The sequence below is a fragment of the Cajanus cajan genome, chromosome 5 (genome assembly GCF_000230855.2).
Source record: "Cajanus cajan strain Asha chromosome 5, NIPB_CcT2T_4, whole genome shotgun sequence".
NCBI lineage: Eukaryota > Viridiplantae > Streptophyta > Magnoliopsida > Fabales > Fabaceae > Cajanus > Cajanus cajan.
The window spans coordinates 44,102,847-44,174,935 of record NC_138521.1 but is presented as its reverse complement, the minus strand read 5'-3'; the positions used below and the strand labels follow the sequence as shown (position 1 = coordinate 44,174,935).

The window sequence follows — 72,089 nt, the reverse complement described above, 5'->3', positions numbered from 1 at the left end:
AAGGAGATATAGGACAGAGAAGCAAAAAAAAAAACGTGTAATACATATCTCAAGAAGAATCAACTTTGTTTGTTTTTTTTTTCCTGAATGTAAAAATTAAGATAACTTATCTTAGTGAGTGTTGCCAATAGTTCATCCTCTTTACGAGAGTAACCAAACACTTAGACACTTATCTCTGAAAAACTAAGGTTACGCACCTTAGTGAGTGTAGAAGTTACCCTATCCTCTCTGTGAGAGTTATACACACACTCAAAACCTACAACTGCTGTAATGCCTGAAGAGGCTGGTAGAAAGAATACTTGTGAACCAGAAGTGGTTAAAAATAGTAGCGTTGGTGAGTGAAGCCAACGGGCTAGGAGTGGTCAAGAGTACTTGGAGAAACAGAAGTGGTTAAGAATACTAGCGTCTAGTTGACGAGCCAGAAGTGGCTGAGAATACTTGTAATCCTTTGTGATTAGTGGAACCCTTCTGTGGAAGGAAATTGGACATAACTCAGATTGAGTGAACCAGTATAACTATTTGTGCATTCCTTTTTAGTATTACTTACATTGCTCTTGTTATATTTCGTTTTTCAACAAAGCTTTGGACGAAAACATACTTGATCTTGTTAAAACTGCTTTACTAGATGATAACGTTTTCTAGACGGAAAACTAGTTTACTTAATCTCTTACGTTGAAAATCAGTTTTGCTGAAAAAAAAATCATTAGATAGAAAAATCTGCTTAAGTTTTCCAACCAAGAGTATTCTTGCAAAATAACTCTAAAATTTTCCTTTGAATCCGAACACACACATTCAACCCCCCCTTCTGTGTGTATTTTCGCTAACCTCAATTGGTATCAAAGCTTTGTTGAGATTGGGGGAGCCTGAGATTGATAAGATCCTCTGAAGATTGTTGAGTTTTGATGATAACAAATGTGTGGAACATGCTGGCCAAGGACATCAACAACTTAGAAGTCAAAAACAAAGTCAAAGAAACTGTTATGTAATAGGAGTAGTTTTAGATTGGTTTTTTGAGCTTATCTATCTTATGTGTATGCTTTGTGCATAAGCTAAATCTATATCTAATTTGATTAGGGAGTGTATAATGATGAGTTTAAAAGGTTAAGAAGTTATTTTGAAACTTAAAACAAAGTTTTGAAAACTAATTCAAAATAATCGATTATCATTAAATATAATCGATTATTCCAGTAACAGGCAAAAAGGGATGCCTTGCTGCAATAATCGATTATTTGTGAAATAATCGATTATCCCAGAAATGACTCTATGGAATAGTCGATTATCCAACAAAATAATCGATTAAATTGTTCTTGGTTGATTTCCAGAAATTATGAAGAACAAAATAATCGATTATTCTTTAAAATAATTGATTATCTGGTTCTGAAACTTTTATAAATAGTTTGAACATTTTGAAACTTCAGAACAGAGTTAGAATTGAGAATCAAAATTAGAAAAACGTGTTTGTGAAGTGTTTTTGACATTCTTGGGAGTTTTATTTGTGAAACCAAGAAGGAAAAACATTTTTGAAAAGCTTTGAGAAAAGATCATCATCATCACATTCTTGAAAGGGAAGAGATTAAGATTTGCTTCTGAATTCCAGGTGAATTTGTTCCTTAATTCTTTGTGAATACTTGTGAATCTTGAGTAGGTTTCTCAAGTGGTAGGGAATTCTTGTAGTGGGTTTCTACAAGGGGTGCTTTCTTGAGGTCAAGAAAGTGGTTATCCTGAATGTAGGAGTATATGCATGTGTGGTGTGCTTGTAAACCTACTTCATTAAGATAGTGAAACAAATCTTGATCATGTTATGATTGAGGACTGGATGTAGGTCACATGTGGAGTGACTGAACCAGGATAAAAGACTTGTGCAATCTTCTCTTACTCTTATCTTTTACTTTGTGTAATATCTTGATTGTACATTAAAGAAGATTGTTCTTGATTAACATGTGTGCATGATTAACATTGGTTTGAACTGAATCAAAGCATTACATATTGGTATTAACTTTGAATCTCATTATTGGTTAATCAAGAAAGCATATAGGATTCATTCTTCGTTAACAAGTCTTTAAGAAACTTCTTTGAAAATTCATTTTTAGAAAAGTTTAATTGAAATAAAGATCCTAAATACTCTAAAAAATTTTAAAGTGTCATAGAATCCAATTCACCCCCTCTTGGATTGAGCCATTCTTTTCTAACAAGCTTGACCCCTTGGGTTGAGCATCTAGCACTGCAAGGAAAACGATCATGGAAAACGAAGGACAAGACGTAAACCGACCACCTCTCTTCAAAGGAGCAAAATATGACTACTGGAAGCAAAGAATGATTGCATTCTTTGATGCATGTCATATAAACATGTGGGAAGTCGTTGAGCAAGGAAACTACATACCCCTAGATCAAGTCGGCTACAAGAAACCCAGAGCATAATGGACTGAAGAAGCAAACATCTATCTCATGACAAATGCAGACTCATCATCAGAATCAGATAATGAGGAAGTAACTGAATCTGACCTAAAAATTCTTGAGCATGCATACAATCATCTTCTATCAAATTTAGCAAAGATTTCTACAGCATATAAAGAACAAAAGAAAAGAATTATGGAATTAATTGAATAAAACCGTCTACTGAAAAATGAAAATACAAAAATTCTTTCAACTTCTGAAGAAGTAATCAAATTAACCAAAGAAAATGATTTATTAAAATCTGATTTGTCAAAATTCACACTGGGAACTAAAAATCTTAAGCATCTTCTAAAGCACTCCAGGAGCGGGAAAGATAGAACAGGATTAGGATTTGTTGAATATGAGTTCGAAATCAAGACAAAAACTTATGCATCTTCCTTGTATGGAAAGAATGGACATTTTACATCCGAATGCAGTCACATGCATAAGAAGAGGGATTCCAAGACCTCTAGTAATAACAATCATGGACCCAAATCCATTTGGGTACCAAAAACTGAAATAGTGCTTGTTGCAGATCTGTTCAACAAAAACAAAAAGTGCCAGTCATGGTACCTAGACAGTGGCTGCTCGTGACACATGACAGGCAGAAGGTCTATGTTCCTAGACCTCAAGTCCAAGAAAGGAGGGCAAGTCACATTTGGAGGAGGATAGAAAGGATATATCATGGGAATAGGTAAAATAGGTATAAACTCCTCTATTTCCATTGATAATGTTTTGTATGTTAAAGGATTAATGCATAATCTACTAAGCATAAGTCAATTGTGCGATAACGGTTATGAAGTATCCTTCAACAAAGATAAATGTACTGTTAGTCAACCTGATTCATCCATATTATTCACGGCTAACAGATGCAACAACTTGTACAAAATAATGCTTAATGAACTAGAAAATCAGAACATTGATTGTTTAGTTTCATATGAAAATCGACATGAATCTAGCACAATAAACTTGGTCATGCAAGTTAGAGATTAATCTCAAAATTGAAAAAGCATAACCTCATAAGAGGACTACCGAATCTTGTACATTAGACGAACGGTATATGTGAAGCATGTCAAAAGGGGAAACAAGTTAAAAGTTCATTTCAAAGCAATAATCATGTTTCAACTTCACAACCTCTTGAACTGCTCTACATAGATTTATTCGGTCCCACTAGAACAATATTTGTGAGTGGTAAAAGATATGGATTGGTCATTGTGGATGACTACACTAGATGGACATGGGTACTATTCATAACTCACAAGGATGAGTCTTTTAGGGTACTCCATGTATTCTATAAAAGAGTTCAAAATGAAAAAGGAATATCAATTGCATCTATCAGAAAAGATCATGGGGGGAATTTGACAATGAACAATTTCAAGAATTCTGTGAAGATAATGGAATAACACATAAATTTTCAACACCTAGAACTCCACAACAAAATGGGGTTGTAGAACGAAAGAATCGTTCTTTACAAGAAATGGCAAGAACCTTACTAAACAATTTCTTCACCCCTAAACATTTCTGGGTAGAAACAGTTAATACTTCCTGTTATATTCAAAATAGAATATATATTAGGCCCTTACTGAAAAAGACTCCTTATGAACTGTGGAAAGGAAGAACACCCAAGATATCATATTTTCATCCGTTTGGATGTAAATGTTTTATCCTAAATACCAAAGATAATTTAGGAAAATTTGACTCAAAAACCAACAAAGGTGTCCTACTTGGATAAGCTAAGAGGTCGAGAGCTTATAGAGTGTTCAACATCAAAACTAAAATTGTTGAGGAAGCTATTCACGTTAAATTTGATGAACACAGGTTTGATAAAGAAATATCATAGCTAGGCAATTTCTTTAAGAATATGCAGGTAAACAATGATCAGTCGAAAGAGCATGAGTTTGAAGAAATAACAACTCAATAAGATGAAAGAGAGGATAGAGAGCCAGTCAACCGCAACTAGCAGATGAAGGCTCATCATCCGCGAGAGCAAATCATTGGAGAGGCAAAGGATGCAGTAAAAACTAGAAGTTCGTTCAGAACGCAAGTATAAATTACTCTGCTATCTCAAATAGAGCTAAGAACCATAGACGAAGCATTATTAGACAAAAGCTGGGTTCAGGCCATGCAAGAGGAATTGATTCAATTCTAGAAGAATGATGTTTGGAAACTTGTTCCAATGCCTAAGGACAGGACAATCATAGGAACAAAATGGATATACAAAAAAAAATTGGACGAATCTGGAAACGTGGTAAGAAACAAAGGAAGGTTAGTCGCAAAAGGGTACTTTCAACAGGAAGGTATAGACTTTACTGAAACTTTTGCACCTGTTGGTCGAATAGAAGCCATTCAAATTTTACTTACTTTTGTTGCATGTACTAGTATGAAATTATATCAGATGGATGTTAAAAGTGCATTTTTAAACGGAACAATTTCAGAAGAAGTTTATGTATGTCAACCTCCTGGTTTTGAAAACGAATTACTATCATCTTATGTTTTCAAACTAAATAAAGCTTTATATGGATTAAAACAGGCACCACGTGCATGGTATGAAAAACTAAGCTCCTTTCTAATATATAATAACTTTATAAGAGGCAAGATTGACAGCACCCTATTTAGAAAAATAACCAAGGATGATTTCATAATAGTCCAAATCTATTTTGATGACATAATTTTTTGTGCCACTAATGAAAATATTTGCCAAGAATTTTCCAAGCTTATGCAGGATGAATTTGAGATGAGCATGATGGGAGAACTGAAGTTCTTCTTAGGACTTCAAATCGTCCAGTCAGACGAAGGTGTTAAAATTCATCAAGCAAAATACACTAAAAAATTGCTACAAAAGTTTAAGATGGACGATGCGAAATCAATGAAGACACCAATGCATCCCTCAAAAACTCTTGGTCTAGATGAAGAATCACCAGATTTGATAGCATAATGTACCGAGGAATGGCTGGTTCTCTCTTGTACCTAACAGTGTCGAGACCCGACATCATGTTCAGCGTCTGCGTTTGTGCTAGGTTCCAAATACGACCTAAGGAGGTACACTTGCAAGCAGTTAAAAGAATTTTAAAATATCTAAAAGGAACACCTAACCTAGGCATCAGCTTCTATAGAAGCCAAAACTTTTCTCTTCTAGGATATTGTGATGCAGATTATGCAAGAGACAAATTGGAGAGAAAGAGCACTAGCGGAGGATGCCATTTTCTTGGTCGCTGCTTAGTTTCATGGACTAGCAAGAGGAAAAGCACGATTGCCCTATCCACTTGTGAAGCTGAGTATGTTGCTGTAGGACAATGTCTCACGCAGCTACTATGGATCAAACATCAACTGGAAGACTACGACATTTACGAAAGTAGTATTCCTATACTCTGCAATAACACTGCTGCTATTAAAATTTCTAAAAATCATGTTTTGCATTCTAGGACTAAGCATATAGAGATTAAACATCACTTCATTAGAGATCAGTGCAAAAAGGAACATTTGAACTGATTTATGTTAAGACTGAAGAACAACTTGCTGATATCTTCACCAAACCCCTTCAAGAAGATAGATATGTTTGGCTGAGAGATAGGCTAGGAATGGAATTGGTAGATGATCACTAGAATGTCTATTTCACCCTCTATCTCTTTTTTCTGATTACAAAGGGGGAGAGAAAGAATACAAAATCTATCAAACTAAACCAATCATCAAGTAAGGGGGAGAGCTTTAACTTAGGGGGAGGAACCTCATGATACCTCATGATATTTTCTTTGTGTCTAATACAAAATTCCTGATGTGTATAAACATGTATGAACTTGATAGATTATATTTGTCATCATCAAAAAGGGGGAGATTGTTAAGTCAGACGAAGCGCATCCGCAATCCCACCAATGTTTTGAATATGACAAATATAATACATATTGTTATTACTAACATGTGCATTAGTGCTTCAGTCAGAGAACGAAAAGTCCAAACAGTGGAATATGTTCAAGCATAATCTAGCTTGACAAAACATTAGACGATAGAAAGGCCAGCATTATGACTAAGGTTGATTCAGGCTAAAATCAAGATACAAAGTCTATCAGCAGAAGCTTGAGGCATCAGATGCAAAATTGGCTAAGACATCGACATAAAGTGACCATAAGAAAGAACTAATATAGACTAGAAGATGAAGTTATCACTTCCATACTCAGACGAAAAGGGTAGTCAAGATCAGTCATAGTATCTTGTAACCAGACGATGTCAAGAATATTAAAACAAGTCTGAAGTCTACTAATCACATTGAAAGAAATTATACAAGAAACACAAGAGGACATCAACGTGAATAAAAAAAGGACAAACATGCATTCACAAGTCAAAGCTGAGTGCGTCAGAGAAAGGACATCTACTTTTCAGAAAAAGACAGCACTGCAATAGCTAAACTGATGAGGAAAGTACAAATATACCTAGATCATGATTGAAGTTAGAAATCAAAGAAATCAACTACACAGAGAGACTCCACAAATACAAGCAAACATTTAATGCAAGATCAAATGAATTAAATGAGAAGATCTGCATGAACATGATTGAAGCCTCCATCTACAACGTCAAAAAGTTATGCGCCAACGGACAAATAAAAATTTAAACAACGGGCAGATTTATCAAAAGTATATAAGTATCAAGGCCAAGAAGAAGGAGATATAGAAGAGAGAAGCAAAAAAAAAGCGTGTAATACATATCTCAAGAAGAATCAACTTTTTTTTTCTTTCTGAATATCTTTGTAAAAACTAAGATAGCTTATCTTAGTGAGTGTTGTCAATAGTTCATCCTCTCTACGAGAGTAACCAAACACTCAGACACTTATCTCTGAAAAACTAAGGTTACGCACCTTAGTGAGTGTAGAAATTACCCTATCCTCACTGTTAGAGTTATACACACACTCAAAACCTACAACTGCTGTAAAGCCTGAAGAGGCTGGTAGAAAGAATACTTGTGAACCAAAAGTGGTTAAGAATACTAACGTTTGTGAGTGAAGCCAATGGGCCAGGAGTGGTCAAGAGTACTTGGAGAACCAGAAGTGGTTAAGAATAATAGCGTCTAGTTGACGAGCCAGAAGTGGCTGAGAATACTTGTAATCTTTTGTGATTAGTGGAACTCTTCTGCAGAAGGCAACTGAACGTAGCTCAGATTGAGTGAACCAGTATAACTGTCTGTGCATTCTCCTCACTTTTCAGTATTACTTACTTTGCTCTTGTTTTATTTCATTTTTCAACAAAGCTTTGGACGAAAACATACTTGACCTTGTTAAAACTACTTTACTAGACAATAACGTTTTCCTGACAAAAAACTAGTTTACTTAATCTCTTACATTGAAAATCAGTTTTGCTGGAAAAAAAATCTTTAGATAGAAAAGTCTGCTTAAGTTTTCCAACCAAGAGTATTTTTGCAAAATAACTCTAAAATTTTCCTTCGAATCCGAACACATACATTCAACCCTCCCTTCTGTGTGTATTTCCACTAACCTCATACTGATAACATGCATTTGCTTTTCGATAGCTTATCTCATCAGAACTCCACAGTTAAGCGTGCTTGACTTTGAGTAATATAGGGATGGGTGACCTTTTGGGAAGTTTCCCAGAAAATGTGCAGTAAGGACAAAACACGTTGAAAAGTGAAGTGTCATGAAATAACATCATTGAGAGACCAAAGATGAGGATTGTTACATTAATAAATTTATTAAAATTAAAAAAAATTCCAAAATTTATCTATGGATAAAATCTGTAAATAACAACTTTCGTGGGTTATCTACGGAAAATTCCATAGATAACGTTCCGTAGATAACGTTATCTATGACCTTATTACCTATGGATTTTTTTCTGTAGAAAATCCGTAGATAATTGACAGTTACCTACAGATTTTCATTATTATCTACGAAAATTTCCGTAGGTAATGCTGATTTTTCTTGTAGTCTGTGATAAGAAATGTTTATGTATAATATGGGAAATTTATATGTGATAGGAGATGATAATATATGATATGAGAGTGACACAAAAATGATATATATGCATGATATTGACGAGATGATGATGTGTACACATGAGATTGATATGAAGATGATGTGTTAAGCAAATAATACGAGTATGAGTTGAATCCATGAGATGAAAGGATGTATAGAGTCTAGTATGAGTGAATACATCATGTGTATATGGTATTATGTTATTTTCTTTCATTATCTTACCCTTATTTTTCTATGTTGTTGGATTATGATGATCATGCTTAGTATGGGAGTAGGGCATGAATAGGTTGGAGGGCACACTTAGTGAATGGTCATGTTGGAGATCAACTTGCTTTGTTGAGTTCTTAGAATAAAGTAGTTGTATATATAAACGCTTGATTGGCACTAGGATTTCGTATATTTTAGTATTCTATACTAGATGTATATCGTGTATATATATATATGTGTGTGTGTGTGTGTGTGTGTGTGTACAATATTTTATTGTAACCCCATAAGGGCTTTATGTTTGCAAGTCTAAATTGGTAGGAATTGTTTTATGATTTATGCACCTTATACATATATCTATTGTATAACACCCTACGTTTTTGCAATTATATTAATAATATTTTTGTTATAAAATTTAAAGAGTTGAGGTTCTAGAGCATTTTAAGATTTAAATTATATTTTATATATTTGTTTTGATAAAGATTATATTTCAATATAATGTATTGTTATTATTATTATTGTTATTATTATTATTATTATAAAGTGATGGGAAGAAAGGTAACCAAAGTTAAGGTTGAGTAACTGTGGATGAGTTAGAGGGATATTAAGTTAGGTTTAATATGAAAAAGAGAGACGCGTTAGTCTCTACTCATGCTCTTATTTTTTATTTTACGCTCTAAAGAACTTGGAGGAAAGGAGATAGGAGGAGATAATTTTAGAGACTCACGTTCTTCGTTGTTTGTTGATAAAGGTAAAGGGGGAGTGAGAATTATCGCTCTAGAGCATGGGATAACTGATGGGTAGTAAGGTTGGCCACTAACCACTATATATTGTATACATTGTATGAAGAGGAAATACCAATTGTTTTCTCTTCTTGTTTGTTGTCCTTCCATGTGATTCTATTGCTCCTGAATTGCTATGATTTGTGATATATAGTTAATTTCATGCATTGTGCTTTTTTTTTGTATGAATTGAGTTGCCTATGGGTTCTTGTGTAAATTCTAAGAGTATGCATTGAAGGGTTATGCTATGAGTGGTTAATAAAATTGTATAATTATATGAAATTTGTGTCTTATGGTTTTGGTTCGCTATTCACAAACCATAATTCTGCAGGTTTGTGTTTCTGATATGGCATCGGGCACCATTTATGTCTCGTCGGGCGTTGTAGTGCCCGAAAGTAGGGTTCACCCCTATTTTGTTTGAGCCGGGTGTGAGGCATGCCCTATTGGGCATTATCAAGATTGTGAGACTTTGTGATACTCATGCTAGGCATAGGGTATGGCTCGTTGGGTGTGGGGACTCTAGGAGAGTCCCTATTGCTATCTCATTGGGTGTAATATGGGTCACGTCTGGAATAAGTCATCCTAAGAGCTATGAGTGCTCTCTAGACGAGTTGCATCCGGCATAGATGGATTTCCGTCGGGTGTTGATTGTATATAAAAGTTGCTTCCTTATGAGAACTAAGAGATGTGAGGAGTAATTTGAATGTTGATGAGTGTGAAATGAACATGTATGCTTGGTAAGCAAGAATTAGCATATGAAGTTCACAAAAATATGACACTAGAACATGTTAGATCTAATAACATGCATAGAATTCATATGATGAACACTTCTAAGTTTTCTATTATGTGCAGCCAACAATGCTTAACACACAAAAATGGAGAATATTGTTTAAAGATTCAAAAGAAAAAAGGCACACGATGGGAGTAATAAAATACAAGGACTAAACAAGACAACTAGACAAAACTACATGGATTACACAATTGAAAAAACCACATAGTCATACATTTTTCTTTTAGAATTCTTCAACCAAATATTTTTTAAGAGTTTTAAACAAGATATAAGCAAGCCTAAAATGTTAGAATGCAAGAACAAGATTAACCTAAAGGCACACAACAAGATTGATGCATGAATCAAAAACTACAAGACAAGGTGAATTGTTCTATAGATTTATATATGTGACACAAGAAAAATTCTAATGACACAAACACAAGACAATCAAGAACAACACACATTGACTGAATTAAAAGACACAAAAAGCTATGAAAAAAGATTACCAAGAAGACCTTGCTCTTGATACCAAATGATGGAAAACAACAAGGAGAGACTAGATTAGTGTAGTTCCTCCTCCAAGTTCCTTGAATAGATATTTTTCTTCTTAGTTTCCTCTTAGCTTCTTCAATGGCTTCCAAAGGTGTTAGAAGCCATCTTCAAACACATATGAAAGGTTAAGAGCCCCCTTGGTGATGCCACACTCATAGAGTGATAAGTCCCTCCAAATCTCACCACACTTAAGAGAGGATAAGAGAAATGGAACAATTTTCAAGGAGAGAAATAAGCTTTGAGAGAGGGAATTAGAGAAAATTCATCCAATTAATTCATGAGTATACTCAAAGTGATTTTTGGCCATTACAAGGACACCTATATATAATAGTTTGGTTGGCTTATGGTGCAAGCTAGACTAACCATGGTCAAGTGTAACCATGGTTAGCTATCTTGTACTTAAGCTAACCAACCCTAGTTAACTTTCTAGAAACTTATGGAGCAAGCTAAGCAAATCCTAGTTTAGAAGTAACCTAGGTTAGTTTAAGTTAACTCCAAGTACCTAGCCTAATCATGACAACTAGCTTACTAATGATTATTTTTACAAGTTTGTTGAGATGTCACTATATCAAAGTCATGTGACTTATTTAACAATTTGGATGGTCACTTTGACTATGTTTGGACGTCCAAACCACTTGCCTAAGCAAGTGGACGTCTAACCCTATGGTCTAGGAAAAAGTTTGGGCCATCTAAGCCCAAATAAGTCTAGGGCTTAAACTAGTTACACCTCTCCTAAACTACTAATTACACCCTTGAAAAATTATACAAGGACAAAAATTCCTATATTGCTTGACCCAAAATACATGGTCGAAAATATCCTATACAATGGGAGACTAAGTAACTAGGAGAACACATACTCTATACTCATGAATTACATTATCTTCTCTGGTAGCTTCCTCTAGCCTCCTTACCATAGACCTTGTCAAAGGTCCTATAGTCTTCATGGATGGTCCTCCATCAGCTAGTTTATTAAAGCAGTAAAAAAATTGATCGTAAGACTTATAGAGATGAACTTGCTATGTGTATTATCAAGCATATTCTTTCATATAATTATGATGAATTTGAAAAGATATAGGTGGTGAATAAAATGTTATAATCCTTATTTTAAACAATTGTAGAAACATTTTAATAGTTGATCACAATAAAGTGTTTTTAACTAAATAGGAAAAAGCTAAAGAATATGTTATCTACTATTCCAGGTATAACATGTGTGACTTTTGATGTATGGTCATTTGTAACTATCCAAGACTATATGATTGTGACTGACCGAGATCTCATATGTAACTAGTATATAATATCAATTAATAATATTATCTTTTTTCTTTAAAAAAATTTCTTTGTAAATAATATATTTATTTTTTAATGTATTTTTTTAATTAGGCCAATTTGGCCCTATAGCCCAACATTAGTCAGGTTGGAGAAATAAATGGCAGACTAAAAAAAATATAAGTTAGGTCAATCTAACCTAAAATAATATTTAGCTCTTATAGGTTAGATTTTGTTAAATCAGTCTATCCCATTTGACACTTCTAATTCTACCATGATACAGTCATTCGATGCTAGTGAATAATAATATGTTGATTTTTATAATTAATAATCGTGATAATCTAGATACAAAATAATTATACTTTTTATGGAATAATGTGATTTTGGGAACCCCATGTATTTCATATTGTATTAACATTGAATTAATTTAATAAAATAATTGTCATGATTGCATTTCTTTCTTTTCTATATTTTCTTCTCTAAAAAATATATACTTATTCCCTGTGTTTTATTTTATTTTTCTTTTATTTGCATAATAAATATGAAAGTAAACTCAAATTTAACACCATATGTTGCCACAATGAGTGAATTCATTTCTACCCATAATCGGGAGATAGGCCACCTTAATTATTCATTACCTTTTTAGGCAATGTATCCTTCACTATCACATCTTTTTTCTTTACAATAATCCCTTAGTGTTACTAACCATGTTTTTTATGATGATCCCAAAATATATTTTCTGTTTTTTTACAACATTTTGAGAGAGCATATATGAAAATAATATGAAATATGTGCATAAGCTCTCCAATATAAGTTTTTAAAAAAACTTTTATAAAAATAATTTATCTTTGTTTCCTCTTTGATTATCAAAAAAAGTTATATATAAGTGATTATAAAATAAGAATTTACTTCGTGATCGCAATGGAAGTTTTCGATAGTAATCTACCATACCAAATAGATATAATATTTTTCTTGATGTATTACATGAAAGGTAGGAAGATAAGTTACCAATTACGCAATAACTTGGATACAGAAAGAAAATAGAAGAAAAATACAAATCTTTTATTTGGAACCACATTGAAAGTAGCAAAATGAAAAAAAAAAATGTAAATATAAGGTTAAATCGTAATCTTGTCGGACAATATTTAAGTTTAGATTATCCTTGATATAATTCAAGTTAAGGCAGTAAACCATATTTAAGGGATAAAACTCCTACATTGCCTTCTTATTCATTTACAAAACTCCAATGCAAAACCTTCAAGAATCTAGGCTTTTGTCACCTTGGTCCAATAGGCTTTGGTCTTGTCAAATAATTTTCAACTCAAGGTTGGTATATCCAGCTTGAGCTTTGTGTCGATTGAAAAGATCTTGAAGTTCATCAACAAATTGGTTGTGTACTTTGGCAACCTGAAATCAAGTATAAAAAATTGAAGATAAAATGTTCAATTACAACTCACATTTGTTGATATCCTATGTTGAATTAATTAGTAAGGTTAGCTTAGAAACTAGGAAGGAAGGCTATACCTAATTTAAAAGCATACTTTCTATATAATATTCTTTGTCTGATATTCTAAATAGTGACAATATTTTGACAAACCTCAAACCAAGTAAACAAAATTGAAGATAAAACCTTTAATCAACCACAACTCACATTAGTTGAAATCCAAAAGTGAATTGGTAATGTTAACTTAGGAATTGGAAACTATAAAGGTTATTATATTGTAATTTTTTTAAGAGTGCTAACAACACATTCTAATTATTTTATCCTAACACAAATAGATAGTGTAATCTATATATTTAATTAATGAGATCCGCATAAATAATGTTACTAATAAGTTATTTTTGGAGAAGGGGTGTTTAAAATAACAATTACCCTAGATCCTATGACATGTTGCTCAGTTTGAATGTTATTTAAGTAAAAATATGAGAAGATATACTTATACTTACCTGGTCCATTGTTGGTTGTGGATTTTTCTCTACCTTTATTGGTCTACCCACAACAACATACAGAGGAATTTTGAATGGTATCGGAGATCTGAAGACAATAGTTGATCAACCTATGTTATTAACAAGTATTATTGACAAAAAATAAAATAAAATAACTAGTACTAACTGGTTTAAGTTTTATACACCACATTAGTAATTAAATATTATATTATAAAATCAATGTGTATTAAATGAGTAAATGAATATCTTCTATATGAAAGAAAAGTAGTTGATTTATTCATTCCTCGACAAAAATTTATTGCTAGTGGATTCTAGAGAGAGTAGGGATAAAAGCCAGTTGACATGAAAAAGAGATAGACACGAACCCATAAATTCCCCAAAAAAATAATGGCGTGATCTTCAAAATCCTCGCAAGATTTTGAATTAATTTCCCTGGAGCTTTCCACCACTTATAAGTGTCTGTCTACAGATATTGCACCAAAAAAAAAAGGAGAAGATGAATTTGTATATATGGGTGGTGAAGAAAATGAAGAACAATAATTAGTAAACTTCTAGTTGAGTTTGTTAGGAGAGAAGGTAATGTAGCTGTCATTCTCTTGCAAGAGTAGCTACTTGTAATACTAGGCCTACCATATTTTATTATATACCATATTTTATTTTACATTTTTAACAGTAATGCAATGAGTTAAACTCCTGAAAAATAATAATAATTAGCAAGATCTAAAAGGTGTGGAAAATATGATACACGTATAGGTTCATTTTAATTTTAATAGTTTAATAAACCTTTTAAATATATATATATATATATATATATATATATATATATATTCGATCTCTTATAAAATTAATAAATTTTGCTTTTAGTCTTTATAAAAATGTTTCTTTGACTTTCATTACTAAAAAGTTTAAAATTAATATTTTTGGTGCTTATTATTATGCAATGTAACACCCTATTTTTTCATTAAAAAAATTATATAGTTGTTTAATATACAATTTATTTTATTTACTTAAATAATTTGATTAATTAGACTTTTAAAATAAATAAAGTTGCTTTTATAATAGTAAATGGGATGCGGTAAGTTGGGTTGTGAGGGTATGTTGATGGTTTAAGTATTGGGTTTGGACTCTAGAAGACCAGTCTAATAGCTTAGCCAATTCAAATTATAAGTTTTAGGGGTTAGAGTAAACACTTCATATTTTCTGTTATCTTTTCTGATGCTTCAAAGAGAGTTGTATAGAGGAGAACCTTGAGGAGTAACATTTAGAGGTGTGAGATCACACATTTCATGTATAAGAATTATGGGTAGTGAGACAACCCCTAAGTTTCTTTAGGTTTCTATTGTATGAATATAGGGGTTGCGAACAACCTAAATTGCATGTTGAAAATATTTAATGCATATTGTTGATTTTTTTTATGGAATTACCGAATGATTTTGATGAATTGGATTTTCGTTGTTGCTTTGTGAGTGTAAGATTCTTGGGTGATGAATTTGGGGGTTTTAATTATGTGATTATTGTATATGCCTAAATTGAATCAATTCTTGTCAACAATAAATTTTATAGAAGTGTTAAAATGTGATTTAATTGTGAATATGTGGAGAAAAAAAATAAAGAGCTTAGAGGTGAAATTGGTGCTTTAGACAAAGTTTCAAACAAATTTGGGACTTTGTTTAGATAGCACAATCATTCTTAGTAAGAAGCATGCCCATGTTAGAATAAGCTTACCTGTGTTGAATTTATGCACGGTTATGCACCTTTTAAAAAATTGAATTAGTTTGTGTAGTCTTCATGAGAGTTCTAGATATAGATGTTAGCTAATTAATGGCTTTGGAATCACTAAAAAAGAATGTCTATAACTTAATATATGATCAAATCAGCAACTAAAGGTCAAGTTGTCAATGTACATTAGTAAAAAAAAACTTTACGATTTTGTAATGTTTAAGTATAGTAAATGGTAAAATCAACACTTGAGGTCAACATAGAGGTTTTAGATAATTATCTTAGATTTCTAATAAAACTAAGATCAACTAGATAACATATAGGTATAACTCTAGATATCATGTTTGTGGTACACAAGATCATAAAAGCTTATGATAGGAAAAAAGCATTTGTGAGTTATGGTGGTGAATGTTAAGAACAAAAAACAAGTTGAGAGAAACTTAGTGTAACACCCTGAATTTTCTTGTTGATTATTATTTATTAATTAAAGGGGTTTTATAGAGGTTTGTATTAATTTAAAATTATTTATGAAAATTTTTATAAATTCTATTTTAGGCTGGAACGGACTGTTCCAAAAGTGGAACGGGTCGTTCCAGACAATGAAAATAAGTTGTTTTTGAGGGACCAGAACGGGCCGTTCCAAAAGTGGAACGGGCCGTTCCAAAGAAGAAAAGGACCCATTTTTGTATTTCCAGAACGGGCCGTTCCCAATGGGAAACGGGCCGTTCCAAGGTTATGAAATTGCCTAAAGACCTTAGTTGGAAACGGGCCATTCCAACTATAGTCAATCAGTGTTAATGTGAACTTCAGAACGGGCCGTTCTGTTTTTTGAAACAGCCGTTCTGCTTTTTGAAATGGGTCATTCCGATTTTGGAACGGGTCGTTCCAGTTGAAAATTTTGCACAGATTCGAAGGATCCGGAACGGGCCGTTCCGAATTCAATACGGGTCGTTCCGGGTGGACCAGGTTGCCTATAAATAGGGGCAAGGGGGGTGAAAATTTTATACTGAGTAAGAAGGTGAAATCTTAGAGAGAGAAAGAGGAGAGAGAGAGAGAGAGAAAGAAAGAAAGAGAGGGAAGGAAAGAGGGAATCCAGAGGAGGAGACCCTGCCCAAGTTCCAGCTCTGCTTATCCAGGTAAGGGGGGAGTGAGAAACCTCGCTCGGGGGTGTGGGGATAATTGTTGGATAGTTTGTTTGTCGGATTGGCCCCCAATCCCTTGTCGTTGTTCTGTCTGATTTTCTATTTGCTCTACTTTATTTCTTGTTGGAAATGATAAATGATTATGTAACCTCAATCCCTTGCCGTTGTTCTGTATGATTTTTTATTTGCTCTACTTTATTCCTTGTTGGAAATAATAAATGATTATGTCATTAACGTTAAAAATGAATAAGTTTTAATATGAATAAGAATGCCCTTTGTGGATTCCTGTGCGGACCTTATGAGGAGTATTTATGACGTGACCATGTGAAATATGGACAAATGACATGAGACCTAAGAATAGACTATTGAGACAAGTTATGATTATGAGAATATGAAGAATAATGACATGATGTACTAAATAAAATTATGTAATAAGTTAAATGTTGAATCAATGAGATTATGAATATATGACATGCATCATATGCATATATTACTCCAGGTGTGCCGCTGAGGCCGCATACCCACTATGTAACATGCTAATAAGGTGTACCTTATGGTCACCCACGATGTAACATGCTAATAAGGTGTACCTTATGGTCACCCACGATGTAACATGCTAACAAGGTGTACCTTAGGGTCACCCACGATGTAACATGCTAACAAGGTGTACCTTAGGGTCACCAGTGATGTAACCAGGTGTACCTTAGGGTCACCAGTGATGATATGTGAATCTTCCTTATGGCACCACATGCATGCATTTATGAGTCGAGTCCATGACATCATAGCATGATAAATGAGTATATATGTGATATTGATTATTTATGTGTATTGTTTACATGTGATTTATATTTGTTGTGTGTGTGTTATCTAACCTTTATTTCTTCACCTAAAACTGAGTGAGATGTTTCTCACTCCCTTGTTGTTCTTGTATATGTTTAAATTATGTTGCAGGCGATCATTATCATGAGGATGTTGGTGATGAGGCTGAAGGGTTTAGTTGGGCATGCTCTGATTGACATCGGGCATAGCTAGACTTATTTTTTTGGGATGTTATTGTTTTAAAAGCTTTAATTTTCTCTTCCTTTGTAATTTTGAACGTTCTTGAGAAAAGACCAAAATGTACATCTTTGTCATACTATTTTATTACATGATTCGAAAGTGATATATTAATTCCTAACTGTTGGATAATCTTAAATTTCTAGAGATATCCGAGATATCCGAGATATTCGAGATATCCAAGATATCCGGGATATCCGATTTAGTTATCTGGAATTATTTGATTTTGAGTTATTTGGTTTCAGATTAGATAAGATAGTTTTTTGGTAAGTTTTGATTTGATAAGATATTTTATTATCTTCTTGTTAATTCAGTACGTTGTACAATGGCTATTTAAAGGTCATCTCTTATTCAATAAAAATCACAGTGAGTTGCTACGATCACCCACAATTTTAGTGTTACTCGTCTCTCTTAGTTTTTCTACAAATTGGTATCAGAGCTATATGCTCTGAGTGCCGAGTGTGAGAGGAAAACAGTGTGCGCCTGTGAAGGGGGAAGAAAGAAGAAAGAGAGAGTAATGGCAAAGGTTGTGAATGGAATGACCGTACCACAACTGTCAAAGAAAACCAATTATGATAATTGGTGTTTACAAATGAAGACCCTGTTGGGTTCCCAAAGTCTATGGGACATAGTGGAGAAGGGGTTCCAAGAACCCGAGGAGGACGAAGACCAATCTGTGGCTCAGATTGCCGCATTGGAAAAGACACGAGTGAAGGACAAATCAGCTTTGTATTTTTTGTACAATGCCGTGGATGAGTCAGGTTTCGAGAAGATTGCAAACGCTGCATCTTCAAAGGAAGCATGGAAGATCTTAGAGGTTGCGCACAGAGGTAACCACCGTGTCAGACAGATTCGACTTCAAACTCTCCGAGGAGAGTTTGAGAGTTTGAAGATGGAGGATAAGGAACAAGTATCCGAGTACATAACTCGGGTGGAGAAGGTGGCTAACCAACTAGGAAGGAATGGGGAGCCAATGCCAGCAAGTAGAATTGTGGAGAAAATCTTGAGATCATTAACAGATGATTTCGAGAGTATTGCATGCGTAATTGAGGAGTCAAAGGACTTGTCAGTTCTCTCAGTGGAAGAGCTCGCTGGGTCACTCGAAGCCCACGAACAAAGGAGGAGGAAGATGAAGAATACTCTTGATCAAGCATTACAGGCGCAACTTGATTTGAATGAAACTCGGAACACTCAGGGCCGAAGATCAGGAGGACAAGGACGAGGTGATCATGGAGGACGAGGCAAAGGACGAGGTGATCATGGAGGTGATCAAGGACGAGGTCGAGGACGAGGTGACCATGGAGGTGGACAAGGACGAGGTGATCGTAGCCAAGGAAGTCAGCCGAGGTCCGAGGTGGAATGTTATAAGTGTGGCAAACTCGGCCACTACGCAAAGGAATGCAGATCGGCAAATTGCTACAACTGTGGCAAATACGGTCACATAGCAAAGTATTGCCGAGCTAAAAGCCGAAGTGAAGAAAAAGGGAAGAATCTTCTCACAGAAGAAGAGGACGAGGAAGCAGGAATTTTGATGATGACGCAGAGCTCGGAGACCAAGCTACGTCCGAGTTCTGCCTCCGAGGTCCAGCTAAACTTGAGTTGCGTCGAGAGATCAACAATTGAGCCTCCAAGCTCATATGAGAAGTCAGAAGCCGAGCTTGATTCGAGTTGCCTAAACAACTCGATCTGGTATTTGGACACTGGAGCGAGCAATCATATGTGTGGAGAAGAAAGTTTCTTCAATGAACTCATCAAGGTAAAGGCTGGATTCGTGTCATTTGGGGATGATTCCAAGGTGGCGGTAAAAGGGCGTGGAACCATCAAGTTTATGCAGAAGGATGGACGAGTTGGAGAAATAAGGAATGTCTACTACGTTCCCGAGCTTAAGAATAACATCTTAAGCATGGGGCAGATGATGGAGAAAGGAAACTCGGTTCTGATGAAGGATCGAGTGCTTTATTTGAAGGACAAGCATGATCGTTTAATAGCCCGAGTGGAGATGAAAAAGAATCGGATGTATAAACTGGAGATGAACATCATTCAAAATAAGTGCTTAAAGCTAGACGTGAAGGATGAAGCAATGATGAGGCATTCTCGTTTTGGGCATTTAAACATTGGAGGTTTGACCGAGCTATCAAAGAAGGAGTTGGTGCATGGACTACGTGGTGTTGAGTTTGACAAGAAGTTTTGTGAAGCGTGTGTACTTGGAAAGCATACAAGGACAAGTTTTCCGAGCTCGTCCGAGCACAAAGCGAAGGAGCAACTTGGGCTGATACACACTGACTTGTGTGGACCAATCTCTCCAGCATCTTTCAGTGGTAAGAAATACTTCATCTCTTTCATAGATGATTTCTCTCGAAAGACCTGGGTATATTTTTTGCAAGAAAAATCAAAGGCATTTGAAGCTTTTAAGAAGTTTAAAGTCATGGTGGAGAAAGAGACTAACAAGCAAATTAAAGCTTTGAGGTCGGACAGAGGTGGAGAATTCACATCGGCAGAGTTTATGGAATACTGTGAAGAGCAAGGTATAAAGCGTCTTCTCACAGCTCCATATTCACCACAACAAAATGGAGTAGCTGAAAGAAAGAATCGTACTATTCTTGAAATGGTCCGAACCATGCTTAAAGGGAAGAATATGCCTGAGAAGTTTTGGGCAGAGGCAGTACAGTGTGCTATATATATACAGAACAGGTGCCCACATTCAAAATTGGATGATGTGACACCTCAAGAAGCATGGAGTGGACAAAAACCGAGTATACGTCACTTCAAGATCTTTGGAAGCCTTGTGTACCTGTCTGGAGGATACACCAAATCTTCTCGTACTCTGAAGGCCGAACGAGTGGTCCAATCCAATGCGAGTGAAGGGTTGGTACCTGCAAAAGGCACTCCAACGCTCAAGTCAGGACAAGCATCAATATCGAGGGTAATTAATGAACAGTGACGTTACCTTTTGACTTGAGCTATTTATATTGACATTTATGGGCTTTGGGCCCCATGGGCCCTGCAACGTATTTACCGTATTAGGTAATACACCTTAATCAACTAATTAACTCCTAATCATGGATTAAGGGCCATGAGAGATGATGGGCCGATCCAGGTGGCCGAACGCCACTCGGTCACTTGGTTTTGCCTTTTGGCAGCCGACCGGGTGGTGGCCGAACGCCCTTACCCGTACACTGCCCCCCAGCCTTGAAGAGAGACGTGACTTTCTTTAAGGGTAAACTGAAGATGGCGGTTAGGGTAAGGTGAAGGGTCATGTATTAAATAACCGTTAGATATGGAAGATCTAACGGTTACAACTTTTCGATACTTTAAATTTTCGCGCCTTTTTTCATTCCTATAAATAGGTTAAACGGTAGGGCCATTCATACACTTTATCATAATCCGTGTTGAGTTATTCCGAGACCTCAGAAGCCGACCCGGTTATCCTTCGTTTAGAAAAATTGGTAAGTTCTTGTAACCATGGTTGATACTTCTTCTAGTTCTTCGGCTAGCAGCTCTCGGTCCTCGTCTTCCGAGGGGTTCTCGTCCAGTATATCAAGTCCTAGGTTATCTCAATCTCCCATGCATGCCGAAAGGTCAGGTGAAAGCAGTGCCGCAACCGACGAAGCTTCTACTAGTGGCGGTGAAGAGGTTCAAGAGAAAAGAACACGAGCGTCTAACCGTCAACGATATGGTCCGTCTGATGTGCCTGGATATGAATGGGTAAACGGGGAAGTGACTTCATATTATTCGCGCTATCAAGACACCAAAATGATCACAAATCTCCTTGATTACACCAACTGTTTAAATTTTGATACTAAAGAGAATCCCTACCCGATTGGGATTCGGTCATGCCGAAACAATGCTTTTGTTAATCCTGATTTAGTTTGTCTTGATCAAAGTGATGGCAAAATGCCATCATTCTATATGTATGATTGTCTCCTCCGAGATCTCAAGGTTACGTTGCCGTTTGACGAGTTCACGATGGGAGTGCTACGAGTGTTGAATGTAGCTCCTACTCAATTGCACCCGAACAGCTGGGCACAACTGCAGGGCTTCAAGCACTTATGTAAATGTCTTCATATTAAGCCTTCCCCTCTTCTCTTTCTGTATTTCTACTCGTCTCGGCCAACGATTTTAGCAAAGTGGCATTCCCTAAGCCGAATAGGGGATCGGCTTTTATTAAATAGTTTCACTTCATCGTATAAGAATTTCAAAACTGGATTTTTCCGAGTGACCATACGGCCGAATGGGCAACGTTTCTTTTTTGATGGTAATGGGCAAAGTTTATTTCCGTTATACTGGACTCGTACCCCTCGGCCCTATGACGTGGTACCGAAGAAGATGCTGACAGCTGAAGAACGAACAGATTTGAAATTGTTAATGCGCCTTCCTCGGCGATTGCCGACTAGGTCATTAATCAATTTAATTGTATCGCCCCGTTGGTGGACCGACCTGATAGGTATGCTATTCGTCCTATTTTTTTCTAACAATTTAAATCCTATTGATGTTTACTTAACTCATCGTGCAGGAATCATGGTCAAAAGTGGTGCTGCTGACTTAGACATTCGTAGCTTGCTTGCCGCAAGGGTGAAGCAAGCTCGGCGATCCGGGGAAATAGGTACTTCAACTGTTGCTTCCTCTCCCCGACCCAATACGGACGACCGGTTGCCTCCTCATCCCGAACGCAAGAAGAAGAAAAAGGAAAAAGAGACCAACCGAGAGCGCGTAAAGAGAAAAGGTTCTGACGATCAACCAGAAGTGTCCAAAAAGGCGAAGTCATTGCCTGAGTCCTCTCCAAACCGAACCGTCATTGTGGTGCCTCCTCCACTGATGTCTCGTGCGTTTCTAAGCGAGGATACTCCCTCCGAGTCAGTGATTCGGTCTGATCTTGTCTCTCCATTCGGGCAAGAATTTTTATCATCCTTGGATGGGAAAACAAAGTGGAGACTTTTTTGCGAGGTTCAAGCACGCTCTTTGGCTCTGGCCCATCACCTTGCTATGGAACCTCTTGGCGAGGTTCAGTCTTTGAAACAAAATTTAGAGGAGGCTGAAAAGACTGCAGCCGATGCAATTTCAGTCAATGAAGAGGTGACTGCCAAGAATAGGGATCTCGCTGCCGAGTTGGATGCTGTTCGGCGTGATAATGATACCCTTCGTCTGGAACTTCAAAAAATAACCAATGAAGGGCGTCGCCGACTGGAGGAGGCTGAGACTGCCTATGACACCCTCAAAAAGCAAGCTCAAGAAAAGATCGTTGCTCAACATGAGGCTGGGTTCAAGCAGGCCATTCGTCAGGCTAAGCATTTCGGTCAATTTGAAGAGGGCTTTGAATTTGATATGACTAAGGATTTCTATCAAGGGTCCTTGATATCTTATGCCGATCTGCCTGAAGGAGCTGAATTGGATGATGATCCTGCCCCCCAAGCTGAAGATGATGTGGAGACCTCCGAGGAAAACACACTGGATGAGGGACACCATGATCCTACCAACGATACTGAGGGAAACCCCGATACCGTTATGGGAGATGAATCCGTCCGGACGCCGGAAGAGTAGTTAATTATACTTGTAATCAAAATGCCCTTTTTGTTGTAGTTTGGAGGCCGATAGAGCTTTCTTATCTGAATGAAATCGTTTTTCTTAAGCAATCTGTTTTGACTTGCTGTCCATTAATGATTAGTTAAATAAAAATCATCATTCTTGAGTCCTGATAAAGAGCCGAATGGATTAACCACTTGTATGTATATATCTAGGACCGAATGGGTAACCATTTGAACGCCTGAATAAAAGCTGAACAAGCCAGTTTCATCTTTCAGTTAAATAAAACCAAAGATAGGAAATAAACCCGAATTGGTAGCTGTCTTTTGGGTAAAACTAAATCAACTTTGACAAATCCGAAAGGACCTGCTTCGGTTGGTAGCTTTCTTTTGGGTAAAACCGAATCAACTTTGACAAATCCGAAAGGACCTGCTTCGGTTGGTAGCTTTCTTTTGGGTAAAACCGAATCAACTTCCTTCGGCTAGTGCTTGCACGTTTTATGTAAGACCGAAAGAACACGTACCGGTTTGTAGATCTTGAATAACACCGAATGGGTTGCCTCGGCTTGTACTTCTGTTTTATGAAAAACCGAACGAACAAGCCTCGGTTTCTAGAACATTTGTGAATAAAACCGAATGAATTGCCTCGGCTTGTACTTCTGTTTTATGTAAAACCGAACGAACAAGCCTCGGTTTCTAGAACATTTGTGAATAAAACCGAACGAATTGCCTCGGCTTGTACTTCTGTTTTATGTAAAACCGAACGAACAAGCCTCGGTTTCTAGAACATTTGTGAATAAAACCGAACGAATTGGCTCGGCTTGTACTTCTGTTTTATGTAAAACCGAACGAACAAGCCTCGGTTTCTAGAACATTTGTGAATAAAACCGAACGAATTGGCTCGGCTTGTACTTCTGTTTTATGTAAAACCGAACGAACAAGCCTCGGTTTCTAGAACATTTGTGAATAAAACCGAACGAATTGCCTCGGCTTGTACTTCTGTTTTATGTAAAACCGAACGAACAAGCCTCGGTTTCTAGAACATTTGTGAATAAAACCGAACGAATTGGCTCGGCTTGTACTTCTGTTTTATGTAAAACCGAACGAACAAGCCTCGGTTTCTAGAACATTTGTGAATAAAACCGAACGAATTGGCTCGGCTTGTACTTCTGTTTTATGTAAAACCGAACGAACAAGCCTCGGTTTCTAGAACATTTATGAATAAAACCGAACGAATTGGCTCGGCTTGTACTTCTGTTTAATGTAAAACCGAACGAACAAGCCTCGGCTTGTAGAACTTTTATTAATAAAACCGAATGAATTGCTTCGGCTTGTATATCTGTGATGGAAGCATATTTGTTAAGGCACATCCTTGGCCGAGTTGAACAACTCGGGAGGGAAGCCTGTTGCGAGACTTTGAGGCACATCCTTGGCCGAGTTGAACAACTCGGGAGGGAAGCCTGTTGCGAGACTTTGAGGCACATCCTTGGCCGAGTTGAACAACTCGGGAGGGAAGCCTGTTGCGAGACTTTGAGGCACATCCTTGGCCGAGTTGAACAACTCGGGAGGGAAGCCTGTTGCGAGACTTTGAGGCACATCCTTGGCCGAGTTGAACAACTCGGGAGGGAAGCCTGTTGCGAGACTTTGAGGCACATCCTTGGCCGAGTTGAACAACTCGGGAGGGAAGCCTGTTGCGAGACTTTGAGGCACATCCTTGGCCGAGTTGAACAACTCGGGAGGGAAGCCTGTTGCGTTGATTAAGTAACAGAATCGAAAATTGAGCTGTAAGAATGGAAGAACTGCATAGATTTTTATTAACAGGTGCCTCGTTAAAAACCTTATCGGCCAAAACCCCTTTTCACTTTTTTACAAGGGGAGAAAAGACCGAATAAGGAAAAGAGTACACCATCTATGTATACAAGGTCTGATTTACAACAAACATTAACTATAATATGTCTTCAGATGGGATGCATTCCAAGTTCGCGAAATGACCTTGCCTGAAAGCTCTTCCAATTTATATGCACCGTTCTCCAAGCTATGCCGAATCCGAAATGGGCCATCCCAATTAGCAGCCAACTTTCCTTCTCTCGGATTACGCCTCGCCGATCCTTGTGCTCTCCATACTAGATCACCTTCTTTAAAACTTCTTCTGATAAGATTGGAATTAAATCTGCGAGTCATCCTTTGCTTGCAAGCCTCAGCCGTGATTTCTGCTTTGAGACGAACCTCGTCCGCCATATCCACTTCAGCTTGGAGAGACATATCATTGGTATTTTCATCAAAATGCATTCTTCGAAAAGAAGGTTCTCCAACCTCCACAGGTATCATAGCTTCGGTGCCATATGTCAGCCGAAATGGTGTTTCTTTAGTCGTGGATTGGGGCGTGCACCGGTAAGCCCATAGAACTTCCAACAATTCCTCCGCCCAAGCTCCTTTAGCGTCTCCCAACCGTCTCTTCAGTTCGCCAAGTATGACTTTGTTTGCTGCTTCGGCTTGCCCATTGGCTTGTGGATGTTCAACAGAGGTAAATCTGTGCTTGATACCGAGATCTTGTATGAACCGATTGAGTTTCTGATCGGTGAACTGCAGCCCATTATCGGTAACAAGTGCATATGGAATGCCGAAGCGAGTAATGATGTTCTTCCATAAAAATTTTTGGACATTGGCAGCTGTGATACTTGCAAGCGGCTCGGCTTCAACCCATTTTGTGAAGTAATCCACAGCTACCAGTAGAAACTTGCACTGTCCTTTGGCTATCGGGAAGGGGCCTAGAATGTCCATACCCCACATCGCAAATGGCCACGGCGAACTTATGCCGTGCAGTTCTTCAGCCGAAGCGTGGATAAGGTTACCATGTCGCTGACATGACACACAATGCTTCACAAAGTTTACACAGTCGTCCTTGAGAGTAGGCCAGTAGTATCCGGCTCGTAGCACTTTTGTTGCTAAAGTCCGTCCCCCCGAATGAAAACCACATATCCCTTCATGCATTTCTCTCAAAATGTAGCTAGCTTGTGCTTCATCAACACATTTCAACAATGGAGTCGAGAATCCTCTCCTATACAAATCTCCTCCAAGAATAACATATCTAGCGGCCTGCGTTCGGAGCTTTTTAGCCGCTGTTGGGTCCGATGGTAGTGTGCCCTGCTCAAGATAATCCATTATCTCGGTGATCCACGTACGAACGGATCGCTCCACTGCCAAACATTCGGCGGCTACCACACTTGGCGATTCGAGGTCCAAGTGAAGTGTGGTTCGTAGTTGTCCAGGCTTTCTGGTGCTGCTTGCCAACCGAGCCAATTGGTCCGCTCTCGTATTGTGTTCCCTTGGTGTGTGTTTTACTTGAACTTCTTCAAACGTATCGCGCATTTTTTGGAATAAATGATAATATTTCAACAAGTTTGCATCTTTTACCTGAAAATTATCATTCACTTGTTCGGCTACGACCTTTGAATCGGTCCAGCACTCCAGCCGGTTTACACCAATTTCTTGCGCGAGTCTTAAGCCAGCCAATAACGCTTCATACTCGGCCTGATTATTTGAAGCTTTGAACGCAAACCGTAAGGATTGTTCTATGATTAATCCTGTTGGTCCCTCCAAAATTATACCTGCCCCACTCCCTTGATTGTTTGAGGAACCATCCACGTGTATCGTCCATACAGTATTAACAAAATATCCTTTCGGTTGCAATTCATCAACGAAATCCACCAAGCATTGGGACCGGATGGGTCCCCTAGGTTGAAAACAAATATCAAACTCCGATAACTCAATTGACCAAGCCATCATCCTTCCTGCTAACTCGGGTTTGCGTAACACTTTGGCTATCGGGCAATCAGTTCGAACAATAATCTGATGACTTTGAAAATATTGCCGAAGGCGCCGAGCAGTGTGAACAAGCCCGAGTGCCACTTTTTCTAAAAGCTGGTACCTTGTTTCGGCTTCCTGTAACATACGACTGATGAAATAAATGGGCTGTTGTCCCTCTTTTTCTTGAATTAAAACCGTACTTATTGTGTCATTCGAAACACACAAGTAGACCAGAATTGGTACTGCCGGATCGGGCTTAGAAAGGATAGGTGGAGAACCAAGACGTTCTTTTAAAGTCTGAAAAGACTTCTCACATTCGGCAGACCATTCAAACTTGTTCGCTTTTCTCAGTAATTTTACCATAGGTTTGGTTATTTCAGCCAAACACGGGAGGAATCTTGACAACGCTGTAAGCCGACCTGCTAACTGCTGAACTTGCTTAAGATTCTTAGGGCTGATCATTTTGACGATTGCCATACACTTATCGGGATTAGCTTCGATCCCCCTAACCGAAAGCATGAAGCCAAGGAATTTTCCTCCTGATACTCCAAACACACACTTCTCCGGATTAAGCCTCATATCATACTTGCGCAACTGTTTGAATATTTCAGAAAGATCCATTGCATGCTGATCAACATTTCTGGATTTTACCACCATATCATCCACATATACCTCCATGTTCTTGCCTATCTGATGTTGAAAAACTTTATTCATTAACCTTTGGTACGTTGCTCCAGCGTTTTTCAACCCAAACGGCATTACCCGATAGCAGTAATTAGCCGAATCGGTAATGAAGGCCGTCTTTTCCTCATCCCGAGCATGCATGGGAATTTGATTGTATCCCGAATAAGCATCCAGGAATGTCAACATTTCGTGTCCCGAGGCTCCATCGACTAATCGATCTATGTTTGGAAGTGGATAGGCATCCTTAGGGCATGCCTTGTTGAGACTTGTATAATCTGTGCACATTCTCCACTTTCCATTTGACTTTTTTACCATGACCACATTCGCCAACCAAGTGGTGTAATGAACCTCTCGAATGAATCCGGCATCAAGCAATTTGGCAACCTCTGTTTCAACTGCCAGCTTTCTTTCGGTCCCCATTTTTCTCTTGCGCTGCGCGATTGGTTTTGCTTCGGCACAGACTGAAAGTTTATGACACATGACTTTTGGATCCACTCCTGGCATATCGGAGGGTGTCCATGCGAAGAGATCTCTGTTCTTCTTTATAACCTGACATAAGGCCGAGTGGTCATCTTCAGAGATTTCGGCACCGATGTACGTGACCTGCTCGGGACGTGAGCCTATCTGGAACGGCACTTTAGACTCAATTGGTTCCACCCTTTCTTCATTATTCATTCTTGGATCAAGATCCAACACAGCCTCTTCTACTAGTGCCGAAACGTTCACAGCATGAATTTTGTTGGATTTGGATTTTCTTTCCTCCCTCGGCTCAACACGCAAACTAGCGTAATAACATTCCCTAGCAGCCTTTTGATCAGCGTGAATTGTAATGATATTTCCTCTGTCTGACGGGAACTTCATTGCCAAATGTGGCGTTGAAACAATAGCTCCTAATGCATTTAGGGATGGTCTACCGAGTAGGATATTATACGAGGTATTAGCTTCAACGACAATGTACTTTACTTGGATCTCTCTGCTCTCCTTTTCGTCGAAACAAAACCTTGTAAAAAGTTTTATGTATCCCTTGGTGCTGACTCTCTCTCCTGCAAAGCCAACCAACGGATCGTCATAAGGAAGCAACTCTTTTTCCGAGATACCCAACTGTTGGAATGTGCTCCAATATAGTATGTCCGCCGAACTGCCCTGATCAACCAGTGTTTTCTTGACAATGCAGTTGTGAATCTCAACACTAATGACCATCGGATCGTCTTGTTCTGGGTCAATACCCTTGAAGTCTGCATCTGTGAAGGTTATCGTTGGTAATCGCCGAGACGACTGTCGGTGAACAGCGTTGACCGACCGGATAGCTCGGAGATGTCTCTTTTGGGCCGAAGAAGTTGTGCCCCCACCTGCAAAGCCACCAGCAATGGTATTGATAATCCTTCGATGCGAGGGTGCCGAATCATCTTTTCTTTCACGTGACCTGCTTCTCTCGCGTCGACCTCTATCAGAGGTTTTATCAGAACGGTCTTGCCTGTGCCGATCCTGATACCTGGGTTGGTATGAACGATTTTGAGACGAACCAGACCGGTCCACAAAATTGTGCAGTTTCCCTTGCTTAATCAGGTCTTCGATCTTGTCTTTGAGGGCCGCGCATTCATCAGTTGAATGTCCCCGATTCCTATGATACCGACAAGATTTGCTAGTATCTGCTCTTGGCGGAGTAGATGCTCTCTTCGGGATCGTTAACACTTCAGATGCCAAAGCCTGTTCGAGGACCGCCGCGCGATTGGCATTAAGGGGAGTATACTGAGTATACTTCGGTCCACGAATAGGCCTCTCCCGAAGGGATATTTCTTTGCCTCGCCCCCTGTATGATGGTTCAACTGGTTTCTCGGATTTAGTGGACTGCTCGGCGCGGGCCTGATTTCTAAATTCTGCCAACTCCTCCATCTGCATGTACTTATCTGCCCTCCTACGTAAATCATTCATGTCCGAAGGAGGCTTTTTACAAATGCTGTTGACGAATGGGCCTGGTTTTAAAGCCGTTGTGAGATGATGCAGCGCCACGGCTGGGTTGAGATCTCTGATCTCCAAAGTAGCCTTGTTAAACCGATCCATAAACGCCCGAAGAGACTCTTTTTTATCCTGCCTAAGACTAACCAAAGATAAAGATGTTAGACTGTGAGGGCGACTTGTCGCAAATTGGATAGTGAACTGGGATGATAATGTATTAAAGGAATCGATTGAGTTAGGTGGGAGACGAGTGAACCAGCTGAGAGCTCTGCCTTTGAGGGACGTAGGAAAAATCCGACACAATGCAGCGTCATCGGTCGTACTCAGAGTTACCTGTGTCAGAAAAACATCTAAATGTTCATCAGGATCAGTGGTACCATCATACTTGTCAATAGGTAAAGCCTTCCAGTTGTCCATCAGGGGGAGTTGCATAATGGAGGGAGTAAACGGATGTCGGTGTGATCCGATAGTGGTTACATCTGCAGGACGAACTACAGTAGGTAAAGCCGAAGGGAATCTCTCAGGGGCTACTGCTGAAGCGTGGGGGACCGATGTATGGACCGCATGAGATTGGTATGACCCCTGAGTTTGTGTGTTGGTGGCATGGGTAGGCTTCCAAGAAGTATCCTGACTTCTCAACGCTTCATTTTCAGCCCTCAAGGCTGAAAGCTCCCTTGCATCTTTTTCTCTTTGTTGTTTCATCAATTCCATTTCTTGCTTGAGTAGTCGTACTGTTTCGGTAAGATCTGTTTCATCCACCATCTCCACATGTTCTTCAGTAGGGCGGTCTTGCGTGTTTGTTCTCCTAGTTATCGGCATCGTTCTTAGCAAACTTTCAACCACTTTCGTTCGGCCCCACGGTGGGCGCCAAAAATGTACCTGTCTGGAGGATACACCAAATCTTCTCGTACTCTGAAGGCCGAACGAGTGGTCCAATCCAATGCGAGTGAAGGGTTGGTACCTGCAAAAGGCACTCCAACGCTCAAGTCAGGACAAGCATCAATATCGAGGGTAATTAATGAACAGTGACGTTACCTTTTGACTTGAGCTATTTATATTGACATTTATGGGCTTTGGGCCCCATGGGCCCTGCAACGTATTTACCGTATTAGGTAATACACCTTAATCAACTAATTAACTCCTAATCATGGATTAAGGGCCATGAGAGATGATGGGCCGATCCAGGTGGCCGAACGCCACTCGGTCACTTGGTTTTGCCTTTTGGCAGCCGACCGGGTGGTGGCCGAACGCCCTTACCCGTACACCTTGCTTACGGTCATGTTCCAGCTCAGCTCAGAACGAAGCTTGATGATAGGAGCAAGAAGTACATTTTGATCGGGTATGATGAAAAGGCAAAAGCCTACAAATTGTATAACCCTGTTACAGGTAAAATTCTAGTAAGCCGAGATGTCCAAGTAGATGAGGAAAGTGAGTGGAGTTGGAGTAACTCGGAAACGACCTCGGGGAGCTCGAACTCTGAAAGGGAGAACTCGGAGATAATAGGGAGAAGCTCGGATAGGACCAATGAGCATTCCGAGGAAGATGATGAACCTGAGCAACTTAGAACTCGGAGCTTGCAAGACATCTACAACTCCACTGACGAGTTACATGTAGTATGTCTATTGACAAGAACAGAAGACATAAAATCTGAAGAGGTGATACTTGATGAAAGATGGAAGAAAGCAACGGATGAGGAGATCGGATCAATTGAGAAGAGTGAGATGGGAAGTAAAGCTGAGCTAGTTGAGGAGTTTAAAGAAGTGAAGAGGGAGTTTGTGATGACCGATTTGGACATCATGAAGTACTTTCTGGGTTTAAAGGTGGACCAAAGAGCAACGGGTATTTTTGTGTCCCAAAAGAGGCATCGGCCACCTCGACGCAGGGGGTGCTGGACGTTGCATGGCTCGCGGGGCCATGGTACACAGAGGAGTATCGCGCTCTGGTGGAAGAAGCATCGAAATGAAAGAAGAAGGAGAAATTTAAGATTATGGGGGAGTTTTGTTGGATAATCTTAAATTTCTAGAGATATCCGAGATATCCGAGATATTCGAGATATCCAAGATATCCGGGATATCCGATTTAGTTATCTGGAATTATTTGATTTTGAGTTATTTGGTTTCAGATTAGATAAGATAGTTTTTTGGTAAGTTTTGATTTGATAAGATATTTTATTATCTTCTTGTTAATTCAGTACGTTGTACAATGGCTATTTAAATGCCATCTCTTATTCAATAAAAATCACAGTGAGTTGCTACGATCACCCACAATTTTAGTGTTACTCGTCTCTCTTAGTTTTTCTACACTAACTAGGAGGCACTGCCACCTTTACTGGAATTAATATATATTTTCCTTTATATGATTTCTTGAGTTTTAATACTTATATTTGACTTTTTATGATTGATGAGTTATGAATGTGAATCTTCTACCTTATGAGATTTGAAACAATTGTTTTATACATGAAAGATGTTATTAAACTATGAAAGATTTTATTTACTCAAAAAGAAAAAGAAATTATTGTTTACATTTATTGTGTATTAACGTTGGGGTAGAGGGTGTCACACTTAGTCTTATGATTTGTTATGTGAGACTTTCCAACTATGTGTTTGAGATATGGTGTGATAAGATTTCTGTGCCTATGATTTATGTGCATGATGCGACTTAAGTAGTGACTATTAGGAGCATGAAAACAAAATTATACTTGGTCATATTAAGAAATTTAGATGGTGGTCTAACCAAGTGAAAGTTTAGGTTTTACCTAACAACATGTTATGCATGTTATCCATCTTGTGTGTTGTGTTGTCGTGATTGAGTCCGTGTATTCATACATAGTTTGTTTTGAGGTAGATATGAGTCTATATGGGAGGGTTTGTAGTCCTTTACCTTGGCCTCAAGGGAGCTATAGTGAGAAACCTCTCATTTATGAGTAGAATGAGGGGCAACCATGTGCAACTCTAGTACTATGACTAACTCCTAATAGATTTTCGTTTTAGTGAGAGTGGACCACGTGTTGATTACCTATTGTGGAAATCATTTTTTTGTCCATGTTCTCCTTGACTATGCCATACGCATGTGTTTTAATGCAACTTGAGATCAGTACCACATGCATATAAAAATAAGAGAATAAGAGTACATGTGTCTTGTGTATTGAGTTATGATAAGTGTAATTGTGCTTGAGATTTAGCGATCGAATTTTGATCAATCTCTATCACAGCAATTGGAAATAAGTCAATTGTTAGGTTAAACATCACTTGGTTGCTAATTAGTCACTAAAGGATAAGTAAATAAAATTTTAAAATAAAATTACATTGCGATGGATATAACATTTAATTTGTTGGCATTAATTAAAAATATTTGAGCAACCAATTTGTTGCCACTAAAAGTATCTGGTTGCTAAATATTAATAGTATCCAAGCCAACGTCAATAGCTAACAGTGACTAAATATTTTTCGTCCCTAAATTTGATGGCTATTTCAACATTTTCTAGTAGCTAGTGCAATGTATTTGGGCTTGAGATGTCATTCATGATGTACACTATGTACTACATGCATGGCTTCTTTATATATGTCCTAACTTGTATAAGACATATTTTCACTCCTTTATTTCTTATTGTTTGTCATTGTATGGGTTGAACATCATTTTCACTCCTTTAGGATTTTATTTTATTGTTAGGTTGCTCTAATATATTGTGACATTGAAGTAGTGATATTGGTTATTAGTGTTTATATTTTATCAACTCATGTTAGTTTTCAAGAATCCTACTACAAAGGTCATTTTAGTGCCTTAAAATATGTTATTTTAGAACTAATATTAATTTGCTCATATTTATTATATGGTCGAGCTTTATTAAGAAAAGATCGAGATGTGAGTCTTTTGTCCATGAGTTTGAATTTATTACTTATAATTGCAATGTTTTATTATTATATTAAAATTAAAGTGATTTGGAGTAAAAAGGTGTCATAGGTAGGGATGGAAATAGGATAGGTTAGGTTAAGCTAGGCTTTGAATATATAGATTAGGTATCTTCTGCAAAATTAAAGCCTAAACCTGACCTATTATATATCATAGGCTTTTTTAATAGGCCTGAGCTAACTACCTAACTTATTAACCTATTTAAAAGTATTTAAATTATTAATGTTAATTAGGCTAATAAGCTTAATTTTTTAAAATAAAAAAATTTATTTTTAAAATATAGTTTATTCAATATTTATTAAAATTTATATTTTAAAAGAAATATAGAAAAGAAAATTGAATCATTTTCTATTGAAGGAACAATTCATGTGTAACCATGTATGTTAATATACACTCGTGAACAGACCATAAGCTTATAAACCTATAATGAAAAAAAAAAAATTGTATAAAAAGGGGCTTATGTCTGCTCAGAAAAAAAATATCTACTTGTACAAAATTCACTTTTGAAAAGTTCTCCAAGATTCACCCAAGATCCTCATCTTCCTCTTAGTGCTTTTCCGGCCACCCATGCTTAGGCATGGTGGACAATTTTTTTCCTTGGCCTTGTGTGGCCAACATTTCCCCATCAATCTCTCTTAAGCCACCATCAAAACTGTCTTTTGGCAAGGTTGTGACCACAAACTTGGCTACTCCATGTATCACCTCCTTCCCTAAGCCATGTTGGAAGGGAGACTCTATTACCATTAAGATTCCGGAAGACGCCTATCAAGAAGGTCTCTCTCGTTGCACCAACCATCTCCATGGTAGAGTCTTCTTGGTCAAGGATCAAAAGCCTTTGAAGTTTCTTGAGTTAAAAGCCAAACTTGCTCGGTTATGGACACATTTTGTTGGCTGGAAAATCATATCTCTTGAACGAGGGTTCTTTGAGTTTGAATTCCAGCACAACAAGGATCTTGGAACAGTTCTTGCAGCTGACCTATGGAATTTGGAACCTGGATTACTTAGACTTTCACTTTGGAAACTGGATTTCAATCCAAGAAACTTCAAGAACTCCCTTGCACAAGTGTGGCTGCGGATATATGAATTACCTCAAGAATATTGGTGTACTAGGATCATTCTTGCCATTACTTCGGGTGTAGGCACTCTTATTGCACTAGATCAAGCAACGGTACAAAGATCCTATGGCCACTTTGCACGTGTATTAGTTGAAGTTAATCTAGCTGACTCAATCTCGAACCACTTGTTGGTTGAGAGGGAAGGCTTTGCGTTTTGTGTAAAATTAGATTTTGATAGGCTTCCTGCCTATTGTTCATTATGTAACTGCATCGGTCATGAAAATTCTTCTTGTAATAACCAAAAATCTACAGATGCAGATGAAGCACTCAGAAAATCAAAACCGATTGGTAGTGGCGCTCCTCAAAGAAATTTAGTAGCTGGTGCAGGATCAATTGATGCTAATCCAGTTGGCAACCAAAATGTGGCTGATGGTTTGATCACCACAAAGGTGACTGAAAACACTAATGTTGGCCAACAAGTAGGTGAACTAGTTGCATCACTGAAAAAGAAGAAGAAGCTGGCTGGAGGAATGGCTGATGCACCTGGTTCAGCAGCTGATTTGGTGCAGCATGTAGCAGCTGGTGCTGGCTCATTTGCTGCTAATCTGTTTGGTGCAATGGATGGAGCTGTTGCATCTACATCGTTTGCAGATATTGGTGCACCGTCTGCAACTCCTGAGATTACAGCACATGATCAAAAACTGATCAAGGTCAAGGAATCACAAGCAGCAGTACCAGCTGCTGAACGAGCTGCTGCCATGACCACAAAATTTGGTGTAGCAGCTACTGCAATTCCGTTGAGTATAGCTACTGATCCGGCTGCAACTATGGTAAGTCATCATGATGACAATTCTCTAGAAGGCATGCCATCTTTGGAAGACATCTCAAATGATCCAAATCAGCTTTGCTCGGATGAGGCTCATAGTTCTAGTGTCGAGGCTGATGCTGCAGCTGGTGCAATTGTGACTGTTGGTGTTGTAGCTGTGATTGGCAATGTGAAGGAAGCAGCTAAGGTACGTCAAGCTGGTGTAGCAGGTCAATTTGTGGACTGCAATGTGGAAGCATCAATCGAGTTAGATGTGGCAAGTAAAGTTGGTTCAGCTAAATTTGGTCACAGACCCAGGAATACCAAATTTGCTGTAAAAACTTTGCATGGTGCAGATGCAGACTTAGAGTTGGATAGTCCACCCTTGGCCAGGGGCAGGCAAACTTACGTTGAATATTAATTAAGATCTAAAGCAAGGGTAGGCAAATTCGCTAAATTCTCTTAATGTATTTGGAGATTTAGGGGGGTAAGTTGATGGTATAGAGTTTGCCTGATATGGTTTCAGAATATGTCTCTTGATTGGCATTTTTTTGTAACTTTGTGTTGGGATTCATCCCAAGTCCCACATCTGTAAAATAAAGGAACATTGGCTAGTTTATAAGGGTGTCCACCATTCCATATAGTTTGAGGCCTTTTGGGAAGGAGCCCAAAAATAAAACCGTGCGGGCCTAGCCCAAAACGGACAATATCATACTATGGTGGACCAACAGGTGGACTATCAGGACCAACAAGTGGTATCAGAGCTTCGTCTGGGTTTGATGCGGGAAGACCCTCAGTGTTGTGCCTCGCGATGGAGATCCGAACTTGGTCTGAGGGGAGGTTTGTTGGGATTCATCCCAAGTTCCATATAGTTTGAGGCCTTTTGGGAAGGAGCCCAAAAACAAAACCGTGCGGGCCTAGCCCAAAACGGACAATATCATATTATGGTGGACTAACAGGTGGACTATCGGGACCAACACTTTGTTTTCTTTTTCTTCCTTAGGTGGGTTTTGGTTTGGTCCCCCACCTTGTACTTTTACTTTTTCTTACTAATTTTAGCACTTCTGATGTGAAGCACATGATTGATGGAGAGCGGAGTGCTAACTTAGTTAGGATCTCTCTCTTCATAGTAATGCTATACCACATCTACCCTCTTTTCAAAAAAAAAAAAATATATATATATATATATATATATTATTATTTTATATAAATAGGTTAATCTATCAAGTTAAACAGATTTTTCTCTAAGTTTAAGTCTAACTTTTTTATATAAATAAACTTTTTTTTAAAAGTTTAAACTTAACATTTTTATTAAAAAGATTAATTCTAACTAAATTTTAAAAAAATAGGTTATAAGTCTCTATTTAAGGTCTCATCTATTCTCATTCATAGTCACAAATAACATTCATTTATTACTCATGTGTTTAATAAAATATTAAGTTACCATTTTATGACATTCACCGGTATTTATCGTACCATGTCATCAACTTGAAATACTACTATATTTTTCTAAATCTCTAAAATAATGTTCTTTAGTTACAAAATAAATTTCAGATACTAAAAATTAGTGATTTCATACTAAAATAATTTTTTTTTTTTTTAGAGAGAGAGGTTTGGACAAGAAATACCTGGCCGAAGCAGAAAACAGGAACAAGGGGAAGGCCCATCTCCAATGCTATGCGGACAAATCCTCTTCTTTCTTTAAGAAAAACATTCTACAAAATGTATACTTATTATTATACTATTAAACCACTACTCAGGTGTTTTCTTTCTTTTTTTTTTTTTTTTGGAAAACCCTATGTTTCCTACCTTTACAAACACTATAAACATTTAATCCCGTCCAAAACAAAAGGTCAAAAAAAATCTCATTTGAAAAAATATCTATCAAGATTAGTCACTAAAATATTAATTAATTGATGAAATTTCATAACATTTATATTTTGTGATTAAACAATATGATAAAATCGTAGTACATGGACAAGAGGGGCAGATATTTTAGGTTGAAAGTTTGGTATTATTTGTTCAACAAATGTGATACAAATTTGCTTTTGTTAATTCATGATTAGCTATATATAATTTACAATGTTATCTACACTCTTTGTATTCTAGGTCTTGGAGAAATTACTAATTTTTGCCAACTAGAAACACAACACAAAAATGTTGTTGGCTTGTCAATTTGAAGGAAATACAATAAGATGGAAGTTTATGTTTTTCATTTCATAATCTAAATAGTTAGCCATGAAATATGGAACTCGAAAGAAAAAAAGAATTAATAACGTGTTTTCGAAATATATACACAACTTCTGAAATCAACCACATGCCACTTGCAGAGGGCAATTGTGCCCAACTGATTACAATTTCAAAGTGACTACCCCAACATAATATGGCTTAAATATTTTTTATCCACGAAATATACACGTTTTTCATTTTTTTCCCTAAATTTTTTTACTTTTTTTATCCTAATAATTTGTGTAGTTCCTACCATCACTTTTTTAATGTTTTAGATGACACATCAATTAACTTAAATTCACTTAAACAATATCTTAATATTTAACACGTCATTCAACACAATGAAAAAAAAGACACAATGAAACTAAAAAATAGATATTGGGATCAAAAGTTGAAGAAAAAAAAATTAGATACCAAAAATATTGAGCAAAAATATACTATATATTTACTAAACTAATATAATATTTATTAACTTGGCCTATTAATTATCCTTGTCTGCTTGGTAATTAGTGAACCTTTTCAGTTATCAATAAAAAAATAAATAATTGGGTAAGTTACTTTTTATTTATTTATTTATTTATACTTGAAAGTATATTAAGCATTGATACATTATTTTTTCTTTAATACAATGGTTGCACCGAAGTTAAAATATATGATTTCATGCATATTATCTAAATACTTCCTCATTGACTTTCATGATTTTCACATTGGTTCCTAAAAGTAAAAGAATTTCAAATAATTTATGAAATTTTCAATTATTTCATTAAAGTTATAGAATTTAATCATTTTCTATCATTTTAATCCTTAATCACATATTAACATTATTATCTAAAAAAAGGGTAATTTTGAATGAACTTTTATGATTAAAAAAAGAAACTTTTAGGCAATTTTATCTTTAATAATAAGGTTTTAGGTTATAGATGGTTGAATAATATATTCCCCTGCAAAATATGAAGGTGGAGTAGGATGGAGAAAATAAATAGATTATACCTCACAACCAGGCTCCATAAAAAGTGTTTCTCGAATTCCACCAGGTACTACAATGCAACTATACCCAGCTGCCAACGATGAAATGAAATTTTTCTTTGACACTGATGTAAATCCCAACCATGTCCATGTGTGTCTCATAAATGGTATGTAGAATATCTATACATATAGTGTGATGAGAGGTAATTACAATTCAATCCTAGTTAGCTGTCATTATATATATATATATATATATATATATATATATATATATATATATATTTATTTATTTTAAGAATAAGTCTCTTTAAATTTATTTTTTTAATAATTCAAATTATATATTAAATTTTAATAATTAAACTGTATATAAAGTTCTTAATATATAGATTAAATCTGTAAATTTTTAAAAAAATTTAAAAATTATTCGATATTTCATTTCGTTAATTTAATTTGAAGGATAATCATAAAATATTTTATATATTTATTTGAATTAATGAAATGAAATATCAAATAGTTTTAATTTTTTTTAAATTTGTATATTTCATATATGTATTAAAAACTTTAAATTCAACGATTGAATAATTGAAATTTGATATAAAATGAAGTATCAAATAGTTTTCAAAATTTTAAAATATTTGTATACTTGATCTATGTATTAAAAATTTTAAATTCAACGATTGGATTATTGAAACTTGATATGAAACACAATAAATTATTTAACAAAATAAGTTTAGATAGACTTATTCCTAAAATAAATAGTTCCCTCTTATATATGTATGTGAAGAGGAATCAAATGATTGAAAGAGTAATTCTTAGTAAAGTTACTCTACTCAATAACTTATATGGTGCACGTTAAATTTCACAATCCAATTGTTAAATTAAAATTTTTAGTGTACAGATCAAATTTACAAAATTTTAAAATTGTATGATACTTCGTTTTATTAATTAAAATTGACGGATAATTATAAAAAATTTATACTTTGATCTGAATCTATGTAACAAAATATCATATAATTTTGAAAATTTTAAATATTGTAAACTTAATATATGCATTAAAAAATTAATTTAATGGCTAAATCGTTAAAATTTAACATATACCATGAGTTAATGAGTACTAATAGACTATTTTTGATCTCTCCTATATTATATATATATATATATATATATATATATATATATATAGGTGATATATCATTTGAGAATATTTCTTATTTAAGAATGAAAATGTTTAATCTCAACCCTTATATTAAATTATAAAACTTAAATTTTTAAAGAGTACAAACAAAACTATCACATACTACTATTATTGTAGTTATATTTATCATTGTTTTCATCATCATCATCATCATTGCAATGACCACCACCATTGTCTCTGTTCTCATCATTACTACAACTATCATTGTTGTCAACTTCATCTTCGTTGTTCCAAAATGACAATAGTTGTAATAGTGACAAGGATAATAGTAATAATAATAATAGTGACAACAATATCAATAGTGATAACATTAACGATAGTGGTGATGATGACAATATAATGGTAGTGGTAATTACATAGTGATAGTTATGTGAAATTGATATAGATAACTGACTATATGTGATGGCTTTGTTTGTATTTTATAAATTTAAATCAATTATTCTAATTTAAAGATTATATTCAACATTCACATTCTCTCTTTAAAAAAAAATAACTCTTATACAATATGCCGCATATATATGTATATATATAAAATGTTTAATTAAAGTTTAAAAAAGCTTTTGAAAGTAGTTTTTATTAAAAAATCAATCAAAATTCTTCTAATATATTATAACAAAGTCATAATCTTAAGTAAAACTCTTACCACTCTGCTAGCAAGAAGTTTTGTTTTTGCAAGGGGCATGAAACCAGCGCTGTGACCGAGTGCAATCATACCGATTGGGTTAACTGAATGCGGTTCATAACCAAAAACTGCACAGAGTGCATGCTCTCGTTACTATAAACGATTTCATAACAAGATGATACAAACAAAAGAGAAATCATCATCACGGGTTAGTCTTATTTTCACATAAACATATATTTGTTAGTAATAAATAATATATTCTTTTATAATTAAATTAAAAAAATTAAAAGATATTTTTTAAGAAAAAATACTATACACTAATAATATAAAATAATTTTGCACTATCATCCAATTATAATTTATTATATATGATAAATTTGTTAATTTGTATTATAAATACTTAATATTCATATCAATAATAATTTTATTAGTCCACAATGTAAAAAATTATAAAAATTATATTACCGTTTATTTATTTATTTATTTATTTTAATGAGAGCAATATAAGTCGTTGGCAAAAAAGATGCAAATAGAAAATTGTTAAGTGTCAATTTTCTGAACCAATGGTCCCCCAACCCTTTGCTAATTTTAGTAAATGCTCAATTAATGACGCACCCTCACCAAAGAGTCATAAAATGAGAAAGGAAAATGATGATCTCAATATTTTTATGGGTCCCTTTCCTAGAGTGCAAATTCAGAAGATAAATCACCCAACAAATGAAAAAGGACTATACGAAATCCCATCACAAGAGGGTAAACAATCTTTTTACTTTATCTTGTGACATGTCAAGAGTGTGCATATATGTGTATTCTTAAGCAAAGCCGGGCTAAAAGGAGTTTAAATTGATATGAAATAAAATATGCGCATGAAAAACAAATTTGAAAAATAAAATACTTTTTTTTTAATATCTTTTGTTTCATTTTAAATATTTAAAAAGAACAATTTTTTAAAATGTTTTAAAATAATATTTTTATCTTTGATGTATATATGTTTTGTTTTTTGGTGTCGTTTGATGTATATATGCTTGAGTAAACATATATACTAATAAAAGAAATTAAATATAACTTTTAAAATAATCATAATAAATATCAACAAGCTTTCATTATAGATATCAACAAACTTATTTTATATGTTGTGGTTCAACCCTTGGATCTAAACTCCAACAAATAGTAGTATTAATTTTTTGTGAAATTAGAGCAATTGGTATTCAAACCAATTTTTAAAACACTCTTCTTAGTACATTTAAATTAAATTCAAACAAAAACACCATTAAATACGTTCAAAGTTTAAGGATTGATACAAACCATATGCTTGATTAGGACGAAAGGCTTCTAAAAATTATAACATCTTTAAGATTTTCTAAATATTTTTTAATTAAAGTTTTCACTGTTTATGTTCTTTCAGTTTTTACCCTCTAAAAATTATAAGAGTTTAACTTAATTTGATGTAAAAATAATCTTTTTTTACTGTCAACAAAAAATAAAAATAAATAAATAAATATATATATATATATATTTTCAAGGTAATTATTACAAGCATGGGCAAACTTATTTTACATGTGATTGAATGAATGAAATTTGCTAACATTCATTTTTGGACCAGTAGTGGTATTGGTTTCTGATCCAATGGGACAGTCTGAATCAGTTTTTAAAATATTAATGTATATTTAAATTAAATTCAAACAAAAACACCATAAAATATGCTCAAAATTTAAAGAGTGATACAAACCATATGCTTGATTAGGACGAAAGGCTTCTACTTCTTCTATGTGAAGAGTTATAGGAAAATAGGAACAAATATGTCTGCATATGTATCTGAAATATAGTCAAAATGAAATAGTCAGATCACTATCGTGGGTTTCACTAAAAATAAGTGAAAGAAAAGAAAAAGGTAAAGATACTTTGACAATTTTCTGCCAAACATGCTGTTCTCGTCCACAGGAATCATCACTAACACCAAGAGCGAACCAAACACCCTATCATGAAAATTTTAAAATCCATTTAACATATGGAACAAAATTAATGTTAGGTGTTGAGATAAGAAGAAAAGGGAAGACCAACAAGAGTGCTTTAGAGAGAGGAAGAAAGAAAGTGGCGAAGAATATCAACGCAAGGTTGAAATGAATTGTTCCAAGATACAACGCCAATGCAAGAACCATCTTCAGCATATTGCATGATTCAGAGAATTCTTCTGCTCCATTCAACACTTTCTCCATGCTTTCTTCTTACTACTAATGTTGTTGTTGGTTGATATGTAATTTCAATTTATGACGCACCTTTTATAGTTAAGGGGATAAAAAGTTATTGAAAAAAATGAGATAAGAAAAATAACATTGTTATGAAAAAACGCGATAAGAAAAATAACATTTATTTAATAAATTATTTTGCTAAATTAATTATTAGGTCGATCGTTTTATTTAATTAATTTATTTTAGAATTTTAAGTTTTAAAAATGATGTCAATGTGATACTTATAATTTTTTTATATGTTTATTTTATTATTTTAGTAATTTTTATTGCAGGTAAATTATATTATTGTAACACTGTCATCTCATAACTTTATTTTTTGACTTGGTAGTTATTGTAAAACTCAAAGAAATTGAGGTGAAAATTGTGTGTTCTACTCTATATAATTCTCTATTAAATAATAAGATTCTAAACTAATTTTTAGCCCTGAAGTTTGTTAAAAAATACTAACCTACAATTGGCTAATTAAGAATATAGTTACATAATTACAACTATATAATCATGTAATATATGTTGTTTTAAAGGGTCAGCAAATCAGTGAAAATAATATCAAATAATTTTTCATCAATTCTATTGACATCCCCTCAAATTGATGGTGGTAAATCTAGAAGCTTCAATTTGCTGATTAAGAAATTATGTCATTGACATGTCAAGCATGTGGTGAGGATGTTAGCTATTTGAACAGATGTTGAGACATGAGGTATAAAGTGATAATTCTTCGGTCATGGGCTTCCCTGACTAAATGACAATCAACCTCTATGTGCTTCGTTTTTTCATGGTATACATGATTTGCTCCAATTTGTATGGCACTGGTATTATCAGCATGTAATGGAGTAAGTTGTGTTTGTGAATAACCAAGTTCAGAAAGAAGGCTCGATTGGAATCCAAAAAAAATTCCAATCTCACCTATAGATGGTTTAGACTTCCATTTTGAAAATTTCATTAATTAAGCAATGTCTGGATACCAAACTAATCCTTAATCAATAATTTTGAAAAATGGTTCGTGGGAGTTGCCACCGATGTTTTACTCAAAATATCGAAAAAAGAAAAGGGTTTTCGAAAAATGCCAACTTGGCCTTTACAATCAAAATTGGGCTCGGGGGTCTGTTACGGGTAAAGAAGGTATTAGGCATCCTACAATGCCCTAAATCGGTACTCTTATGATGAAACTAGCGTGATAGAGAATAATAGTTTAAATATTTAGCTCCCTTTTATTAATGGTTATTTACATGCTTAAATTTAAATTATGCGATTGACCTTAAGACGTCTACATGGTTACTTTTATATATGACGATAATTACGACAAATATGATAGGTGATAGAGAAAGACTTTGATGAAATACCTCTTGAATGCACTTTAGAAAAGGACCTTCAATGTGGTAGACTTGAGGCGCTTTTTAACCGCCTTGCATACTACAATTTACCTTACAAATCTCAAGAAATACAAGGAGAGAGGAGAAATAGAATATCTAGATTGCCTAAGACTCGAATAGACTAATTTCGTTCTGTTTCGACCCCCTTAGCACTATGTACGAGGTGTCTATTTATTGGCACGAAAATCAACTGGAACAATCGTTTTGATTATCAGAATGAGGCGTTTTGGTTGAGTTTATTACAAGTAAAATTTGAATTTGGAACGACCCATTCCGAAATTAGAACGACCCGTTTTGGATTTGAATTTTACTCATAACAAACTGCATCAAAACGGCCCATTCTGGATTAGGAATAACCCGCTTCGACCTAGGGTTTCTAGGCCATTTTAGAAACTTGGAACAACCTATTCTAGATTGGGAACGACCCGTTCCGCGCTCCTAATTCGTCTTCTTTAAGCTTTTAGGCCTTCTGATGTCCTCCTGGTCCATTATGATGTTAATGGGCCATCCCGATGTTGTGTTGGCTCGTTTTGACGCCTTATTTGGGCCTTCAGGAACTCCTTTGTCTCGTACTAAAGGTGCCATATAGACTTCTAATCTTGTGATGCAATGATCAAGAGCGACATGCAAACCTAATATACAGGTTTCATATTCGGCCATGTTATTAGTGCAATCGAAGTATAATCATGTCGTTACCGGGATGTGCTTTCCTTGGGACGACATTAGTATGGCGTCTACCCCATGTCCCATTAGGTTTAAGGCTCTATTGAAGAACATGGCCCAGGATTCTTTGTTAGTTCGCCCTTTCTCCTCATTTCCCAACGCTAAAACTTCTTCATCGGGAAAATCGTCCTTTACCGCATGATGTTCATTAGTTAGTCTATTTGCTAGATAATCAGCCAAAGCGCTGCCCTTGATTGCCTTTTGTGCGACATAGGTGATATCGTATTCGGATAACAATACCTACCATTTGGCAACCCTCCCAATGAGTATAAGTTTCTCGAACATATACTTAATGGGATCCATTCTTGATATCAATTGGGTGGTGTCGCAACCCGAAAATTTCTGATCTTGCGACCTATGGTTTAGACATCCTTTTAAAGATCTCATCAATTAGGGAATGCCCGAACACCAGACTAATCCTTAATTAATGGTTTTGAAAAATGAGTTCATGGATTCGCCACCAATGTTTTACTCAAAACATTGGAAAAATAAAAGGTTTTTAAAGATCCAATAATGGCCTTGTTAACTAGAATCGGGTTCAGGGATCGGTTACGCGTAGGGAAGGTATTAAGCACCCCTACAACGCCCTCAATCGGTACCTTATGATGAAGTTAACGTGATACGAATTAATAAATTAAATATTAGATCTCCTTTATTAATATTTATTTACATGCTATAAATTTAAATTAACACGGTTGATCCTAAAATGTTTACATGATTACTTTTATTATAACAAGATTTATCAAAGATAAGAAATAAAAAAGAAGAGAAGAAGATTGACTGAAACACCTTTTGAACGAGCTCTATTAAATCTTTAAATATGAAGATTTTTAGGTGCTTTGTGGTAACCTTTCACACTACAATATGCGTCACAAAACTCAAGAAATACAATAGGAGAGAGAGAGAGAAATTTCGAGCTTTAAGGAGTCTTGGACGAAATTTTGTGGCCCCTAGAACTGTGCCCGAGCTGTCTATTTATAAACATCAAAAAGTTGCCAGAACGACCCGTTTCAAAATCGTAACGGCCCATTCTGGATATGACCGTTCTGTGTTAATTTTGTAACTGGAACGACCCGTTCTGAAACTAGAACGGCCCGTTCCAGATATGAGATTAACACATAATTGACTAGGCTGGAACGGCCGTTCCAAACAAGGATTTTTAGGCCTTTTTAATAACTTGGAACGGCCCGTTCCATTTTTGGGAAAGACCCGTTCCAGTTAAGGTTTTAGCCCTTTCTTATGAGCTTGGAACGACCTGTCCCAAACTAGGGTTTTAGGCCCTTAATTTTAGGAACTTGGAACTGCCCATTCCGGTTTTGCAACAGCCTGTTCTAGGCTACTAAAACCACCTTGTTTGGGCTTTTAGGCCTTCTGATGTCATGTTCTGTTATTTTCATTCTTGGGAGTTCTATTTCTTTGATGATAGACATCCATTTCATTGCTTTTGTTGGTCCGGACGAAATAGGGTGTCTACAGGTGGTATGCCTTAGCATGTATTGTCTCAATCGTTGAGCGGACCATACCAAAGCACAACAAGTCTTTTCTAACAGTGAATACCGCATGTCGTAGTCTATGAATTTCTTGTTGAGATAATAAATAAATCTTTCTTGATTATCGGATTCACACCAATGACCTAGCACACATCCCATGAAACCTTCCAATATTGTAAGATATAGAATTAAAGGTTTCCCCTCAACCGGAGGCATTAATATTGGCGAGTTTGCCAAACATTGTTTGATCCTCTCGAAGGCGAGCTGGCATTCTTCATTCCATTCTATCGGCTGGTTCTTTTGGAGTAGTTTGAAGATGGGAGTACAAGTATCAATCAATTAAGATATGAAACGAGCTATGTAATTTACTCTCCTAAGGAAACCTATGGCTTCCTTTTTTGTCTTTGGGGGCGAGATCTCTATGATGCTTTGGCTTTATCTAGATTCACCTTTATCTCTTTTTTACTAACGATGAATCCGAGGAGTTTTCTAGATTGGACTCCGAATGCACATTTGGTAGGGTTTAGCTTTAATTGGTACTTTCGAAGTCGATTAAACAGTTTTCTTAGGTGAACGAGATGGTCACATTCTCTTTTTGACTTGGCGATCATGTCATCTATGTAGACCTCAACCTCCTTATAGATCATGTCATGGAACAAGGTCACCATGGCTCTTTGGTAAATTGGTCCAACGTTTTTTAATCCGAATGGCATTACCTTGTAATAGAACGTTCCCCATGGTGTAATGAAATTTTTTTTTGTGATCTCCGACAGCCATTCTGATATGATTGTATCCTGAATACCCATCCATAAATGAGAAGATAGTGTTTGTGGCGATATTATCCATGAGCACATCATTGTGTGGTAACGGGAAGTCGTCCTTAGGGCTAGCTCGATTTAGATCTCGATAATCTATGCAGACCCACACTTTCCCATTTTTCTTCAATACCGACACTATATTCGAAAGCCATTCAGGATAATAGGAGATGACCAGGAATCCTGTGTCTAACTGTTTCTACACTTCCTCTTTTATCTTAAGGGACCATTCAAGTTTGACCTTTCAGAGTTTCTATTTTATAGGACGAACCTCTTGTTTTATAGGCAATTTATATTCAACATTTTTGGGGTCTGATCTCAGCATATCGTGATAAGACCAAGCGAAAACATTGACATATTCCTTAAGGAGTTTTATCAGTTGGCTTTTGGTTTCTTCTTCAATTTTCATGCCAATGAGGACTTCTTTGTTATCCTCTGTTGTCCTAGGTTAACCTTCTCAATTTCCTCTTGATGAGCTTGGATTATTTAGACCTCTTAGAGCCTAGAAGGGACAAGGTAGTGGACAAAATCCCAACCACCTATGCAGAACTACTACGCCAGCTCTTAGAGGCTTCAATGTTGGTTCGACTCCTTCCATCAAAGAAAATGTATGCTCTTTACCCGCCTTGGTATAGGCCCGAAGAAAAATGTGACTATCACTCTAGCTCTCCGAGACACTTGATGGAAAATTGCAAGGCCCTACAATACCATGTGTAGGGACTCATAAAAGTTGGGTGGTTAAAGTTTGACACCAACACACCTTCTTGGGGTCATGACTCATTAGGGTCTTCCGTCTCTTTCCACTCTTTAGGCCTTGTTCAACCCTTTCGCCTATAGTGATTATGTTGGCAAAAAGGGTTGACCTTGTCATAATAGGGTCCACTCAAGGAGTTGATAAACATCGTGACTGTCTCCTTGTTAGACAATGGGGATTCTACTTATGCGGCCAATTCCCTCCACCTGTGTGCGTAAGCTTTGAAAGGTTTGTCACCTTTCTTGCTCAAACTTTAAAAATTCGACCTGTCAGGAATCAGGTCGATATTATATTTATATTGCCAGAGGAAAGCATCGGTGAGCTAATTCCATGTCTGGACTTTCCCTTCATCCAATTGCATGTACCAGTTGAGAACGACATTAGCCAAACTCTCTTGAAAGCAATGTATCAGGAACTTTTCTTTGCCAATATGGGCAACCATTTTTTGACAATACATTGTTAGGTGCCCTTTTGGACAACTAGTACCAGTGTACTTTTGGAAGTCATGGATCTTGATTTTGGCAAGGAACTCGATGTCTTGTACCAAGCACATTTCTACAGCTTCCTGTATGCCAAAGTTGTGGCCCTCCACAACTCTTAGTCTTTCTTCTAAGGCATTCAGATGATCCTTGGAAGCATCCCCGGCATTATTGGCGCTATTGTCGTTGTGCTGCAAGTTGTTCATGGCTTCGAACATCTTAGCCATTTGTTCCTTAAGCTATGCGAGTTTTTCATTAAGCACGCAGTTCCTCTCCTCTAGGGCCTCCATAGCTCTTATCCTTTGAGCCCTTGTAGGTACAAAGTGTTGAAAAGCCACCTTCGAGAGACAACAATAATTTTCTATTGGGAAGGTGAGTCGTCGGTGTTCTTTTTCGTAATATTTTACGATGTGACAAAGGTCACACCGACTTTTCTTTGTTAGAGGTCTCCTTGATGATCCTAAAATATGTACAACATTCATTTCTTATATACTTGTTCTTTTTATTTTTTTATCTTAGCAGAATTATTTAAAAAGATAAAAAAAATAGTTTGAACAAATAATAATGCAATTAACATATGCTCAGACAAAGTACGCCCATGAACAGTCACGTTGAAGTCCATGGTCTATTGTTCCTGTCAAAGAAAGTTCATTGTATAGTGTCGCAACCCAAATTTTTTTTGATCTTGCGACCTATGGTTTAGACATTCGATTGAAAATCTCATCAATTAAGGAATGCCCGAATACCAGACTAATCCCTAATTAATGGTTTTGAAAATGGTTCATGGAGTCGCCACCAATGTTATACTCAAAACATTGGGAAAAGAAAAGGTTTTTAAAGATCCAATAATGGTCTTGATAACTAGAATTGGGTTCAGGGGTCGATTACGTGTAGGGAAGGTATTAAGCACCCCTACAACGCCCTTAATCGGTACCCTATGATGAAGATAGCGTAATAAGAATTAATAGTTTAAATATTTAATCCCCTTTATACATAAAACTTAAATTACACGATCAACTCTAAGATGTCTACATGATTGTGTTTATTATAGCAATATTTGAAATAAAAGAAGAGAAAGATGGAACAAGAGATTGATGAGTAATACCTCATTGTCGCCACCCGCCGAAACGGACCTTGGCAATCGCGACGATGGTCATGACTCGTTTTAATAGTTTGAAAAGTGGTGGATTGATAGAACGACTTATTCTCAAACTGAGACCTTGTCGAGCTACCAATTTTATTAAATGATTCACCAATCCATATTAATCCCAAGCGGGACCCTCTATGGATTAGTGGTTTTCGCAAAAGGTAGGGTTCTTGGAGTCGCCACCAATGTTTTACTCAAAACATTGGAAAAAGATTTAAGGCAATTGATTTTATAAATCAACCTTGGCCATTACAACCAGAGTTGGGTAAGGGAGTCGGTTACGTGCGGGGAAGGTGTTAGCACCCCACAACGCCCCTTTCGGGTTCCCTATGACGGATTATTTATTAAATAATAGCGTAAAATTACTAAATTACCCCTATTTATTATAAACGATTATATATTAAATATCTACATGATGACGAATTTAAATATGCAACAATCAGAAAGCGGTAAAAGAAGGGATTTTTAGAGAAGAAACCTCTTGAAGCGTGCTTTTTATATATCAATGAAGTTTAGGAGGCTTTTTGGCGCTCCCTCCCTCTACAAGCTCGCTCGCTCCTTCCTAAAAAATAATTTTTACTATGGAAATCCAAAAGATTTCCCTTCGACTAAGTTCGAGACTCAAGCAAATGGCTCGTGACTCAAGAACTTCGTCGGATCGACTCCCAGAGAGATTTCTAGGGCAGAACACTGCTCAAAAACCCCAGAATACTCAAGGAGGGAGTCAAAACTGTGTGTGAAAGTGTGGAATGACGTCCAAATGACGTCCTATTTATAGGGATGAGGCGCAGTACGGCCCCTGGGTTCAATACGGCCCGTATTGAGTTTTTGTACTTCAATACGGCCGTATTGAATTCAGTACGGCCGTATTGAAATATAGAAACTTCAATACGGCCGTATTGGTTTCAGTACGGCCGTATTGTAGTACAAAATGTGCAGTACGGCCGTACTGAACTCCAAGGAGGCCGTATTGAGCTCCAGACCTCCCACTTTCTTATTTTTGGCTACTCTAAGACCTCTAAACCTACAGATAGTCATCCTATGGTCTTCTGGGAGTCCTTCTGGCTGACTTTCCTTTGATCTTTGAGAGTTTTCGAGTCTTATTTCCGACCCGGACAATTTTAGGGGTCTACAGCTGCCCCCCTTTTACTTAGTCAAACGGCCTTTTGGTGTACCGTTTGATAAGTAAAGGAGTTGACCCAATTGTCCGGGGAATAAGCCATCCTTCCGACTTGTAGTGTCTTCAGGTGGGAAAATTGTTGAGTAGCCTCTCCAGGTTGAGTTTGCCCTCTCCAGGGTGAGTATTAGTCGTCGCCTCTCCAGGCTCGTGCATACCTCCGCGCTTCTAGTCACTTTGGTAGCGTGAGTCTTGCCCTCTCCAGGGTTGCATACCTCTGTGCTTCTGATCACTTTGGTAGCGTGAGTCTTGCCCTCTCCAGGGTTGCATACCTCTGTGCTTCTGATCACTTTGGTAGCGTGAGTCTTGCCCTCTCCAGGGTGAGTTTTCCCTCTCCAGGGTGAGTATTAGTCGTCGCCTCTCCAGGCTCGTGCATACCTCCGCGCTTCTAGTCACTTTGGTAGCGTGAGTCTTGCCCTCTCCAGGGTTGCATACCTCTGTGCTTCTGATCACTTTGGTAGCGTGAGTCTTGCCCTCTCCAGGGTGAGTTTGCCCTCTCCAGGGTGAGTATTAGTCGTCGCCTCTCCAGGCTCGTGCATACCTCCGCGCTTCTAGTCACTTTGGTAGCGTGAGTCTTGCCCTCTCCAGGGTTGCATACCTCTGTGCTTCTGATCACTTTGGTAGCGTGAGTCTTGCCCTCTCCAGGGTGAGTTTGCCCTCTCCAGGGTGAGTATTAGTCGTCGCCTCTCCAGGCTCGTGCATACCTCCGCGCTTCTAGTCACTTTGGTAGCGTGAGTCTTGCCCTCTCCAGGGTTGCATACCTCTGTGCTTCTGATCACTTTGGTAGCGTGAGTCTTGCCCTCTCCAGGGTGAGTTTGCCCTCTCCAGGGTGAGTATTAGTCGTCGCCTCTCCAGGCTCGTGCATACCTCAGTGCTTCTGATCACTTTGGTAGCGTGAGTCTTGCCCTCTCCAGGGTGAGTATTAGTCGTCGCCTCTCCAGGCTCGTGCATACCTCCGCGCTTCTAGTCACTTTGGTAGCGTGAGTCTTGCCCTCTCCAGGGTTGCATACCTCTGTGCTTCTGATCACTTTGGTAGCGTGAGTCTTGCCCTCTCCAGGGTGAGTTTGCCCTCTCCAGGGTGAGTATTAGTCGTCGCCTCTCCAGGCTCGTGCATACCTCCGCGCTTCTAGTCACTTTGGTAGCGTGAGTCTTGCCCACTCCAGGGTTGCATACCTCTGTGCTTCTGATCACTTTGGTAGCGTGAGTCTTGCCCTCTCCAGGGTGAGTTTGCCCTCTCCAGGGTTTTGCCTCTCAACATGGGCAGCTGAGTTTGCCCTCTCCAGGGTTTTGCCTCTCAACATGGGCAGCTGAGTTGGCCCTCTCCAGGGTTTTGCCTCTCAACATGGGCAGCTGAGTTTGCCCTCTCCAGGGTTTTGCCTCTCAACATGGGCAGCTGAGTTTGCCCTCTCCAGGGTTTTGCCTCTCAACATGGGCAGCTGAGTTTGCCCTCTCCAGGGTTTTGCCTCTCAACATGGGCAGCTGAGTTTGCCCTCTCCAGGGTTTTGCCTCTCAACATGGGCAGCTGAGTTTGCCCTCTCCAGGGTTTTGCCTCTCAACATGGGCAGCTGAGTTTGCCCTCTCCAGGGTTTTGAGATAAGTTTGTCTCCACAGTCCACAATGCTGCTTCGACGATTTGTTTTTCTGATTTTGTGCCGCTGAGGGCTGGATAACGCAGGGATCCGTCTAGGGGATGTGCAGTCATTCATAGGTTTTTGTGCCCCAACTTGCATTGCTTAGTTGGTACCCATGGGGAATTTCTGACTCCTTGGGGTGTAGACACAAATGCTCTCTCTCTGAGTTGAGCGATGCCTTATGTTTGGCTGACGTCCTTTTGACGTAAGTGGAGTATCCCGGTTGTCCTTATTCGGGTGTCTCTTTTGATTTTCTGATTTTTGTAGCCTCTGTGTAGGCTGTTATCCGCTGGGGGATTCTGTCGTTCAATTCTTGACTGGCCTCTTCTGTTAGGCAAATCATCTTGATGTTCGGTGTTTGGCTGGATGCCGAATTCCGCTTGGGGAATATTTATTGATATTTTTTATTTTTCTCCTTTTGTAGGGGTGCCTCTTGAGTAGGCGACTGGGGATTTGGGGATCTTATGTATCCCAGAGTATTATTTAGGAAGCCTCTGTAGGCTTAGCCTCACTCAACACTTGAGTCAGAGAGCTATCTTCCGCTGAGGAAGTTTCAAGTCCTTTGACTGAATATTTTGCTTGGATGATCGCGCTTCCATTGGGGATTTTGACGATCTTGCTTTGATAGCTCTCGCTGGGGATTTGTTCCATGAGCTTAAGCTGAGGTTTCTCTGGGGAGTATTATTTCTGCGAGCCTCTCCAGGCTCAGTTATTCTGAGAGAGTATTATTTCGGCGAGCCTCTCCAGGCTCAATTATTCTAAGAGGGAGTATTGTTTCGGCAAGCCTCTCCAGGCTCAATTATTCTGAGAGAGTATTATTTCGGCGAGCCTCTCCAGGCTCAGTTATTCTGTACGAGTATTATTTCGGCAAGCCTCTCCAGGCTCAATTATTCTGTACGAGTATTATTTCGGCAAGCCTCTCCAGGCTCAATTATTCTGAGAGAGTATTATTTCGGCGAGCCTCTCCAGGCTCAGTTATTCTGTACGAGTATTATTTCGGCAAGCCTCTCCAGGCTCAATTATTCTGTACGAGTATTATTTCGGCAAGCCTCTCCAGGCTCAATTATTCTGTGGGAGTATTATTTCGGCAAGCCTCTCCAGGCTCAGTTATTCTATACGAGTATTATTTCGGCAAGCCTCTCCAGGCTCAATTATTCTGTACGAGTATTATTTCGGCAAGCCTCTCCAGGCTCAGTTATTTTGTACAATTTGTTGGGTTTTCTGTATTTCGCCTTTTTTTGTTGATTTTTGGCTTTTTCTGTATTTTTGCCTTTTTTGTCGATTTTTCGACTTTTTCTGTTGACCGCTGCCATACACAAGCAATTTTTCCTATTTTTCTATTTTATGCAATTGCCTCATGAAGAGGTCTTTGAAAATTTCTTTGTGGCTAATACGGCCATATCCATTTCAGTACGCCCGTATTGAGTTGAAAATTTGTTCATAACCCTATTTTTAGTACGGGTGTACTGAACATGATACGGGCGCATTTGTTTTTTCTGAAGTTTGATTTTTTTTTATTTTTTATTTTGAATAAACAGAGAATAAGTGATCTTCCATTACACCTATCATCTGTATGCATGTATGCGGTATGATGCACCTAATTCTATTTGATTTATCTTTCAAAAGAATTAACCGATGCGTTTTTGTTTGGATTCTGCCATTCCTCAAGACGGACTGTGCGCTGCCGTCTTCTATAACCGAGGAATGATGCGTATTATATTGAGATTTGGTGTTATCAACCAAGTGATTCTTCCCTTCCTTTAGAAGATATGTCAACCCTCCTATTGACCACTATATCTCCATGTTTCCACTAGATTATTCTAAAATCGTTTGGGACAAGAGAGAAAAGAAGGGAAAGGTATATTTTTTGTTCGAAAGTTTGTGTTTTAGAGGGGTTTTATTTTTATTTTGAAAAATGGTTTTTGTAAGAATGGCTGGCCAAGGTAGGCTTATGTGTTTAGGCTTGTTTGATTAAACACTTATGAAGTTAATAAAATCTTGTTTATTGACGTTGTGATTTTGACAACTTAGATAGCTCCCCTTGAACCTTTCTTTTTTGAATTCGGCTCATGGTACCATCATGGATTTCTTTTGTTTTTTGATTGTCCTTATTTTCTCCTAAAACACCCCTTTGTAGCGTCTTAACGGACCTTTGTTTTTGTTCGTTTTTGCAACCCTAACTTTTGCCTAGGTCACCCTTTCGTGGGATTCCTAGCGGGTCTTTTGCTCTTATTTTTGCGCAGCCCCCTTTTTGGGTTTCCTGCCGAGCTTCTTTTATTTTAATGATTCTTGTTTTTAAAGGATTTTCTTTTTATCCATGATGGCACTTGTCGAGGCCAAGGAAAGGTGCTCTAAGTTGTCACGCACACTTCCACATAAAAATGATGCGGGTTTATTGTTATTAAGACAATCTTAACCTCATTCATGCTTATTCAAACAGGGTTAAAAATAATGTGGTTTAGAAATTTATTGTAAGCAAGAAGAGAAGCAGTAAGAAATAATAAAGAATGATTTTATTATAATCATAATGGAAACATGTGCCCTATCGAGGCTCGGGGGTCGGGCTGTCCCCGAGGAGTGATCTCTAATAGTCATCAGGTCTATACATCCCTATCAGAAGGAGAAAAGCACTTGATGACAACGACCGGCCTTGACGTTTGTGAACCGGCCTTCCTAAAGATCTGGCTTAAAGAACGTCGAGAAGGATCTTGGTTCCTCTTCGTCCTTTGATCTTTATTAGGGTTGTATCCTAACCCTTGTTTCCCCGGATTATCCTTGATAGTGGGTAGCTCGGGAATTCCTTGGGAATCCTTGCCAAGTCCTTGTCCTGGCAAGTATCCATTCTTGGTGAGCATGGAGGCTACCTTCTTCATTTCTCGGGGAAACGTTTCGACATTGGCGATTTCCAATGCTTGGAAGGCGGTTTCTAAAGCTTCCTCCGCTGCATCCACGTAAGGTATGGTGGATGGTTTGCTGATGAGTATGTCGTCTTCAGCTTGTACAGTCACCAGCTTGTCACCCACAATGAATTTGACTTTCTGGTGGAGCGTAGAAGGAACAGCTTTTGCATCATGAATCCAAGGTCGGCCAAGGAGACAGCTGTATGCGGGAGTAATGTCCATCACTTGGAATTCGACATTAAAGATAGTGGGTCCAATTTGGATTGGAAGATTGATCTCTCCCACCACTTCTCTTTTAGAAACGTTGAAAGCTCGAACGATCATGTTGCTCGGGCGCATTTGGACTCCCTTGATTGCCATTTGATCGAACATTCTTTTTGGCATCACATTCAAGGAAGATCCATTATCCACCAAGACTTTAGCGATGTGGTATTCCTTGCACTTTACAGAGATGTGCAAGGGCTTGTTGTGGTTCGATCCCTCAGCGGGGATTTCTTCATTAGTGAAAGAGAGGTGATCACTAGCCGTGATGTGACTAACAATCCCCTCAAATTTGTCTTGGGAGATAGTGTGCGACACATATGCCTCGTTCAAGACTTTCAACAGAGCTTGTCGATGCGGTTCGGAGCTTAGGATCAACGACAACAGAGTGATCTTTGCTGGTGTCCTATGAAGTTGATCCACGATGGAGTACTCGCTCTATCGGATAAACTTTAACAGCTCGTCTGTCTCCTCCTCGGATTCTTTATTTTCCTCGGTTTTTTCTTCTTTTTCTTTCCCTTTATTCTTGGGAGCTTTATCATGAAGATCTTCGGGAGTGTAGATCCTGCCACTCCTAGTCATGCCCCCAAGTCCAGCGATGTTAGAGATATCGCTGTCGGCAGAAAAATGGATGTCGTATATCCATGGCACAGCCTTATTTGATTCGTAGGGAAAAGGCCTTGGAGTAGTGATCCTTAACGGTGTCGGACCTTCCCCTTTGTTTGTCTTGATTACCAACAACGGAGTTGACGTGTGTTCGCTTGACGCGGTTGTTGGCTTGCATTTAATAACGAACGGCGTGCGATCCATTCTTTGAACATATGCATCGCTTAATCCTTTCTTTTTATTACTATTATTAATGAATTACTAGGAGGGATGTATGAAATGCAAACCTAGATCCCTCCATGATCTTTAATAAGAATGCATGATATGAGATGATGGCGATGAATATGCATGCATTGTGTTTATTCAACTAAGCATTATCATGTTTTTAGGATGTCCCTAAGATGATGCATGATATTGCTTGGTTTGGATAAATAACCCTTTTTTTCCTTTTTTTGGGTATTTTGTTTTTTGTATTTTTTTGGGTGAAAAGGGAAACTACCTACATGAATGTGATGATGGTAGATGTTAACACCATGTAACAGAAGATTCTTATTCCCATTTATTCTTATTTAAAAAGGAATGTTGTATGTTTAAAGAATGCAATGTATGCTCAAACAATGTCACATAAACAATGCACAAACAATTCACTCATCCACGAACAGTCACGAGCGAATCACGAGGTAGGGGTATCCTGCAGAAAAGTGCATATTCAAGGAGGTTCTAACTGTTCTCACTGGTCTGAGGCCCCCAAGGTGCCCCCATTATAGGGACCCAATTCCTCTCGTCGTAAGTCGATGGAAAGTTCCAACGCACTGTCGGACTCGAGTTCATGGTTATCACCTTGAGTGATGTTTTCCGACAACGGTCTACGGGCACCTATAGACCCATTCGACAATCGGCCGTACTAACATCCACTCCCTATGGCTTTCCACTCATGCCCCTGGGTATAGAGGGAACTGTTGTGTGCAAAGGTTTGTGTGCAGTTTTTATTTCAAACAATTGCGAGAATTTAAACATACAACAATTATTAAAGCCAAATAGATAAACATGTTATCATACAAGTGAGGGGTAATAAAGTAATTTTAAACTATTATTTTGAAAAGAATCCATCACTAAATGGGACTGACTCTCGAGGCTTCCCCAGTGGAGTCGCCATCTGTCGCCACCCGCCGAAACGGACCTTGGCAATCGCGACGATGGTCATGACTCGTTTTAATAGTTTGAAAAGTGGTGGATTGATAGAACGACTTATTCTCAAACTGAGACCTTGTCGAGCTACCAATTTTATTAAATGATTCACCAATCCATATTAATCCCAAGCGGGACCCTCTATGGATTAGTGGTTTTCGCAAAAGGTAGGGTTCTTGGAGTCGCCACCAATGTTTTACTCAAAACATTGGAAAAAGATTTAAGGCAATTGATTTTATAAATCAACCTTGGCCATTACAACCAGAGTTGGGTAAGGGAGTCGGTTACGTGCGGGGAAGGTGTTAGCACCCCACAACGCCCCTTTCGGGTTCCCTATGACGGATTATTTATTAAATAATAGCGTAAAATTACTAAATTACCTCTATTTATTATAAACGATTATATATTAAATATCTACATGATGACGAATTTAAATATGCAACAATCAGAAAGCGGTAAAAGAAGGGATTTTTAGAGAAGAAACCTCTTGAAGCGTGCTTTTTATATATCAATGAAGTTTAGGAGGCTTTTTGGCGCTCCCTCCCTCTACAAGCTCACTCGCTCCTTCCTAAAAAATAATTTTTACTATGGAAATCCAAAAGATTTCCCTTCGACTAAGTTCGAGACTCAAGCAAATGGCTCGTGACTCAAGAACTTCGTCGGATCGACTCCCAGAGAGATTTTTAGGGCAGAACACTGCTCAAAAACCCCAGAATACTCAAGGAGGGAGTCAAAACTGTGTGTGAAAGTGTGGAATGACGTCCAAATGACGTCCTATTTATAGGGATGAGGCGCAGTACGGCCCCTGGGTTCAATACGGCCCGTATTGAGTTTTTGTACTTCAATACGGCCGTATTGAATTCAGTACGGCCGTGTTGAAATACAGAAACTTCAATACGGCCGTATTGGTTTCAGTACGGCCGTATTGTAGTACAAAATGTGCAGTACGGCCGTACTGAACTCCAAGGAGGCCGTATTGAGCTCCAGACCTCCCACTTTCTTATTTTTGGCTACTCTAAGACCTCTAAACCTACAGATAGTCATCCTATGGTCTTCTGGAAGTCCTTCTGGCTGACTTTCCTTTGATCTTTGAGAGTCTTCGAGTCTTATTTCCGACCCGGACAATTTTAGGGGTCTACACTCATAGCAAGCTTTATTAGATCTTCAACTATGGAGATTTTAGGTGCTTTGTGACAACCTTTCACACTACACAAATACCTCACAAATCTCAGGAAATACAATAAGAGGGAGAGAGAGAGAGAGAAATTTCGAGCCCTAAGGAGTCTTGGACGAAATTTTTGAGGCCTTGAGAACTGTGCCCAAGTCTGCTATTTATAGACATCAAAAAGTTTCCAGAACGGCCCGTTTCAGATTCAGAACAGCTCGTTCTAGATCTGAATGTATGTGTTAATTTTGCATCTTGGAACAGCCTGTTTTGAAATCAGAACAGCCCGTTCCAGAGTTGAGTTTAACAGGTAAATGCCTACGCTGGAACGGCCCGTTCCAACTAAGGTTTTAGGCCTCTTTTGTAACTTGGAATAACCCGTTCCAATTCAGGTTTTAGCCTCTTTTTTAGGAACCTGGAACGGCCCGTTCCAAACTTAGGTTTTAGGCCTTTTTATGGACTTGGAACGACCTGTTCCGGTTTTGCAACAGCCCGTTCTGGGAAACTAAAACCAACTTGTTTGGGCTTTTAGGCCCTTTGATGTCATGTCTTGTTGCTTCCATGCTTCAGGAGTTTCTTTCCTTGATAATAGATGTCCATTTCATTGCTTTTGCGGGTCCGGACGAAATTGGGTGTCTATAGCTGCCCCTCTTTACTTGTCCTTTGAATAACTATGTTTTGCTTTTCCAAAGGAAAGTAAAGACATAGACATTTCGTCCGGGTCTTCTCTCCATCTTTGTGCTGGCACTTCTGAATTGCTTCCCTTGGACAGATGTATTTTCTTGTATCCTCACCGCTTAGAGCAGCTGAGTGCTGGGTTGCATACTCTATTGGGTAACAAGGGTGACAAACTATACACCTGATCTTCAGTCTTCGAGTAGTGAAGTGGAAATCCAGTCCTTCAGCCTGCTGATGTTGAGTATTGTTGTGTCGGCCTCTCCAGGCCGTTGTTGATGGTAAGTAATGTTGTGCTGGCCTCTCCAGGCCAGTTGCTGATGGTGAGTTTTGTTGTGCCAACCTCTCCAGGCTGGTTGCTGATGGTGAGTATTGTTGTGCCGGCCTCTCCAAGCCAGTTGTTGATGGTGAGTATTGTTGTGTCAGCCTCTCTAGGCCGCTGCTGATATTGTGAGTATTATTGTACCGACCTCTCCAGGCCGCCTACTAATATTGTGAGTATTATTGTATCGGCCTCCCCAGGCTGCCTGCTGATGTTGTGAGTATTGTTGTGCCAGCCTCTCCAGGCCACCTGCTGATGTTGTGAGTATTGTTGTGCCAGCCTCTCCAGGCTGCCTACTGATGTTATGAGTATTATTGTGCTGGCCTCTCCAGGCTACTTGTTGATAATGTAAGTATTGTTGTGCCAGCCTCTCTAGGCTACCTGCTGATGTTGTCAGTATTGTTGTGCTGGCCTCTCCAGGCCACCTGCTGATGTTGTGAGTATTGTTGTGCCAGCCTCTCCAGGCCGCCTGCTAATGTTGTGAGTATTCTTATGCCAGCCTCTCTAGGCTGCCTGCTGATGGTGAGTATTGTTGTGCCGGCCTCTCCAGACCGCTTGTTGATGTTGTGAATATTATTATGCCAGCCTCTCCAAGCCGTCTGCTGATGTTGTGAGTATTGTTGTGCCAGCCTCTCCAGGCTGTCTGCTGATGTTGTGAGTATTATTGTGCCAGCCTCTCCAAGCCGCCTACTGATGTTGTGAGTATTGTTGTGCCAGCCTCTCCAGGCCGCCTGCTGATGGTGAGTATTATTGTGTCGGCCTCTTCAGGCCGCCTGCTAATGTTGTGAGTATTGTTGTGCCGGCCTCTCTAGGTCTCCTGTTGATGTTGTGATTATTGTTGTGCCGACCTCTCCAGGCTGCCTGCTAATGTTGTGAGTATTTTTGTGCTAGCCTCTCTAGGCCGCCTGCTAATGGTGAGTATTGTTGTGCTAGCCTCTCCAGGCCGCCTGTTGATGTTATGAGTATTGTTGTGCCAGCCTCTCTAGGATGGCTACTGATGGTGAGTATTATTATGCCGGCCTCTCTAGGCTGGCTGCTAATGGTGAGTATTATTATTCCTAGCCTCTTCAGGCTGGCTGCTGATAGTGAGTATTATTATGCTAGCCTCTCCAGACTGGCTGCTGATGGTGAGTATTATTATGCCTGGCCTCTCCAGGCTGGCTACTGATGGTGAGTATTATTATGCTAGCCTCTCCAGGATGGCTGCTAATGATGAGTATTATTATGCCGACCTCTCCAGGCTGGCTACTGATGGTGAGTATTATTATGCCGGCCTCTCCAGGCTGGTTGTTGATAGTCTCATTTGATTGCCCCTTTTGTTTGGCGAGGACGTCTGATGAAGACGAGGATTGCTCGTAGGCAGTGCCCTTGTGCTAGTGGGCAATAAATGGGTGACATGGATTCTAGCGTTGCTCTTGCCATGTGAGTATTGTGATGCCTCTCCATGCGCCTGCTTGTGATATAATTTTTTTTTTGAATTTCATTTTTGTTTAGCTTCAGATTTTTCATGTTTGAAGCTTGCCTTTTTCTGCTATTTTTTTAAATGCTTCGGCTTTTTCAAAATTCACGAAGCTTTCCTTTTTTTGTTTTATCTTGTGTTGTTATCATTGGTGGAGGGATCCCATCCTATGATAATGTTATTTGCTGAATCTTTATTAATGAGTGTTATTTCAGAAGCCACTCCTGGCTTTGGTGAGGAAACCATTCCTTGTTTTGGCATTCTCTTGGATCATCTTTCATTTGGTGAAGAAGTAAGGCGTGATGGCCTCTTCATGCTTATAGGCTTGATTGTTCTTCCTCGTTCGTTTCTATCCCATCTTGCTGTTGATGTGTCTTTCTTTTCTTGGTGGCTATATGAAACCACTTGTATGGAATGCCCTTATTGGGGCTAGGCTCTTTGACATGATCTTGGATTTTAAGGCACTGTCTAGCTGTTGATCTTTTTTACAAGTGCTTCGGCCTCTTAGTTCCTCCAACAAGTGATGGATAGAAACACACAAAGAATGCAAGAATGCAAAAGAAAATGCAAAGAAGGAATGGATTGGATTTCTTCATTTTTTTCATTTTTTTTAGTGAATTTATACCCTTTTGTGCACACTTGTGCCATATGCATCCTATGCAATGATGCCTCTACGCTAATGCTTAAATGCATATTGATTTTACTTTCAAGAAATTAATCTATGCGCATTGATCAATGTCATGGATTTTTAGCCTTTAGCCGTGTCGAATTCATTCCAAGTGTTGCTTCTTGAACCCGAGGTTTATGTAGTTTAGCCCTCTCACCTGTATCGGATATGATACGCTAGCCCTTAGATCATGTGTACCTAGACTTTTCTTTAGGACACCTCTAACTTTTTCTTGTGAGTGTTCACTGTGCATATTCCGTGTATCTCTCAAATTTATCTTAATGCCATATAGGTCAAGAGGAAAGAGAGGAAGGGGATATATACATATATATTTTTTTTGCAGAAGTTTTGTTAGAAATGATTTTTTCAAAAATGGTTTTTAGAAGAATGGCTCACCGAGGTAGGTTAGTGGTTTAGGCTGATGACCAAGCACATTCAAAGTGAGGAAATCATTTTCTGCATTAGCTCATTATTTCCTTCAAAGTTAAGCGATGATTTGGGATTGCATATTGAATAAATGATCTTCCCGAGCCGTCTTTCGATTTTCAGCTCGGGATGCTGCTTTGTCCTAACTTTTGCCTAGCTTACTTGAGATGTGTTCCCTAGCGGACATTTCCTTTTCGATCCTCATTTTTTCCTAGGCTACCCTTTTTGTTTGTGGGTCTCCTAGCGGACCTTGCCCTAATCTTTAGGCTGCCCTCTTAGTGGATTTCTTGCCAGGCTTTTGTCTTTGCAGCATTTGTGAGCATCTTTCATTCCTTCATTAAAGGGGGATGCCCCTTACACTGATTTCGTTTGGAATTTTATCCACAAGTCATGCTAAATTTGATTGATCTTTATGTGTTTTTTTATTAAGCCATTGTTTCTAATGACGTCCTTATTTCAAATGTACTTTTTCATTTAAGGTTTGTTGACAAGGCTTAGAGTAGATAAAAGGGAGAAGAGAAATGAAGTAGAAAAGTGTATGGCACTAAAATAGAATTTTCAATTTACACGTGCCCATTTAATGTAGCTCGAGGGTCCGAGCATGCCCCGAGTTCGTGATTCATACACAGAGAAGTAGAGGGAGGTTACCCCTTAGAGAGGCCTAGGTTGTCTGACTGTAAGGCTAGTCCTACACTTGCTTGGATGTGGCACTTCAAAAGATCTCGTGTAGAGGGAGGTCCTTTGGCTTCTGCTCTCATGAAGGTGTTGTCAATCCATATCATGAGACTTTCCTAAGAAGTAGGAATGGGTAAAAGCGATGATAGAGTTTTCCATGGAGTCTTGCTTCTCAAGAGGAACATTCAAGTTGTCTCTCGATTTTTAGCTCGAACAAACATTGCTCTTTTTTTTTTTTGCCTAGAATGCCTTTTGCGGGTTTTCATTCTAGCAGCTTCTTAACAAGCAATGCTTCTCTCTTATTGAAATAATCTTTCAAGAAAGCTCTATTCACTTTGCCTTAGTGTTTGAGGGATTCGTCCTCCTCAGGTTCTCTTTATTAGCTTGCAACTTGTTAGGAGTGTGGATCCATCCATTTATAGTCGTTTTTCCTATTCCGCTTGGATTTCACGGTTGCACGACACGAATTTATCCTCTTGGGGCAAGAGTTGGCGTCTTAATGATTGTGGAGTTCTTTACCCTAAACTCTTTATGCATGGCTTACTTTCCATTACTTTCGACTAACGTACATAGGTTAATTTCCCTTTTTAGTCTCATTTATTCTTTTACAAGGAGGGATAATTCTAAATGAATGTAATGCAAAATGTAGAGAAAGTTGAGAATAATAAATATTAGTCTCATTGATTTGTTTATTTGTGAATGCTCAAATAGATTTTGACAGTATTAAGCGAGAATTTATATTAGATTCTAAGAAGACTTACTTTAACAAACATATCAAAGTAAGGGCCCAACCATACTATTTTTTAAAAATTGATTTGGGCTTTTCTTTAGAGTGCAGATATTGTCGTATCTTTAGGTCTGCTAGGAGAACCATAAAAAAAACGAGTAGCCTAGGCAAAAAGTGAGGATCGAAAAGAAAATGTCTGCTAGGGAACACATCTCAAGTAACCTAGGCAAAAGTTAGGACAAAGCAGCATCCCGAAGCTAGGCGGCCCGGGAAGATCATTTAATCGATACGCAATCCTAAGTCATCGCTTAGCTTTTGAAGGAAATAATAAGCCAACGTGAAAAATGATTTCCTCACTTTGAATGTGCATGTTCATCAGCCTAAACCACTAGCCTACCCCGACCAGCCATTCTTCTAAAATCATTTTTGAAAAAAATCCTTTCTAACAAAACTTCTGCAAAAAAATATGTATATATCCTCTTCCTCTCTTTCCTCTTGACTTATATGGCATTAAGATAAATTTGAGAGATACACGGAGTATGCACAGTGAACACTCACAAAGAGAAGATGGAGGTGTCCTAGAACAGAGTCTAGGTACACCTGATCTAAGGGCTAACATATCATATTCGTTACAAGCGAGAAAGCCGAACTACACAAACCTCAAGTTCAAGAAGCAACACTAAATTCGACACGGCTAAAGGCTAACAATCCATGTCATTGATCAATGCGCATAGATTAATTTCTTGAAAGTAAAAATGAATTTGCATTTTAAGAATTAGCATAAAAGCATTATTGCATAGCATGCATATGGCACAAGTGTGTTGGTCCCTACGGTTAGAATCTAGAAGGGGGGGTTGAATAGATTCTATGTTATTTTTCCTTTTCTTCTTTGCTTTCTAAAACTTTACCAAACAAATCTTGATTTAAAACAAACCTTTAAACATAAAAGGTAATTCAGAGTTATAAATGCACAGCTTATCCAACAAGATTTGAATAACACAATTAATACAAGATATGTAAAGATTGAATTTATCAATTACCAAGAATCTTTAAAGTTCAGTTTCTGCAGATAATGTTTTTCTTCATACAACATTAATCAAGAAACTTATACAGAATGTAAAGAGTGTAAGGGTTAAGAAAATCATGCACCAAGATATATACTGGTTCAGCCATCCAAAGGCCTACATCCAGTTTCAGATTTAGATACACCTCTAAATCCAGTCAAATCCACTATTGATATTCTTTACAAGCACCCTGCACAAGCAATATCCAATCAATGAATTTAACAAGCAAATCTTGACACCCACAAGATTAACAAACCATTTCTTGACTCCACAAGAAACATATAACCCAAGAATATTGATCCCACAATATCCTACTTGAGAAAAACCTATCTCAAGATTTCTCTTTACACAACTCTTCCAGAGATTCTCTAATCTCAAGAGTTAAAACCATCCAAACAATAACAAAAGATCAGAAACGAGTACACCTGTTCGTGTAGATATGATCTTCAACAACGTAAACCAGTTTAGAATGAATTTTCTATATGAACTTCATCTTCTTGAATTGATCTTGCACACTTCTTTTTCCAAAAGTTGATTTTCAGCAGATATGATCTTTCTTTCTTTTTCAGAAAATCTTTTTCTCTTTTGCAGTAATGTGTATTCAAAAAAACTTCTTTCCGTGTGTGAAAATTCTCTTTTTTCTCTTCTTTTTTTCTTGTTAAAAAAAACTTCAGTTTTAATCTTATTTAAAGACAATTTTCATGTGCAAGGAAACAGTTATTTCAGTTATATTCATAACAGAGATAATCTATTACCTGTGATGGTAATCTATTACCACGAGTTAGAATAACTGAACTAATTGTTTCAGCTCCTGTTTTAATCTATTACCTAACATGGTAATCGATTAACACGATGCCAAAATAACACAAAACTCACATTTGGAACAGAGGTAATCGATTACTTTAAAGAGATAATCGATTAACACGATCCTTTTTCCTCTTGAAATCATCAGAATCAGTTTGGTAATCTATTACCACACATGGTAATCGATTATTCCAGTATCAATCAGTTTTTCAACATGAGTCAGGTAATCTATTACCAGTTCAGGTAATCTATTCCTTAACTCAGAAAAATTTCTGATGTTTTCAAGTTTTCATTTAAAGTCTCAAACACTCAGTAAATTAATACTTCATGTTCTCAACAATGAATGAAATAAGAAAAATGAGTATTATGATATTTTCACCTTCATGTTAATTACTAATTTTTAACACATAACAAACAAACACATACAAGCCTAATCTTTTAAACAATCAATACATTATCCTTTTGACATAGGCTTAAAATAAAAAGCAACATGAACAAAACATCAAAACTAAAACTTCTAGGGAACATCTTCCAGATGTAGATTCTTCAATCTTCAACAATCTCCCCCTTTTTGGTTTTGATGAGCCAAACTCTTCATGTTGACTTTCACAATCATCATGTTGTTTTGTTTCACTTGTTTGTTTGAAATTTGAACTTGAATTTGAACCTGCATATGTCTAAAACAAAAACTTCCATACAAAGCATTATGCAGTTCTATTTCCATTTCTTTCTTATACAATACATAAACAACCATATAAACATTTAATCAGTTTCTCATGAATTTCTCCCCCTGTTTGGCTTAACCAAACCAAAAAAAACAGAGTAAACAGAGAAATAACATGATACTTATGCAACAAAAACAACAAGCACTTAATAAGACTTTCATCATATAAGCATTAAAAATGTTCAGAAGCATGCAAATACTACAACTATTACAAACTTTAAGTCTGAAATATAAATCAAAGTATTTATGCAGAACAAATTAAAATGCAGTGCCTAAAATGTAATGCATAACTAAAGTTCTTCAGGGTAGGGTATGTTCATCGCATCCAGTCGTTCAGATATAGATTCAAAACAAGCCTTCAGCTCTTGATAATCTCTTCTCTGAGTTTCTCTGATGTCATCTAGCTTTGCCAGAACAGATAGCTCAAAAGTAGAAAGAGGCTTGGGCTCTTCAGCACCTTCCTCTTCTTCAATTTGAACTTCAGGTTGAGACGGCTCTGTAGTCTCAGCAGTAGGAACATCTTCCTTTGCTATCCAACCAGCATCTGTTTTCACTAGCTTCATCATTTTCAGAGCTCTATCCTTGATATCATGAACATCTCTGGTGACCTCTTTTGCTTCACCAGTTAAGGGAACTTTATAGAACACCAATACCTTGCTTATGAACACAGCATATGGACACTTGCAGTCCATTAACCTCCTTGTCTTTAGCATTATGTCTTCTACCACATATACCCAATCAACTTGAATGTTGTTCTTAAAAGCTGCGAGCAGTGCCATATCTTCTTCACTGATTTGTGCGTGATTGCTCCCCCTTGCTGCCAGAATCCAGACAATTACATAATGTAGGAGTCTATCTTCCATTCGTAGACCTCCAGCATTATATGTAATTTTCCTCTTTTCTTTTCTTTTGTATTCTTTATTAGCCTCCCAGGCTGAAACATCCCTCAGCATACTCATAAAAAACGTATCTTTATCTATTAAGAAATTTTTCATCTTTAATTCATTGAAGGTAGGTTTAATACCATTTCTGGTTAATCCACCAATCTTCAAAAATACATCAGCAGATAGAGTAACTTTTATTCCTTTAACTTCTGAAACCAAAGCACCATTTTCATCTTTTCCCAAATTTGAGTAAAAGACCCTAACAAGATCAGGGTAGTACAGTCCACTTAACCCAACAAATTTGCTAACTCCTTGACTAGATAGCAGAGTAGGAAATGTAAAACCTTGCTCTATAAGCCAAGACGAGTAGAGTACCTTTGGAGCCACAATGTCTTTGCAAGCAAAAGACTCATTGAAAGTTTCCTCTTGAGACTTCCTTGTGAACCACGAATGAGAATATTCTTCTTCAGGTTCTGGACGAGAGGACTCTTGTTTCTTCTTTTTAGATGTACCTTGACCTTGAGTAGTAGGACGAGGGTAATCTCTGTTGGCTATGTGCTTTACACGCTTTCCTTTGCCAAGACTTTCCATGAATGGGGCTTAGGGTTAGGTTTTGAAATAGATTTTGAGATAGAAAAGGGAACCAGGGGTTTCGTTCGTTTTAGTTTGAAGTAAAAATGGAGAAAGTTTTGAATTAATTTGAATTCGAAACAGATTTAAAGAGGGTTTTTGAGTACAAAAGAAATAGGGGTTCGCGTCAGGTAATCGATTAACCCAGTTGGTAATCGATTATCTCGCAACTGAAACAGGGTAATTATGCAAGTGAGTGAGTGGTAATCGATTAACCCGCATGGTAATCGATTATCACAGTGGGTATGCATCAGAAATTGCATCAAAGTAGCAGAGGTAGTCGATTACTGAAAATTGATAATCGATTACTGCTGTTGATTTTTCAGCAATTTCTTCATTTCTTCCAATGGTAATCGATTAACCCGATAGGTAATCGATTATCACAGAGAAATGTGTGCAGATACAGGGCATACTGTGTTTTGTGTGATTTCCTATTATGAGTGCACATACATCAAGTTTAAACCTATAAGTGCTTAGCAATTTCATGCATATTCACACAATCATACTTTAATTATGAGATTTAGGATAGATTGGACTCACTAATGATACCAAGATTGGTTCTTAGCTTGAAAAATCTTTCCTTTGGTAGAGGCTTTGTAAAGATGTCAGCAAGTTGATCTTCTGACATTATGAATTTGATGTCACAGTCTCCTTTCTCTACATGATCTCTGATAAAGTGATGTCTAACTTCAATGTGCTTAGTTCTTGAGTGTAGAATAGGATTCCTTGAAATGTTAATTGCACTTGTGTTGTCACACTTCAGTGGTATGTGATCAATCTTCAAACCAAAGTCTTGAAGTTGATGTTTAAACCAAATTGACTGAGCACAGCAGCTTCCAGCAGCTATATACTCAGCTTCAGCAGTTGAGAGTGCTACACAAGCTTGTTTCTTGCTCTGCCACGATATGAGACATTCTCCAAACGTGTGGCACGTTCCACTTGTACTTTTCCTATCCAATTTACAACCAGCAAAATCGGAGTCAGAGTAACCAGTTAAAGATGGAGAAGTACCTTTAGGATACCACAATCCAACATTGATTGTGCCTTTCAAATACTTCAGTATTTTCTTTACAGCCTTCAGATGTGATTCCTTTGGTTTTGATTGGAATCTAGCACATACACATACACTGTACATGATGTCAGGTCTGCTAGCTGTTAGATACAGAAGAGATCCAATGATCCCTCTATACATTGATTCTTCAACATCTTTTCCTGCAATATCACTATCTAGATAACAATTAGTAGACATAGGAGTATTTGATATCTTACAATTCTCCATATCAAATTTCTTTAACAGTTCTTTGCTATATTTAGTTTGATGTAGAAAAATTCCATTTTCCATTTGTTTGACTTGTAGTCCTAGGAAGAAGCTTAATTCTCCCATCATAGACATATCAAACTCCTTCTGCATATTGGAAACAAATTCTTCACAAAGAGATTGGTTAGTTGATCCAAATATTATATCATCAACATAAATCTGAATCAGCAGAATATCTTTTGATTTTCTCTTTATGAAAAGAGTTTTATCAACATTACCTCTTTGAAAGTCATGAGTTAGTAGAAACTTACTTAGCCTTTCATACCATTTCCTTGGAGCTTGTTTCAGTCCATACAAAGCTTTCTTGAGCTTGTAAACATGCTTAGGTAATTTGCAGTCAACAAAACCAGGTGGTTGATCTACATAAACTTCTTCATCAATTAAACCATTTAAAAATGCACTTTTCACATCCATTTGATATAGTTTGAAATCAAACACACAAGCAAATGCAAGTAAAAGCCTAACAGCTTCTAATCTAGCAACTGGAGCATATGTTTCACCAAAGTCTATACCTTCCTGTTGATTGTATCCTTTGGCTACTAATCTAGCTTTATTTTTAACTATAACACCTTCTTCATTTAGTTTGTTTCTGAAAACCCATTTTGTACCAATGACATTCATATTCTTATTGAAAGGAACTAAAATCCAAACATCATTTCTTTTGAATTGATTCAGTTCATCATGCATGGCCATTATCCAGAATTCATCTTTTAATGCATGTTCCACACATAATGGTTCAATTTGAGAGACAAATGCCATATCATCACTTAGAAGATTGAAAGAGTGTCTAGTAGAAACTCCCTTATTTATATCTCCAAGAATGTTATCCAGAGATAGATCTTTGGGTTTCCTCCATTCTTTGGGTAGTGATGTGTCTTCAGATGGTGTTTTCTGCTGTAGTTCCAGTTTTTCTTCTTCTTGTGTAATACTGTCACCTGTCTCATCTTCATCATTAAGAGATTTTCCTTTTTCAAGGATGTTAGTTTCATCAAAGGTAACATGTATAGATTCTTCAACAGATAAGGTACTTTTGTTAAAGACTCTATATGCTTTGCTAATTGCAGAATATCCAATAAAAACTCCTTCATCAGCCTTAGCATCAAATTTTCCAAGAGTGTCTTTTCCATTATTCAGAACAAAACACTTACAGCCAAACACTTTAAAATGTGAAATGTCAGGCTTTCTTCCTTTGTAAAGCTCATATGGTGTTTTCTTTAAAATAGGTCTAATCAAGATTCTATTTAGAACATAGCATGCAGTGTTTACTGCATCAGCCCAAAAGTATTTTGGTAAACCATTTTCATTTAACATGGCTCTTGCTAGCTCTATTAGAGATCTATTTTTCCTCTCTACAACTCCATTTTGTTGAGGAGTTCTAGGGACAGAAAAATTGTGATTAATACCATTTTCTTCACAAAAAGTTTGAAAAGATTCATTTTGAAATTCACCACCATGATCACTTCGCAAAGATTTAATTTTCAAGTCCTTTTCATTCTGAATTCTTTTTGAAATGATTCTAAAGGCTTTAAAAGCATTGTCTTTATGGGATATAAATGCAACCCATGTGAATCTGGAGTAGTCATCAATGAGAACTAAAGCATAAGTGTTTCCACCTAGACTTTTGGTTCTTGATGGTCCAAAGAGATCCATGTGCAAAAGTTCCAGCGGTCTAGAGGTTGACATAACTTTCTTTGATTTAAAAGAAGCTCTAGTCTGCTTTCCCTTTTGACATGCATCACAAAGTCCTTGTTTAGAGAACTTGATCTTTGGAAGACCACTAACAAGATCTTTAGATGCAAGTCTATTTAACTGATCTGCATTTATATGTGCAATGCGTCTATGCCATAACCATGTTACATTATCATGTGATGTGAGACAAGAATTGGATGATGAATGCTCTAAGTCTAAGATGTATATGTTATTGACTCTTTTTCCTATAAGCAGGACTTCATTTGATTCCTTATCACAAACCATACAGCATTGATTATTAAAAGAGATATTGTAATTTTTGTCACAAAGCTGGCTAATACTAAGCAGGTTATATTTGAGACCTTCTACATACAGGACATTTTCAATGAGAGTATTGGAATTGTTACCAACACTGCCTGAGCCTAGTATTCTGCCTTTGTTGTTATCTCCATATGTTACAGATCCTCCTTCTTTTTCCTGTAATGAGATAAATTTGCTTTTATCTCCTGTCATGTGTCTTGAGCAGCCGCTGTCTAAGTACCACATTGATTGCTTTGCTCTCAAGCACACCTGCAACACAAGTTATTCAATTTGATTTTGGTACCCAATGGATCTTGGGTCCTGGAGAATCAGTGAGTACATAATCTAATTTCTTAATCCATTTATATTTTCCACTAGGAATGCCAAATTTCCTTATCATGCATCTGTAGTAGTTATGACCAGATTTCATACAATAGTTACATGAGTGGGAATTAATGGATTTCATAACATTAATATTCTGTTTTTCTTTATCCTTTGCTTTTAATGCAGCATACAATGTTTCACAGTTCTCACATGGTGACTTTAGTTTAGAGATATCTGAAAGTAGTTTCCTGTTATCATTCTCTAAATCAGAAATTTTATCTCTCATGTGTGTCATTTTCTTTTTGTAAACATTATTTGATTTTTCTAATTTCTTTGCTTCAGCATACAGTTCAGCAAATGCATTTTGCAATTCATCATACGAGTCAATAGATGAGTCAGAATCATATACCTCATAATCTGAATTATGTTTGGTCATGAGACAGAGATTTGCTTCCTGATCCTCATCACTATCACTTGAAGTTGTTGAGGCATTCTCTTCCCATGCTATGTATGCTTTCTTTTTCTTTGATCTGAACTTTTGTTTCGTCTCCTCATTCTTTTTCAGGCTTGGACAGTCAGCTCTCATGTGTCCAGCTTTTCCACATTCAAAACATTTGAACTTTGGAGATGAGTTTTCATTCTTCTTGAAGGATTTCTTCTGACTGGAGAATCTCTTATTGTTGTTCTTCCTTCTCATGAATTTTCTGAAATTCTTCACCATTAGATTTAATTCTTCTTGTTCAGAACTTTCATTGCTGCTATCCTCTTCATCACTTGAGGATTCTTTTACCTTTAAGGCCAGACCTTTTGCCTTTTTATCTTTTTGTTCTTCATCAGCAATCCTTGACAGATCCA

The 72,089-nt window shown here is 37.5% G+C and overlaps 1 protein-coding gene across 2 annotated transcripts; it reads right to left on the bottom strand.

The window, feature by feature from the left end:
* Nucleotides 1-13,021: 13,021 nt before the first annotated feature.
* Nucleotides 13,022-42,861, bottom strand: LOC109818184 (diacylglycerol O-acyltransferase 2D-like). 2 transcript variants are annotated; one of them, XM_020383592.3, is made up of 9 exons: nucleotides 42,653-42,861; nucleotides 42,493-42,567; nucleotides 42,321-42,406; nucleotides 40,613-40,719; nucleotides 38,799-38,954; nucleotides 37,208-37,294; nucleotides 14,293-14,390; nucleotides 13,928-14,015; nucleotides 13,022-13,387 (listed from the first exon to the last, which is right to left on the bottom strand). In XM_020383592.3, the coding sequence occupies exons 1-9, from the start codon at nucleotides 42,805-42,807 to the stop codon at nucleotides 13,286-13,288; spliced, it is 954 nt and encodes a 317-aa protein (XP_020239181.2). In that variant the 5' UTR covers nucleotides 42,808-42,861; the 3' UTR covers nucleotides 13,022-13,285. The 2 variants fall into 2 exon arrangements, with proteins under 2 accessions (XP_020239181.2, XP_020239183.2); XM_020383594.3 differs by lacking the exon at nucleotides 38,799-38,954.
* Nucleotides 42,862-72,089: the final 29,228 nt, after the last annotated feature.

Bases quoted from the DNA above. Each gene is read 5' to 3' on its own strand.
- LOC109818184 (XM_020383592.3), bottom strand. From the start codon at position 42,807: ATGGAGAAAGTGTTGAATGGAGCAGAAGAATTCTCTGAATCATGCAAT. The intron at 42,407-42,492 runs GTATCTTTACCT...ACTATATTTCAG, and splicing joins TTTGGCAGAAAATTGTCAAA to ATACATATGCAGACATATTT. The intron at 14,016-14,292 runs GTTCGTGTCTAT...TATTGTCTTCAG, and splicing joins TTTTTTTGGGGAATTTATGG to ATCTCCGATACCATTCAAAA.